Source organism: Dermacentor silvarum, chromosome 10 (assembly GCF_013339745.2).
Source record: "Dermacentor silvarum isolate Dsil-2018 chromosome 10, BIME_Dsil_1.4, whole genome shotgun sequence".
Taxonomy (NCBI): domain Eukaryota; kingdom Metazoa; phylum Arthropoda; class Arachnida; order Ixodida; family Ixodidae; genus Dermacentor; species Dermacentor silvarum.
The window spans coordinates 1525318-1597406 of NC_051163.1; the positions used below are offsets into that span (position 1 = coordinate 1525318).

The 72089-nt window shown below is 47.6% G+C and overlaps 2 protein-coding genes across 4 annotated transcripts in view; one reads left to right on the plus strand and one right to left on the minus strand.

Moving 5' to 3' along the window:
- Positions 1-3505: 3505 nt before the first annotated feature.
- Positions 3506-51274, plus strand: LOC119431366 (uncharacterized). 2 transcript variants are annotated; one of them, XM_037698856.2, is made up of 6 exons: positions 3506-3776; positions 24798-24984; positions 29014-29142; positions 44858-44920; positions 49387-49506; positions 50999-51274. In XM_037698856.2, the coding sequence occupies exons 1-6, from the start codon at positions 3521-3523 to the stop codon at positions 51267-51269; spliced, it is 1026 nt and encodes a 341-aa protein (XP_037554784.1). In that variant the 5' UTR covers positions 3506-3520; the 3' UTR covers positions 51270-51274. The 2 variants fall into 2 exon arrangements, with proteins under 2 accessions (XP_037554784.1, XP_049513238.1); XM_049657281.1 differs by lacking the exon at positions 44858-44920.
- Positions 51275-64935: 13661 nt separating this feature from the next.
- The window catches only part of LOC119431365 (uncharacterized), a 233188-nt gene continuing 226034 nt past the window's right edge, over positions 64936-72089 (minus strand). For both annotated transcript variants that reach the window (XM_049657258.1, XM_049657257.1), the window contains exon 14: positions 64936-70514. The gene's annotated coding sequence lies outside the window, so the exon portion shown is untranslated. The remainder of the gene's footprint in view (positions 70515-72089) is intronic.

Genomic DNA, 72089 nt, shown 5'->3' on the forward strand with positions numbered 1-72089 from the left:
CATAGAAAAACAGCCGATCCAGGCAAGGCAAATCGTGATATGTACTTGGGCCATGCTGCGGTCGCGACAGCACAATATGGCTAGAATAATAAAGGAAGAATGCACAAATCTTTATTCTTTATTCAATGACTTCCCCGCTTAGCCCGAAGGCGCTACAGCAGGGGGGTTACAATGTCAAAAAAAAAAAAAAAATCACATCTTCATTGACACAGCACACTTGCTGACTTGATAGGTGATTCCATTCGCTGATGGAACAAAATATGAATTAGTATACATATTAGTTCTGATGCGATATCCTAAAATCTCAAGACAGTGATCAGTACGTGCAGAGACATAATGAGGCCTGTGTAAATATTCTTCCTTTCGAATGCCGCTTTTACCATGAAATATTTGATAGAGGAGTTTCAGTCGCAATTTTCTTCTCGAGAGGAAAAAATTTCCCATCCTATTTCATGTTTCATAATGGTACAGCTATTAGTTCTCGAGTACCGACTTTAGACAAACCTTGCTGCTCTGATCAATAAGAAAATGTGTATTATTAAATCAACGCGAAAATGTGTATTTTAACTGCCTGCACAGCGGCAACAAGTAAAAGCAGGTAGCGAAAAAGAAAAAGACAAACGAATGATACGACTCTTGTTATGCACTAATTCTGCCATTAATTGAATCTACATAACATCGCCATAGACAAAAGGCCCCCATGAGTGAATACTTTTTATTTCATTTTCCGACACGCAGTTCTTTTTAGATTTCATTTGTTTCCACATTCCTTTCTTTATCTTTATTTTGTTGGAGAATCATTGATGCGCCCACTTCTGCAGGCCCTATAACAACCACCAACGGCTTAAATGGCAGGAAACGTAATCACCAACTGACAATGAAATATTACCGATATTATTGGAACAGAAACGATCGGCGGCACGGTCATGCGGGACAGTGTTGCCAGGTTTGGCTATATATAGCCAAATTTGGCTACGGGAAAAATTTTTTTTGGCGTCGACTTGACGAGTTGGCTATGTGGCTATATTTGGGCTACTGAAAATCTGCGACTTGGCTGTGTTTGGGCTATAAGTGGCGCCCTAATCCACGCTCCAGAGGTGGCTCTGATCGGGTAGAAGCAAATCTCGAAGGCTGTGTTTTAGCTGGCTGAGCCGGCCGCGTGGCTGTGCATATGTGCGTGTTTGCCAACATGTTTGCCACGATGACATCAGTGCACCACGTCACATGAACTTCACCCACCGTGTTAGCTTACAGCTTGTGAGGTGTCGTGCTGCTGGCTCGATGATGCGGGTTTGATTCCCGGCCATGGCGGCCGCATTTCGATCAAGGCGAAATGCAGGAGCACCCGTGTACTTAGATTTAGGTGTACGTTAAAGAATCCGAGGGGGCCAAAATTAATCCAGAGCCCTCCACTGCGTCATGCCTCCCAATCATATTGTAGTTTTGGCACGTAAAACCCCAGCAATTATTAGAGTTTTAGAACAGGGGCCTCAAACGTATTGAAGCCCCAAAGAAATAGCGTCGAAGCCACTGCGCATGCGCACGACCGAAACTGTGTTTGGGGTTTGCGTCAGGCACGCTATTTCATCAATTTAGCGGGAGCCCCAAAAGCTACCCCAAAAGCTTTCGTCAACAAACATAGCGGCGCCCATCGAAGCGACGGCTCCAACCTAGCACAAAACTGGGCTCGATTCGTGGTAACGCGTGAAGTTCGTAAGGTAGAAATGATTGCGGTTATCGCTTTCTCTCAGCTAACATGTGTAATGAAGATTGATTCATTATACGCCAATGATTCCGAATTCAATTGTCGATTTCATGGCTCATAGGCCTATCACGGATTGACTTGGCTGGGTGAAGGTGCGTCAAGTTGGTTACTCAAAATTAAGCGCAACAATTATTAGAGTTTTAGAACAGGAGCCTCAAACGTATTGGAGCCCAAAAAGAAATAGCGTCGAAGCCACTGCGCATGCGCACGACGGAAACTGTGTTTGGGGTTTGCGTCGGGCACGCTATTTCATCAATTTAGCGGGAGCCCCAAAAGCAGTTGCAGGCTGATAATAGAATAAGTTCTAAATTGTAAATAAAGGCGACAACACGAAAGTCTAAATTACTTTTCTTATCATAAAATGGTATATTTTATTTTAATATTTATAACAGCTTTTCTTTGACGCCGTAGTGACCCTGCAAACGCAACACGCTATCCGCAAACGCAAAACGCCTATTCCAAAACTCTTCATTCCTGCATGCCCCCACGCTAACACCTGCAGAGCTCTTTGGGGCCCCAAACATTAGGGGACCCTATTCTAAAACGTTATTAGCCATCAACATGGTTTGCTTTTTGACAGTAACCGGTTTTCACAGCATTACCACTGTTATCAATTAAAAGCCGTCGTGGCTTTTATCATTTCGAGCGAGTTAGTTCGGGACGTGCTCGTTGCCGAAAACGACTGCGCGCTTCTTACACTTCTGTGCCGGTTTGCACAGTAATCTTTTAAAGCTCCGCTTACACTGATTCAGACAGTGAGTGGCATCTGTTGCCTGTCCCTTTTCTTAACGCATGTTCTTGGCGTGCTGAGACCTAAGATGGCGGCCAGGTTGATGTAAAATGACACTATATAGGTAGTGTGTGTCCCAGCTAATCCGGGCCAAGCTAATTGAAAAACAAAAACAAAAAGAAAGCAGAAAACAAGATAGGACGATGAGACAAATAACACGAGATATCATAGCGCGAAAGACTTGATTTAGCTCATCAAAAAAGAAGCCGTGAAAACGTCGCCGTCGGAGATCGCTGGACAGCTGAACTTCTACGCCGTAGGCAGAGATAACGTGAGAGATCGATGACGCTGAACATTATTTTTTGTTCACGACAGCTAAAAAGCAGAATTCATAGTTAATATTACTGTAAATAACTAAAAATAATAACTCAGTACTATCTATCATAAAATAAAAGCACTGATTCGCTCTCTGCAGCGATTCGCTGGAACTTAAGAGCTTCCGGGCCCAACCAAAAAGTGTTCTGTGCAAGCATGGAGGAAGGAAAATCATGCTTGCACCTCCATGTGTGCAAGCATGATGTCAGTGTTGTTGATGTCAAGGACCGACCGCTACGGCGGCACAGACATTTTGTTACGATGGGTTGTGCAAAAAAAAAAAAAAAGATTGCCGTAGTCGAATGTGAAAAAGTATACACAAATAAAACTGCAAATAAAAATGGCTATATTTGGCTACGAAATTTTTTGTGTTTGGCTACATTTGGGCTACAACTTTTCTAGCTTTTGGCTACGCCGCCTCGTCGGACCTGGCAACACTGATGCGGGACTGCGAAGCGATCGCAAAACGAATCGGAGGCGAGCGAGGCGAGAGCAACGGTCGCGCCGCACTTCGCGTCGCGTCCGTCGCCGCAGCGAACGGCCGCAAGCCGCGCTTCGACCCGGCGGTCACGTGACGCCGCCGCACCGCGGCGACGTGTGGAGCGCCCTGCAGGCTGGAGGAGTACAGCGGGCGCCAACCGAGTCGCAACATGTTCGCCCTCGTAACACCGTCGCCGCCGCCGCCGATTATACTCGTGCAGCAGCAGCAACGCAGTGAGGAAGCGCCGCCACGGCAAGTGCGAGGGATGCGACGCCGCAACAGGGACACGGCGTTCCCCGCTGAAGAGTTCGTGGACGCCGTGCAGCAACACCGCTTCCTCTTCGACCGCAACGAGCCGGAATTCAAGAACGTCGCCATGAAGGAGGCCATGTGGGAAGCCATCGGTCAGCAGTTTGGAATATCAGGTAAACAAAGGCGCCGCAACGCGGCTCTCAACACGGCGCCATTGCGGCGCTTTCCGGCCCCGCGACGACCTGGCCGGTTTCTCGCCGAGCGGTGGCTGCGCAGAGAAATAAACGGAACAGAGCTCGCAGCGCCCTCTAGGCCGCGAAGCGCGCCGAGTTCGAAGCTCCTCTTGCGACTGCGCGCAGGAGGAGAGGCAGCCGAAAAAAGAGCGAGCGCTAGACATTCAACTGGCTCGTGCGTGGCAAAAGGATGAGCAGATTAACGCAGTTGTATACATGGACGTTCCAGTTAACTTTTTGAGGGAAACGCTGTGTTATGCATTGAAGCACACAATTAACTAGAGCGCCCATACATTTGGTTTTGAAAATTAATATCTCGAAACTGGTTCAGCCCTGAAAATTCGGTCCAAGTGGATACGCCTTGCGAACTCAGCTGCTATAATTCTTAGATTGAAAGATTGGCCGTAAAATAATTAATGAAGTTAATTAGCGTAATTGGTAATTATTCAATTAGGTGTTATGATTTCTCGTGGAAGTAATGGCCGTCTCATGGAGTAGTTTAGATCAAGGATTATAATTCTGCTATCTGCCACAAGCAATTAAAAAAGTTCGTGCAGCTAAAATGAAACACCCTGTAGATTTGCCACTATGTAAAGAACAGGGGCGCATAAAAACTGAACCTATGCACTTACCGTATCCTCAGCCGAACACATCCCCAGCAGAGCTTGTAGCGAGTGAAGGAGAGCAAAGTATAGGAACTGGTTTAAAATATCAAAGGGTACGAAGTAAGCATTTCACGTAATTGAGTGTGCTTACAAGCAATCATATGAAAGTTATTTTGATATCTAATGGAGACACGGACACTGTTTTTTTAGAATTCAGATGAGGTGCACGCACTACCCATACATGTTGGATGGGAAACGTAATTATTGCGATGTAAGACCGATTCTTGAAATTACTTATGTTTTTGTTTTTCTCTTACAAAAATGAATTTAGACAGTCTGTAGACTGTCGATCAACTTTTTATACACTGCCTATCTCTCTTTAGATTAGTTCTCTTGTTGTAAATATCTACACATTGCATATAGACAAAGTCATTTATTTCTTTTATTCTACTCCCAGTCTATAGACGTTTTCACGAGGGCGCTTCCGACGGTCTGGCGTCGAGAGTATGTGTCAGTGTTGCCTGTTTGGTCTGGACTGTGAGCTTGCCTTGCGCTTGCGTTGCGGAGTGGTAGCTTTCCTTCGATGTTTCCATTTATTTTTGTCCCGTATGACTCACGCTGATAAATAATGACATATACTCATCAAAAGGCTACAGGCCAGCACTGTGCAGTTTATGGGCGCACAAACAACCAGCGGAAAAGAACAATTTTGGGGACTATAGTGTGTCCACAACACAGCACTCTGCGAGACCGCTGCCAATGTGGTATGTTCACGCTTCGCCGGTTTCCTGCATCACCTGAGGACTTAGCATTTCAGTCTAATATAAACCAGTGCACACATCAGTTAAATAACGCATTTTGGTAAACCCTTTTCGGCGCATTTCATTATAGGTTGCGAGAATTGTCAGCTCTTCGATGCAATATTTTCTCGTATGTAGTAGCAGAAGCTACATTTGTTATTCTTTCAAACACGACTTCATTCCAGTGCCTAATACAGGGGGTCACACGGTGCACTTTTGATCGTGATCAAGCCCGACCTGGGTCAAATTTCTTGGTCGCGATTGGCTTCTTTGCTCAATCTGCGGAAGGGAGCCAATCGCAGTCGAACATTCCGATCCAGATTGGGCTTGATCGCGATCAAAAATGGTCGTGTGACACCGGTATAAGACAAATTGAAGCACTCTGCGAGAGCTAGTCGGTAAATACACTTTGCAATGATCTGGAAAAGTCGTGTCCTATGGAAGATGTATGCAGCCCCTGTGTCTACCAAAACATTAGCTCTGCATTTACACGCATCCTGCGCGGCCCTGCCCATAAAGGTATTTACAAAATCGAGCACCTGGGCTTTATCAGTTGCGCTGGCATCTGTGATCACTGTCGCGCGTCGGTTCGCTGCAGGCACCGCGCTGCTCGAGCGCCACACTTATGCTTTGACATTTGGTTATAAGCACCCTGCACTGCACCAGATCCAATAAATTTTGAATGATTGAGCTGTTGAGTTGCTTCAGAAGCTTATGGAGTAACCACCGCATATCTACACGCGTCGTCGGGCCGCCGGCGCCTGGTTCTAAGCATTGCCTGACAGCTACGTACGCGCCTGCTTTCGCTAAATGAGGCAACCCTCAAACGCGAAACCTAATGGTGATCAGATTCAATCGACGATACGGTCACATGTGCCCAGCAATAACAATGAAATATACTGCTGATTAGCGCGCCAGGTCTCGACGAAGCAGACGCGGCTGCCGCCGCTACCGACGACGAAACACCACATCCACTGGCTGTGCTTGCTGTTGCCATGGCACACCACACTGAGCGCTCACGCGAGCACGTGAAACATGTAGCAAGTCAAGCGGCACAAGACAAGCGAAGCGGAAGAAAACAATCGAAATAATACGCGGCAAAGATCACACAACCGAAGTGCGGCCGGCCTGCTCTCGCAAGGCTAACAGTCCACAATGGCGGCATAACATGTTCTGATGCTAGACGTCGCCCGTGTCGGGCAATGGCGCTACTCAAGCGTCGGTTTGTGAAAAGGTCTATAGACAAATGTCGTTAAGTTTTCTATTTCTCTACGTCGGTTTCTAGTCTATAGACTGTCATAGACAAAAGTAATTAAGTTGTCTAATGCTTTGGATCGATTCTCAGTCTATAGATTGCCTTCTGACAAATTGGTTAAGTTGCCTATTTTTTAACACGAAAGTGTTTTATCCCGGGTTTCACGGCTGATTTCCAGCAACGGATGTAATAGTCGCCATCTAGGATCGGTGAAGCGAAGCACTGCATTGTGACATTAACGAGCGCCGACAGGGAGCGCTTCGGTAGTCACAGCAGAGGGTCCAGCACGTTGTAGCCATAGAATAAACAACCAAGTATAAGCTCGTGCATAGTTTCATTCCATAATTATACAATAAATAGTGATACAATAAAAAACATTATTAATATTGCCAACGGCAGGATTCAAATGCAGGAAATGTGGAAGAGAAGCCTGATGTTGAAGCCATTACGCCACGGACGAACGTCTCAACACACGACATAAAACACCCTTATGAATTTTTCACGGGCAAGCCAGTGCATTGAGACACTTGGCGCGTTTCGATTTGGCCACCTCGACAAGTTGAACTGTTGCAATTAGTAGCGATTGTGCGTGTTCGCAGCATCTTCTGCACTTCGAAAAGTATACATTGCTCGGAAATTTACGACAATGAAGACATATGAAGCGCAATAAACAAAGTCACAAGAACGTCTAAATCCACAAGCACGAAGATTAGACAAATCCATGTACTTCCCATCATTCCCATGGTGGCTGAACGACTGCACCGCCAGAGTATGTGGCCCCGTGTAGGCAGTTGCCGCATATGGTTTGGCCATATAGGTGTTATGGGGTTTGGCTTTCGCGTCGGATTAGCCTATGGCGCCTCGTCGCCTAAGGATTGTGGCTTCAACGTGCATCAGCAGTACATCGCCTACTGCTTCGCTTGCGATGGCACCACCTAAGACAACTGCTGCGCTAAAAGGTGCAGAAAGGCAACGACGTCGCCGGGCGAATCTCGCTTTGCTCCGGCGAAGGACACGCCAACGTGAAGCAGAATGCCTTCGCGGCGCACGGTGCGAACTCTGCCACTGGCATTCCTGCAGCTTCGCGCGTCGCATCTCAACTGGCTGCTGTAGCCACTGCGGAGCCGGACCAGAATGCTCGCACCTTCGCCGAAGCCACTCGCCAGCAGAACCGCACAAACCTGCAACATGGTCGCCGGCCCGCAAATCGTGCGCCTTTGGCTGCAGCGGACCGTGAGTTCACGAAGCAAACATGCAGTACCGTCTGTGAAGACACGTTTCACTTTCGTGTTCTACCGATTCCTATGAAAGAGGGATCAACCATAACATTTCTTTAGTCAATTCCCTATCTATAGACTGCCTGTTGACAGAAGTCGTCTATTTTAGTATATTCTCGGTCTATAGGCATTCTATTCTGTCTACTCTATCTACAAAAGTCGTTAGGCTGTCTTTTTCTTTTAGACTATTCTTTGTCTACAAACAGTCTAATGAGAAAATTAGTTTAGTTGTTCTGCTTATTTAGGCGATTCCTCCACTATAGACAGTGTATATTTACAAAGGTTGTTATGGTGTTTATTTCTTTGAGTCTATTCTTGGTCTGTAGACCGTATATTGACAAAAAACATTAAGGTGTCTCAGTCAAACCATGGTTTGGAGGTAGCCCACACGAGCACGATTTCAATCGAGGACTGATTCTCTTTGTCAATCAATTGCGATCGTTAGGATTTTATCAGACCTCGCTTAAGGCTTGCACTCATTGTCGTTATTGGAGTTTGATCGCGACACACATAGACTTCAAGAAGACCTTCGACACTGTAACCCATCCAGTGGTGACTGGGGCCCTTGAGGAGTCTGGCATCATAGAGAGGCGTGTCAACTTTGTCAAGCCATTCTTAAATCACCACGCATTCGAAATTCGTACGGCTCAAAAGATACTTCCTAAAAATTACACCAGTGACATTAGGGTTCCCCAAGAAGGTATCATATATCACCAACACTGTTCGGCGTGGCCATGGTCAAGCTTGCCCATGAACTCAAAAGCACTGACAAGTTACATTTGACAATTTAGGCAGATGACATCACGGTGTGGACAGCTCATGCACAACCTTTAAAGGATCACACTGTCCAGTCTGCACTTGGTTGCATTGAACGTCTCCTCAAACCAACTGTCATGGGCCCGTCTCCAACCAAAACCTACTATCGTCCTTTTCATGACGCTCAAGATGCAGCCGTTACTCTCACCTGTGGCGTTATGGCCATCGCACCACCCGAAGACGGTTACATTCCCATTTATAGATCACGATCGATCGGCAACACCAACGTGGCGTAAGATGACACACATTATTTCCGGAATGTCATGGTACCTGGGAGGTGCACACATGTTAATCGCGCACTTGCTCCTACAAGCGACGCTGATGTTCCGGGCCACATACGGAGCTCTCACCTAGAAAATGACACACGCTCAATTACAGCAACTCGAACTTCACCAAAATGAACCTCTACGCGTTTCACTAGTTTGCCCAGACATCCACGGAGGAACTGCAGCGCTATGCACAAATGTCCCCCGTGGCGACAGTAGTACAAACCCGAAAGGAACGGACCAACAATTGCTACATTTGGGTGGATGTCTCAGTTTCCCTTTAATTACTTATCTCCACCTAGCGGATTTCCGCTGAACTATTACGTCATACACTTGCCTTTGCTTCGAGTTATCAACAAATTCGACTTCGCCCTGCCATCTGCTAGCCGCTTGGTTAGCTCAGATGGTAGAGCGGCTGCCCCGGAAAGGCGGTGGTCCCAGGTTCGAGTCCCGGACCAGCACGAATTTTTCTTCAACTGCAAGGCTTTCTTTCGAGGAACCCGGTTGAGTTTCCATTGTAGCAATTGCTACATTTGGGTGGATGTCTCAGTTTCCCTTTAATTACTTATCTCCACCTAGCGGATTTCCGCTGAACTATTACGTCAAACCTTCGCAGGAGCAGCACCGTCCGAGGACGAGCCTTACTAGTATACACCGCTAGCACTGATCCCGCACTATCATCAAGTGTCAGCAGCACTACTCCGTAGAAACACATTGAAATCACCGACCGAAAAACATTCCGTTTTCACGTGTATAAGCACGAAGAGCGAAGGCAAAACTATGCCAGATAGGCACCGACGATCCGCATACTTCACCGCGCTCCTGCACTAATGCTGTTTGACACGCGGGCGCTTTTCACACGCGCGCCTCGATAGCAGTGCATCGGCTGTCAGACAAAAAACAGAAGTAGGGCCACCGGAAGAAGCCTTTCCTGATGTCACAACTGTCGAGCTCCTGCCATTTTAAAAGCTCGCCCGCGATAGACCACTATAGACTCCTCGATTGAATATCTTTACCGACTGCCAGCAAGCAATTCGCACACTGGAACAAGTCAGTCACCGCGAACAGGTTCCCAGGGAATCCGAACCGAGTTCATCACTCTGTGCCGCGACCACAAGATCATAACCACAGTGAGGTGGGTTTCCGGACACTCTCCTGGTAAGCGAGAACAACCGCAGCCTGCTTACGTGTGTGACGCCTCACCACCAGAGACAAAGCCAACAATGTCCATCCTACTAGGGTTACGCAAGTCCATCCTACTAGGGGCGTGTCCATCCTACTAGGGGCGACTAGGGTTACGCAAGTACATGAAGGACAGCATGCCCAGCAACGCCCATCCTCTGGCTTGCCGAGGAGTTGGCAAATCCTAGTTCACAAAACACAAACTGGTTTCTCCCTTACGCCGGTCGTTATTGCATGCTAGTAGGCATAAAAACAAAATATCAGCCGACAAGATGTCAGTGATATGCGATCCCCGAGCTTGCATTTGACTGCCCCTCGCACAAGCCAGCAGTGAGGTCAAACATAGGCCATTTACTTTGGGGCTGCCCTTTATTTCATAGTCTCCAGAAGTATGCGGGGGCTACACCAACGCCGGATGAATGATCACTCCGTAAGTAGATTCATATAGGAACGCCTCTTGCCCTCCAACAAATTTACAAAACAATCTAGAATACTTAGGAAGAATAAAATGCGCAACAAGTACAAGAGGTGGCCCAGGTGCGACAAGATAGACACGGCAGTCTTGAACTGGTGCATGCTCCAAGGACAGCAGGCAGATGTTAACATAAGACTCAACATGGCGGTCCAACATAATACCATAGAAGTTTGGCAATGGAACTGTAGAGCTTCCTCCGAATAAAGGATGTCCTCAATTAGTTCGTTCGATCCACATCAAAGAATCCCCAAATTATTTTGGTTCAGGAAATTCTCATAGACATGGTGTCGGTATCTGGTTACAAAGCTCATACTTGTCAGGGCGAAGGGAAAAGAGGCATCGGCACCCTGGTATCAAGTCATCTCACTTTCATACTACACGACATGGGTTGCGAACACTATAAGGTTGAGCACTCGCTCAGTGAAATCATCCCCGGAAAGTATCTCAAAAACAGCATCTTCGTTCTTAACATGTACAGCTCGCCCAGCGACCATAATCAGATTCACAAATATCATAAATAAGGCAGTCAGTATGGCCACGTCGTGTCCGCTCTTGGTGGCAGGAGACTTCAATGCCCCGCACCAAGCGTGAGGCTGCCCCCAGACCATGCATCCACAAAGGGGTAGACTTGTGGCAGGTCACAACCAAGCACAACCTCCTGCTTCTGACGGATCCGGTGTTTCCGACTAGGACTGGGAATTCATGTACGAGGGATACTACTACCTACTTGCGTTTCGTCAGGGGCTTCAAATCAGCCTCCTGGACTAATCTCAGCGAGAATCTTGGTAATGATCATAACATTCTGGCCACAACTCTGGAGGTCGGATGTAAGGCTCCCACGGAATTCGTAGTCACTGACTGGGACACCTTTAGAAAAATCCGGAAAGAGCGCTTCCAGTGTGAGCAGCAAGGCACGTTAGCTAACTTGCAACAATGGACGCAACAGATCAGGGAAGATATTAACGGCAACCAAGAAGGACCAGACCGACCTAGAAGTCAAAAGAATGGAAAGTCGGCTGGTGCACCTTCTTGAAGCAAAGGAATCGCTAACCAATTGGTGGAAAAAGCAAAAGCTCAATCGACGGCTTAGAAAAAGATTGCGGAGGTTAACAAGGCCATAGAGGAGCATCGGCTACTAAGCAAACAGCAGTGGGAGGAGGTATGCAACTCCATAGACGGACAAATGAGAGTGGGTGCGAAGTGGAATCTTCTCAAGCACCTGCTAGACGAAACCAATACTAGGTCCAACTAGAGGAAAGTGCTGGAGAAAATCGTGCACGAGGCCACTCAAAAAGAAGACATGCCAAAAATCCTGGATAACCGGGCCTGCAGGTATCTCCCGCTGGGTACGGCCGGGCCGAACGACTACCCAATGTACAGGGGTAGATCGTGCCCCAGGCTGGACGCGCCTTTCAAAACCTACGAGGTTAGGGAGGCCTTACAATGTCTCAATGCCAGGTCTGCGCCGAGGCCCGACCACCACAAATAAGGCTCTCAGGAACTTGGAAGACGACTTCATAGACTGGCTCACAGAAGAAATCAACAAGGCCTGGCAGGCGGGCTAAGTTTTCCAGGGCTGGAAAGAAGCCCTGGTAATACGAATCCCAAGCCCGGCAAACATCTAAACTTGTCCAATCTCAGACCGATTTCCCTCACGTCTTGGGTCGGAAAGGTGGCGGAGCACGTAATTCACAATCGCATAGCCAAGCACGTCGAACAGAACGGTCTTCTGCCATATAACATGGTGGGCTTCTGACCAAGCCTTTCGACACAAGACGCAATGAAACTCATCAAGACTCAGATCATAGACAACGACACGAGGGACGTGCGGGGCATTCTCGGGCTCGACTTGGAAAAGGCCTTCGACAACATATCACGCAGACACATTCTAGAATCCATCTCGGATCTCAACCTAGGCTAGGCCTTTCACAGCTACGTCAGGTTGTTCCTGGAGGGTCGCAAAGCTACGTTAAAGGTCGGAGACCACAAATCAGAAGGGTACTCGCTAGGGCCTAGAGGGACGCCTCAGGGAGCCCTGATTTCAGGGGCCCTTATTGTTCAATCTTGCCATCAGGGAACTGTCGGTATCCCTTTCGGGGATCGAGAGTTCACCACACGATATACGCCGACGACATCACCATCTGGTGTACCGGAGGCAGCGAAGGGGAAGTGGAATCGAAGTTTACAGGAGGCGGTAGACCGAACCGAAACTTTCCTCCAGTGCACGGGGCTAAAGTGCTTGACGAAAAAGTCGGAGCTTCTTTTCTACAGAACGGTCGGAAAAGGTCCCAGGGGGTGGCAGCCCCTGGACGAGGTTAACATCAAGCTTCACACCAAAAGCGATGCCAACATTCCTAGGCTACACACTCTAAGGGTACTCAAAATGTTTATTGAGTCTAACGGAGGCAACATTACCAAGATCAGGAAAATCACGACCAAGACGGAGTGCATGGTCGGCCTGATCAAGAGAATCACCAACAAGAGAGGAGGTCTGAAGGAGGATAATCTTCTCAGACTCTTCCATGCTTTCCTCATGAGTCATATCGTCTACGTGGCTGCAATGCACAAGTGGTATGCGTCCGAAAAGAACAAGTTGGGATACGCTAATCCGTAAGAGCATCAAGAAAGTGCTAGGGGTTCCGGTAAATGCCAGCATGGAACGCCTTCTCCAGCTGGGTGTACATAACACACTCGGCGAAATCATGGAAAAACTGCTAAAATATCACCTCTCTCCAGCACCCCCGCGGGGAGGGAGATTCTCGCGGTCTTGGGAGTCGGCCCCACTGCAGTGGAGGAACGTAAATGTGCAATGTCGGATCACCTAAGGGACATCATGGTTGCTCCTTTGCCAAAGAATGTACATCCACATCACCATGCGGGCAGACGCAGAGCTCGTGCTGTGGCACTGCTGCGGAAGATCAAGGAATCGCCTCACACGGTCAGCTTCGTTGATGCGGCTCAGTATGGGTGCACATCGGGCTTCATCGCAGTGGTAGTCAATCACGGACAGGTCACTTGCGCGGCCTCCATTAGAGGTTCCACCCCGGCTAGGGCGGAGCAGTCAGTGATCGCCTTGGCACTCTTAGACGAAGAGAGAACTCAAATCTTCACTGACTCAAGGGCGTCGGTCGGGGCATTCGCCTGTGGATCCATCGCCGAAGAAGCACATAGAATTATCGACGGTAGAGTAATCCGTCTACATACTATCACGTGGTTACCGGCACATCTAGACTCCCAGCTAGATTCGCTCCCCAACCTCAACGACATCGCACACGTCCAAGCGCGCGCACTAAACCACCGCGCGGATGCGAATGCGAGTCGAGGTCTTGTTGAACCTTGGCTTTTTGAGTTCCGAGACATTCTTTCCACCTTTAACGAGGTAACTAAGCACTATTACCCTGAAAAGAGAGTCTACTCCCCCCCCCCCCCCCCCCACAGTAAACAAAACAGATCACAGGCTATCACACTGCGCATGCTTCAGACAGGATCGTATCCAAACTTGGTATAGGGACCAAGGTTAGGTCCACTATAGCAATGCGTGAGTGGGCGATCGAAAGCACAAGGAACCAGACCGATGGCAGGAGCAGAAGAGACTATATTTTATTGTTCTCTTTTTCTACCTTCGCAGCACGAGGAACGAGGCACATGCGAATGCACCTGAGCGCGCCATAAATAAAAGGCGGTCGATGAAGATGATGATGGCCGCTAGACTTGGCTTTATTTCACTCCATCAAGCCAGACGGCTTTAGTCCGGACTGCCCGAGCAGTGGACAGAGAAGTAATTTAAAAGACATGCTCTGGGGATGCCCCTCGTTACAGAGAGGTCCTAATAGCTGCACCGAGGAACAGTGGAGCTCTGCGCTACGGAGCTCCGAGCTTTCACGTCAAGTATGGGCTGTCCAGAGAGCCCACGATGCGGCGGTGAGGCTTGGCCTTCCCGTCCAAACGTAGGAGCGGCCCGCGGCTTTATCACGTCCCTGAAAAGGGCACATCGGAGCCTCTCAGGACCATCAATAAAGTTCCTTGTCTGTCTGTCGGCCCAAGAAGTTGGCCCCGCGACATGTAGATGGCGCTGCCATGCCTCCACAATCCGCCATTGCAGGATGTATGGGCTTCTATGGGAGCTTCGCTACCATGCGTACATACACCTTGTCTTGATCTCGCTGCCATGGCGCACGTGCGTTTTCCAAGTGAGGTTCGTTTGTGGGAAGAATGCCTGGCTGCTCTTTTCAATGGGCCTCTTTGATTATGCAATCCCCTACTGTCCGCAAACCGTCAGCGGCTTCTGGTCTGGCTAGTCCTGACGGAAGAGTGCGTCACAGTCACAGGATCCAGCTGTTGGGGACTGTCTGAGGTTTCGTTCGAAAGTTTCGAAAGCCCGTGACCGGAAGTCACTCTCCTGGCTGCCGCTGTCTGCTCTTAGCTACTCGTAGAAAGCCCCCCTACCCAGCGAATTCATTAGCCTGGCCTCCGAAATGGTGCAGTCTCAGAGGCCACGTCGCCGGCACAACCATAAAGCTTGCATAGTGGAATTGCAGCCTGAGCGTATAGAACGTGTTCGCAAAGCGCAGTTTGCGTCGAGCTCTAGCTCTTCTTGCCCCTTAACTGCTGTATTTTAAGTGGAATTCCCACACGGACATAAGCAAAATCGCGGTCGTGCCGCGTCGTTGTTCATGCAGAAAGCACCCGCCGATATACTTGAAGCTCATGAGACTGTCTACTAATTAAGGGCCCGACGTGTGTCTAGGACAGAGCTCGTGTACACCGTCTACTAATCCTGCACGTCAAAAATCACACGCACGAACTTGGCAACAGAAGGAATCAACATACATGTCAACAGCAATCGGCGAAGCTCCGATTGTATATACCACCCCAGCTACCGCCGTGAAAAAGCCCCATGCAATATGATATGCTTCCTCGTACACCAGTTTCACTCACCTGAAAAGCGAAATCTAGCTGTTTACTACGCATATAGCAATGAGCATGATAGATTTCGCTCAGCCCATCAAGAATTAAAAGCGTGTGTGCCTGATCGCTGTGCTTCTCTCTTAAAAAACACGAAGGCTAAAGCTGCAGCAATTAGACCGCTCCTGAAAAACTTGCATGATGGCACACAAAGCATCGACGACGTAACAGAAGCGATAGCTGAGTGCACAATATTTGCCGTCTGGAACACGCGAAGTACGCTGAAGCACACGGTATGTTTCACAGCATGGCGTTGAACGCCGCGCGCATCTTTTAAATGCGAAGCACATCTTGGAGAACATTTGCCACTTTTACAGTATCTATCTATCTATCTATCTAATCTATCTAGCCGCCTACGTCTTGGTGCTCTTATGGTCGTATTGTTAACTTGATATTTACCAAAATTGGCATACTATGACACGACTGTATGGCGAACATAAATGATAGGTCGTGACATGAATATCATGACATGTGTGTCATGTATGTCATGAAACAGCTGCTTACGTCTTCGGGCTCTCGTGGTCATTTCGTTAACTTGGTAGGTACCAAAATTGGCATTGTATGACAACAGTGTATGAGGAACATGAATGATAAGTCATGACATGAATGTCATGACATCCGTGTCTTGTAGGTCGTAAAACAGCCGCATAAAATGACAATGACCCAGCGAAAAAACATTAACACTCAGAAACCATTGAAATGGGTTCTGACGTGGGTACTAAGTGAAGGAAACACTAAAGGAATGGTGGTAGAAGACATAGTCATGACCATGACCCAGCAAAAATGACAATGACAGCGAAAAAATATTAACATTCAAAAACCAATGGAATGGGTTACGGGAAAACCATGAACCAATGGGAAAAGGCTATAGGTCAATGGTTGAAGTCACAGTCATGAGCATGGCTAAGGTATTCACTTTAATGTCTCCTAGGCGTTGCTAAAGGGACTCCTGAGGACTCATGACGTGAATGTCATGACATGCGTGTCATATAGGTCATGAAAAAGCCGCCTACGTCTTGGTGCTCTCATGATCGTTTCGTTAACTTGGTAGGCTCCCCGTACCCTGCTTCGCATAACATCGATTCCCACAGGCCGTGGGATTTGCCGGCTTTTTTAAGACAGCCGTCGTCTGCTAGCTGCTTGCGCTTGTGCGAGCAAAAATCTGCTGACAGTTCAGAGAGTCCGCGGACAGTCCGTGACATCCAGTCCATGAAAATCGAACGCTAATTGGCAGCTCTTGGTCTAGTGGGCGGAGCTTTCGAAGCTGTTCGAGAAAATCGAATGCGGGACAGCAGTCTCAAGCAGTCCGGGACTGTCAGGGACTGATAATCGAAGAGGCCCAATGCAGCAGGTCAGAAAAAGGACTAGTGTTGTTTACAATCCCCCGAGGATAACGGGATGTCGTGCGGCGAAAAGAATGGGTGCACAAAATCGGAAGTAAAGACTTAGCCCCTTCGAAACACGCCGCTCTTTGCAAGGAGGTTATATACTAAGTATACTCCTTGGTTCTTAACGAAACAAGTACTGTACTGGTAGGCAAGGTTGCATGGAGATTTTTCTAACTTTTGCGAGCCAGACTGTTAAATTTATCACAGTGCAGCTATGCACTACCCGTGTAGCTTGTGTAAAACAAGTTGCTAACTTTTTCAAACGCTTGTATGGCCTCGCTCGTGTGGGCGTCGGTGTTGATGTTGCCTGACGGCAACATCAACACCGAACGAATAAACCCAAGCTGTGCGAAAATACAAATTGCTCTTCGGGTTGCGAGACCACCACGCTAACCAATTCAGTCACTATGGGTTCATCATACACGTGATTTAAAGCGGGGTTTTATATGCATGAAGAAGTAGACGTGGCACCCGCAGCTGGCGCGCGGGGTCCCACCTTTATGATCATCATCTGCCTATATTTTATGTCCACTGCAGGACGAAGGCCTCTCCCAGCGATCTCCAAATATCCCTGTCTTGAGCTAGTTGATTCCAACTTGCGCCTGTAAATTTCTCAACTTCACCGCACCTGGTCTTCTGCCATCCTCGACTGCGCTTCCCATCTCATGGCACCCATTCTGTAACTCTAATGGTCCACCGGTTATCTACCCTACGCAATACATGGCCTACCCAGCTCCATTTCTTTCTCTTAATGTCAGCTAGAATATCGGTAATCCCCGTTTGCTCTCTGGTCCACACAGCTCTCTTCATGTCTCTTAACTTTAGGGCTAACATTTTTTGTTCCATCAATCTTTGTGCGGTCCTTAACTTGTTCTCGAGCTTCTTTGTTAACCTCCATGTTATGTTAGCACCGGTAGAATGCAATGATTGTATACTTTTCTTTTCAACGTCATTGAAACGTCATACCAACTGATATCACGCCATACCCCCCAGCCAATTACAGGCGTCCCCTCTCTCCGGAGGAGGGGAAGGGTGTGATCGCGTGTTCGCTCGCCTCGCGCCTGCCATTTCCTGCCAGTTCAGGCCCGGCAGTCAGATGGGGAGGCCGTGTTTGGTTCGTTCTGCCGAAGAGCAGGCTACGTTGAAGGAACGGCAGCGGGTCCGTGAACGTACCCCCCAAACGCTCAAAAAACTAACCAACCCCTCTCCTAGCGTTGGACAAGCTTCGCCTGCAGCCCTGTTCCCGGTAGGGGATGGGTTTAAATTTTTTACAGCGAAGCTGTTAAGGGCTAACCTTTCGATCGTCGCGTCCGGCAATAGAAAAAAAAAACTCTCATTGGCCGTATGCTGTATGTGCGAGTGAAAGCGAGCGAGGGCGAGGGACGCGCGCTTTCACGGGGAGCGAACGCACGGCGGAGAGCAAACGCAACTTCCCAGTGGAAGGGAAGTGGTGTATGAGGAGGGCATCGAGGCACCCTATACTGTGTTCGCTCTCTCACTGAGGTGCTTGCGCGCAGACCTGCCGGTCTCTGCCGCCAACTCTCTCTGGGCTCCCGCCCACCTCTCCCCTAACAGTGTCGACAACGGTGTTTAGCCGTTCATCACGTAGCCAGCATTTTGTAGCGTGAGCTACACTGGCCGAGGTTGAGGGGTGCGACTGTTTTTACAACGAATCCGTGCAGGGGCAGGGCCTCGCCTAGAGATGTAAAATTTCCGGAAATTTTGAGCAATCTGAAAAAAACCTGTTTTTTTCACGTCTTTTCCCGAAATTTCGGAAAAAATGAAAAAGAACAAATTTTCTTTAACATAGGGTCAATAGTTTATTGCCAAATGCCAAAAGCCACAGCTCTCATTATGTAAATGACAGAAGTGAAATGCTTTCTGCCTTTTCACAAACGAATGCAGGGTTTAACAAATCGAAGACAAGCCGGAAGCATCACCGTGAACGTGCTCAGTTCTCTGTGGATGGGTGCGGCTTCTTAGAATTGTTACGGCAGTTAGAACAAAGAACAAATGTCTCTTCTGTGACTATTTCGTCGTGGCTTTGACTATGGAAAGGATCAAGATGTCTCCCCGACCGTGAAGTGCATCCACACGTCGGAAATTGGCTGTACTATTGCAGAATCTGCTTCCACACGGCTTCATATGCGGACTTCCGCCACAGGTTGCACAAATGCACAAGGGAAAGTCAATATTGAACAATAACGGGCACCAAAACATGCGAAACCGCACCCGAATGACGAAGCCACGCTGACGCTGGAGCTGACATTATGTGATATCGATGACGAGTGGCCAGCCGTCGTTTGGTGTTTTGGTATCATGTGCGACGTTTCGCGTTCTGCGTTTCGCTTTCACGTTTAACACGCTGGGTGTTGCCTAAGTTTTATTTCGGTACGTTTTCCCGCGGAAATTTTGACCAATTTTTCCAACTGTGCCGAAAAAAATGAAAAAAAAAACCCAGTTTTTTTCCGGAATTTTCCCTTTTCTTTACGCACTTCGCATCTCTAGCCTCGCCTCGGTGACGTATCACCATTTTCTTTTATTTCCCTCTCTGTTTGGCGGTGCGGTCGGTGTGCGGCGCCTCAGTTCGGATCAGCTCATTCCACGTGAGCGAGAAGTTGGCGTGCGTATCATATTCGCGGCGTGCGTTGTTTTGTTTCGCTTGTGAGCGCAGAATGCAACGATGAGCGAGCCTCCTGACCGACAGAAGGTGATCGAAAAGTACCTCCAAGGGTTACATCATCATGGTCGGTATTTTGAAGAGATGCCTTTCCGGGGATAATGCCTTTTCGCGCTTATCGCGCTTTGTCAGTGGTCAGAGCGACGGTCCGCTTGCGTTTCCAACGATATCAGCCGGCCGTGAGTGGTGAATGATAAGACTAGTATAGAATAAGTCATAAGGCATTGCTAAAACATATCGGCCCATGAAGCGGCTACTCCCATGGTTACCTGAAGTCAGACGGTGAACTCAAGCTTTTTGAGATGTCCTTGGCTGCCGTCAACGAGAAGTATGCTGTGCATACATCAAGAGACCTGAACAGGCCGTCTAAATGTAAGGATGTATCGACTGCTTCTTAATTTTTCGCTCAGCGCGTAGATTTATCATTAAAAAATGCAGTAGTAATTTTAACCAGGGACTCAACCTGGCAGAACGACCTGTTTTCAGTTGCGGTTAGTGCGCAACACGAGACAATTGATTTATCTTGATTCGCCTTTTTGAAGATCGGGTTATCATTGTTCTGGTTACCGGTTCAGAGTTCCCCTGGCACCGGTTTATTTCGGTTTTAGTGGAGTATTGTTCTGGTTACCGCGACATGACCCGATCCTCAGAAATTTTGATAAATGTAAAAATAGCTGAACTGTTAGTTTCGGTTTCAGTCATGATTAGAACCGCGCATGCAAGCTAATTGTGACTTTAAAAAATGAGAAAGTCTGCCCCTATGCTCTTTACATAAATGCTTCAGAGCTGCGCTTGGGCATTTGTTTTGTAAGCATCTGCGCATGTTTTTTTTTTGTTTTTTTGAAAAGCAACATGGAAGAGCAATGGCGCCAACATGTGCTGGTTGGGTTGGGGAAAAGAGAAAAGATGCAGAAACATGCATCTTTTCTCTTTTCCCCAACCCAACCAGCACATGTTGGCGCCGTTGCTCTTCCGTGTTGCTTTGGTTTTCGAACGTTGGAACTATGTTTTGCCGCAAGTGTGACGTTGCTTCACGGAAATTTCCATCACCATGATCTCCTGCGCCTTCGGATGCCAAATTAGTTTCAGCAAAGGCAAGAAGCTTAATCGTTTTGTGCACCAACAGGCTTTAATTCGCGGGCACGCGAAACTGCGTGTGAAAACGTGATTACGAAACTTTTACGATTCAGCTCAGTCCTTTTGACATTGGAGGCTCGAGCATGAAAACTCATCTTAGGAAAGCAGCTCTGCCTTTTGTGGTTACTTACTTACTAGCTTTCTTTAGAGCGAATAGCTTTGTTTGCCTCTTTTGTTCTTGTTCGTCGTTGGCGGCCACCCGGTAGATTTGTGATACAAAGGCACCGATGAAAAGTGTCCGTGCTCTCCCGAAACCGAGTTACGGGGTGCATTCGTCGCCGAATGACAGCATCATAGGTGTTTGAGACGTACGTGCTAATTCGCGTTAGCTTTAAAGTGTGTGAAGGTTAAGATGCGAGGGTGGAGCACTCGCAAAGAAAACATGCGGTTGCCCGCTCGTTCACTGGCTGGTTTAGTCGTCATTAATTTAGTCGTTTGTTCGTTCGTTTAGTCGTTTGCTTGCTTGTTCGTTCAACTATTAGTTCGTACGGCCACTATTTGTCTGAGATGCACTTACTGTAGGACACTAAGGCTGGTGTGTCCGTGCCCTCCGCCAGCCTTTGAGCGTCATAGCTTATACGTGCCGCGAATTCAAGTGGCAAGGACGGAGAGGATTATTTAGCTTACTGAGGGTTTGCTGGAGGCCAGGATGTTGGCATTCGATCGTCAACGTGTTATTTACAACCATTCGCAACAAGATCTTGCGACACGCCCTTGACAAATGTAGTGCACGTGGTACATTCGGAATCGTCATGGTACGGCGTTAGCGCTCGTTTAGATATTTATAAAAATAGTTATCAAAACAGGAAAAAGAATCTGCCGTCGCTGAATTTGTATATATTGTCACGTAGTAGTTGCGGTGAAGAAAACAGTCACAAAACTGTGAATGACGAAACGTACTTTTTATTGGGCGAACCTGTGCCCACAAAAGCAAGTTGCACTCGAAGCACAACGATAGCGGCGAACACAGTCGGCGATCGTCGAAATCTGATCAGCGGCGAAACGCGTCGGCTTTTCTACATGAGTCATCGTAGGTTCCAGAGGTTCCACCCTGGTGCCCTCGTGTCTTCCAGAAAGTACTAGACAGGTCGCGTCGCTCATACAATCAGATTACATAAGCGTCTGTGACAACAGACAATGGACACAAGCATGGACAACGTTCGAGTAACTTCTGATACATGCAGGCGCGTCCTGCGCCGAGCGCTAATGTTAAACATTTGTTAGCCGATGTTGAGCTGGCCCATCAGCTCACCCGTGACGCTTCTAACCAGGCACCGTTGATCCCCTGGCCCAAGCCCTCGGAAGACGGTGGGAGACTCTCCCTGTGCCGCACCATCAAGGAAGTCTACCTCCAGCTCCGTCTCGACAAGCGCCTATACCCTCCGCCTCATCCATCACTCACTGTGCCGGAGGCTCGCCTTTTGCGGCATGTCCAAATGAATGAATGCATTTGTTACCCCCCTCCTGTCTGTTTCTCTATCATTATCGAGTCGACCCCAGCTGTCCCAACTGCCCCTCTACATATGTGGACCTAGCTCATTGCCTTTTCTACTGCCTCGCTGCTCAGCAATCGCATTCATAACCTCCCCCTTCCCTTTCCATCACCACCTGGCTCGACTGGCTTGGCGCTGAAGGGGAAGAACAGCGTAGACTTGCCGCCCAGGCGGTTGATATGCTCGGCCTATAATTTTTGGCTGAATAAATGTCTACTACTACTACTACTGAGCCGATGAAAAGCGGTCACTGGTGAAAGATAAAAAAGTGCACGTGTTAGTATATATATATATATATATATATATATATATATATATATATATATATATATATATATATATAACCCTCCGCATAGAAATCCTTTGCTATAATTATATACGAAGTTTCTCGGAGCTAGAACGCCAACGCGAACGCTTAAAGTGCACGGCATTGCTAAGCGTGCTGTGCGCTTAGGAGAAACGAGGAGCAGGGAAGGCGGAGGAGGAGAGTGTCGCTACTTTTTATATTGACCCTTTTCGCGGAGCAGTTCGTTTAGAGAAAGGAGATGGCGCTCATGGCGGCGCGCCACACGTCTCCTCAGCGACTGCGCTCGATTACGAAACCGTCACCGCTTCTACCTTGCTTCTGTGCGATCAGCTGTCGGAAATGCAACTGAGTTTTTGCTAACCATGTCGCTAACACACTGTGCTCCAATCATGCTAGATTTAATCATGTGTATTGAAGACGTGTGCAGTAGTTAGCTGCAAAAATAGTGACTGGCATGTTAAGGACAGTGGCGCACCGACGGGCGGGGGGATTTCGCCGGTTGTAACCCCCCCCCCCCCCCTGATGCCGACTTAACCCCCCCCCCCTTTTGTTCAACCCCTTTTCTCTCCTTGCGCATTTGAGTACTGCAACTAAGATGTAAGACGCGCAATCGTCTGCACACTCGCAAAAAGTGAATTTTTTGACAATTTTTCGTGAAGAAATCGAAATTAGTGCTGTTTAGATGGTTTTGGCAAACTGTCAACCCCCCCCCCTGGCAGAGATCCTGGGTGCGCTACTGGTTAAGGAATATAATGAATCTGTGTGGCCAAGTTCGCGGACCGCTGCTTCAACTGTCCGAACGTGTTACCGGCACTTCGTGATGTACAGCTTTCCTCGAGGATACAGGAATTTGCTCATCCGTCAGCCTTATATCGCTAACCTTCAAAGAAAGGGCTTCATCCCCAGAACGTCGGCAAGAGTGAGTGCCACTCGTTAAACAATGACAAAGGGAGTAGCGCCGCTTCCTGTCATAGTAAGTTTCGCGCACGTTATCTGTACACAACCACCCCAAGTGGCAGGAAAACTTACGCCCACTCTATCGCCGACGTATCAAGAATAAGTGAATGGGCGCACACTTGACTATATGCGCACTATACATGCACAATAAATAACAGATTACACCGATGGCGCAGGAATGGTCGAAGCTGAATGTTTTGTGACGGTCCACAAGAGTAAGCGAGTTACTAGCTGTAATATATATTTGCTACAAGGTATTACAATGTACAAAACAGCTACGTTTCAAGCCTTGTGCACAGCAAGAACAAATCTACGGGAACTGAGCACACCCGCGAGCGATTAGGCAGAAAATAATCAGATAGTGGCCGCACCGAGGAACTTCACCGAGTCAGAAACTGACAAGCCACTGCTTCAAAATATTTGCCGAATAAAGTACAAAGAGCAAAAAACACTAATCCTGACTGAATTCATGAGCGGAATGTTTGGATAGCTTGGTATAGCTTTTAAAACAAGCACCATCTACGCAGCTTGCGCCGTTTGGACATAGCTTAATCAGCTCCGAAGGCGCTTTTGCATGTTCTCTTAAGCTGTGATCAAAGCTTCGTGTCGTCCACCTAGTCACCGTCTACGATATCTCCGAAAATAGAGGTTTTCTAAGCCACGCCGGCATCATACACTTCCATTGTGAACAAGGAGGCAGTTGAGGCAAGCAATGGACGCGTGCGTCACCACGTGATCAAACATGGCAGCGCCCATGGGATTGCCGGGAAAAGGCTCAATAGAGGAGCTTTAGCTTTGGGTACAGCCATTCACAGAGAAGTGCTTCCACAGCCGTGTTGGTACCCGCGACAGTGACTCTAATCAGGCCGTAAATAAAATGTTTTATAGTTGCACATTACAGGTCGAATACTGAAGTTGTTATTGCCGCACTCTCGTAGCCGTTCAGTTTTACATGTGCAGTTTTGCGAGGGTTCACTCATCGTGGCCATGAGCGTTTACCGTTTGCATGTGTTGAATGCAACTGCGATTTTCTCTGCGATTTTCTCGGGGACTTGATGTAAAATACAAACGGATTCATTGATGAAATAAAAGCTTATTGGTACAGTACATATGCCCTCGGTCTTAGACATGCGCGGCGGACACAGCGGTCGTCGTGATCTAGAGACACTGTAGAATCAAGTGCGCACATGCCTTAGTAAGCTTGCCCTTTGTCATGCATGCCACTTTAGCGGCCGCAGACCAATTTGTCCTGGAACTGCTGGCACAATAGCCCCCACGGAAATGTGCCGGCAGACAACGTTTCGCCCCTCTTTGGGCACTGCTAAATAAATAAACGGTTGGTGCGACGTGCGACGCAGGCAACAAGGCGATGAGCAAGTGGCGCAACATGCGTGACAAGTACTTCAAGGTGCGCAAGCAGGAGCTGCTGAACCGGCGCCTGTGCACACCGCGCTTTCGGAAGCCAGTCAAGGTGTGGCCCTTCTACCACGTGATGCGCCAAGTGTTCGAGAGCAAGAATGCCGCGGCGCTGGAAGGCTCGCAACAGTGAGTAGGAAAAAAATTGACTTACATACCGTCCGAAAAGGCACAAGCTCAGAAATATGCATGGAAAAAAAGTCCATATGCACTAATCGATGCATAACCTTCATGCAACCGCTGAATAACCCATAGCTATAGACGAGCATTTTCAGCGCATGCAGTGGACAGCCACCTTGTTATGGAGACGGCGGGCACAGGCGTGAACGAGAGAGAGAGAGGGCCCACATCATGTACTATCGACCAAAAAGTTTACTGACCAAGGGATCTGACAAAAAGCTGAATATCTCCACAGCCTCAAAACGCCCAGTCTGATATTCCCATTTCCAGCCTGTACTGGTATATGCGAACAACATTGTGATGTACGGTTTTACTGGCTACTTTTAAAGGCTGCCCGGATATTTAGCGTTTTCTGATGCATGGGACATACAATGAACACAAGGAAGAGTAAAGGTCATATTGGTAAGATTTTAACTGCGCTAGAAACAGGGACGAAGGAGGATGAAAAATACACCATGTGCGCAGACTCACAACTAAATTTTTAAGGGTGCAAGATGACATATATACAGTGAGGATAGCAAAACAACATGATCTGATTGGCAAGACATGCTCACATGTACGCTTCAATCACAATCTTGCGCCTAGATATTGCACTTGACAATCTGCAAGCACCACCGACGGATCACTGATGCATCCATGTGTTTTCTTAATTGCATAAGCCTCGAAGATATCCCGCGTGATGCGGTTCTTATGGCGATATAAAATCTTAGTTTTTTTCAGTAGCGGTCGGCACGTCTTGTTTGTCTCCTTTTCACAGTCCCTGCAGTGCTTCGCCACGTGAGAATAGCCATGTTTCTAGAATGTCCCTGTTTCTAGCGCAGTTAAAATCTTTCCAATATGCACTTCAACCAACTAGCCCAATTTGGTGCACTACTCCTCTTGAACTGCTGCAAGGTACGGAGACAGCGCCACCCAGAGCGTTGGGAGCGAACCCACCCCCGAAGGCTTCTCCACACAAGCACCGATACGAGTTGCCCTACCGAAACTACATGTACAGTCTATTTCACACTTAAAACTCGGAGCGCATTGCAATGCGCTCCGAGTTTTCCCTTAGGTGAGACAGACTGTACCTGTTTTCTCCAGTGAACTTTGCAAGTGGCAGTGCTTCTGGGAACATTTCAAGGCCATGATCCATAACAACCGCGAGCTGTCTGACATAGAGAAGTTTTCATATTTAAGACCATACTTAACCGGCACAGTGAAAGGTGCAGTCGAAGGTGTGCGCCTGGCGGAAGCAAACTACGCGGTAGCGCTGAGAATGCTCCGAGAAAGGTTCGGCCCTGCTACCGCACTCGTTGATGACCACATTGACAGTTTGCTTGCCATCGTGCCCATTGATCGCTCTTTCAGGTATCGCAGCTACGAGAACCCTACGAAGAGATGCACTTTCGTACAAGCTGCCTCGACAGCCTCGGGGTTCCAGCGTCAGAATATGCGGTCATACTTCATTGTGTCCTTATGCGATCGCTCTCCGTGGAGATATCACCATTTTATACCGTCAATGCATGAAGGAGAATGAAGCCGATGACGGGGCTACTCCGAGGTCACGGCAAGAGGTGCGAAAGTTGATGAAATTCATGCAGGCGCAAGTCGAACGCAGAGAAGACAGCCTCTCTAGTTCAAGGTCCCGTCCCTATCGAAACAGAACCCCGCGGGACACAGGCAATGCCAACTGTGTCCACCACCACAGGTACCATCAGCATTCGCGCTGGCCACAGGATCTGTATCGAACGACCATCCCTGCTGCGTACTTACTGTGCACTCAACGTGACCACGCCACAAAGCACCACGCCACTCAACTTGTATTGACACCGAGAAATCCGCAACAGAAGCCGGCCTCCTACAGCCGGGACGAGAATGTCGACGACCCCAGTTAGCTTCGTTCAAGCCTGTGCTAGAAATTGAAGTCCATCCTGTCCATCTACCACGACGACACGCGATATCTGTATGAGTTGCCAAAGCGGTACACCAAGGTGGGGACCACTCAATCAAAGTTCTGGAGAACTACCGGCTCATGATGAAATCGACCATCGTTGAAAACAGCGTTCTCACTGAGCAAGAAAGCAGGTTCAACGAAAGCCGGCGGGTGACGAGTGGTTCTGACAGAAAAGTCATGAAACAGCCTCTGAGTGAAATCACATGAATCGCGATTGATACAGAGGTCTCAGTCGACGAAGACACCCAAGAAGCCAGTGCTTGAACCACAAGCCTACTCGTAGGCTGGCGGTTCCAGTTACATCGCGAACATAGTGCGGGAGACGCAGGATCAGTCATCACCACTCCTACCGCCACCGCTCAGAAATGTACTTCTGTGATACTCTCGAAAACATTAAGAAGGGGAACCATGGGGCTCGATTAAAATTTTCTACACCACTGGGGTGCATAACTGGCCCAAAATCATGCGCCTCCATCGAATGCTGCGGCTCGTCCAGTCGACGCTCTCGCGCTACTGTTATTATAGAATCGGTCGACTGTGCGCACATCAAACGGCTGATGGTCGCACGTAGGCCCGGTGAACGTGCTAGCCGCGCGCATACGCTCTTACTGTTCGGCACCGCAGAACTTTGTTTCCGTGAAGCTTCACTTACCGTGAGCACAATATACCTCAGGCCGCACGGTCGGTGTATTTAAACTTGCAACGACGTTCTCCTCTGCCGGACTGTTCATCGGCGCGCTGTGGCTTGCCACATCTGTCACATCTCTGCGGTGCGTGGCCGCCCGAAACGTGTTCAATGAAGCACGATTCCTATAAAGCCACGACCAGCATACGTGTGTGTTCTCATAAACTGCAGATGGAGTTGCCATAGGTAGTATCGCGATGGAACACACCGTGATTGGATCCCTTGGTTGGATCACTACAGCTCGCGAATGTGCGCGCAGCGCGGTCGCGTGCCGAAGGCGAGAAATGTAAACAAGAGAGGAGAATCTGGTCCGACATTATGGCGGAGTAACGCCAACTTCCGGCGTCACTTAGCTTCACAAAGAGGGCCTCTCCACAGTTTTTCCTTCCTCCATGAAGCCATCTTTGTTTATTTGGACAGTGTTACCAGCACAAGTCGCGGATTCTGAAGTTGCCAATATATTTCAACTAAATAAATATAGCCTACGTAGGCATGGGAAATCGGAGATATCTTTCTCTGTCCATGTACATATTTGAAACATGACAAAATGCATTACTATGCCATAGTGAAAGGAAGTTGCGTACACTGCAATGAAGATAGAGAGTCACAACTTATTTACCTAATCCACGCTTTTCTGTTTTTAATATTGCGAAATTTATAATTATAATTTAAATATTAAATATCATTTAACCTTTTTTCAAATTCTTATGTTAAATGATTACATTTTCATACCGCCACACCCCTCACCACAACCAACCGCCCAATAACCAATAACCGCCGTTTATTTTTTTTCAGTTCCCGGTAGTGGGTGAGGCTGCACATTAAATGAGGATAAAGTAGGCAAGGAAATATAAGATGGTGATGTTAACAGTGGGAGAAGCAGTCAATAAGTTGAAAGCCGAAGGAATCGCAGAAGTCTGCTCTCTCTCTTTTAAACTTAGTAATCTTCTGCAACTTTTGTAAAAAGTCTTAGGGTCAAATCAAGATTTGGCTTCCTGCAATTGCTAGAATTTTACTTTCTATCTCTCAAATGGGGGGGGGGGGGGGGTCAACAAATTTCAGCCAGATTGGTCCCCTGGATGTCTCATGAGAGTATTTCAGTGTCTTGCATGTACTTGAATAGGAAGATTGCAGTTAGCACCAAGCTAAATCTTTCTCCTAAGTAGCATGGAGACAAGATCTGACACTGAAACTGTCAGCATCAACAGAACGGGACAGAGGTCTGTCATGTCTGTTTATTAATTTGTCATCCAGATGGCATTAGGATGATATTGTTGTGTTGTCAAATTATGACAGTTTGCTGCTAAAGGACGCCACTAACAATTTTTGGTTCACGCGTCTCTGTCGCGTTTTGCAGGGAAGCAGCCGGAGGCCACGGAGATGTGGTGGCCGAGCTGGCATTTGACCCCGCCTGGCTCACGAACAGTAACGCCGAGGCTCACGACCCCGAGTTGGCTTCCATCACGACCTTGCACATGGATAATGGGTGACAGCTTGTACCTCACCTGAAACACTTTCCAAAAAATTAGCGTAGCTTGCACTGCAGGTGCAATGCCAAAGAGACAGCGGAGCTGATGGACACCTAGCTAGTCCTGGCTTTTGGGCTAGGCTAAGCACTACCAAGTCATCCCCAGCATTTTCTGGAATTTATTGATTATTGATTGATTATCAATTAGCTATTGATTGGCTATCTATTGGCTATCGCAAGGTATTGGCCGCGTATTTGGGCTAGGCTAAGCACTACCAAGCCATCTCCAGCATTTTGCGGAATTTATTGATTAGCTATTAGGGAGTTTTAGTATAGCGGAAAAAGCTTACGTTAGCGTGCGGTGCAACGTAAGCTTTGCGACGCAACGCTAACGCAAGAAAGGCTGCACTGCGCGGTACAAGGTAGTGTTTTAAAATAGCGAAACGGAGCAAAACGTTAACGCTAATGCAAATATACTTGGGTGCCATCTCGAGGCGGATACAGCAAACATGAGCATACCCACTCGTCAAGCCTACTCCGCTGCTAATCGAGAACGTATATTGAGAGCAACGCCCATTTGTCACCTGTACGCCGCTGTCGAAGCAGCATCACACAAATCTAAAGAAAACATGAGCATTAGTGGGGAACGAATGAGCTGAACAGTGCAGGCCGACGACTCGATAGATCCGAAGTGGACGGCTCTCGCTTCAACAGGCGCCGCCATCTTGCCCTACGTACGGAATCCCTTGTGTGCGTTAGTGTTGAACGCTATATTCCAGAAATAGCGTACGTACGTAAGAGTTCTGGCTACGTTTACGTTCTGCGCATGCGCAGCTTGTAGCACGCAACGCTAATGCTAAATCTATACGTTTGCTGTTTTCCGCTATACTAAAACTTCCTATTGATTCGCTATCGATTGGCTACGCAAGGTATTGGCCACATATTTAGACTAGGCTAAGCACTACGAAGTCATCCCCAGCATTTTCCGGATTAGCTATTGATTGGCTATCGATGACTGACTAAGCTTAAGTAGTCACAACCATGCTTAGCTAGTCTTAGCCAGGATCAGTGTATAGTTCACAGGGGTATGTGTCATTGCGCTTGGACCCTTTCTGCATTTGACAGCGTAAGCTGTTATGGGCTCATTCCAATAGCCGTTTCGGTTCGCGATGGTGTCCGCCGCCGCCGGTGGCGGCCGTGTCCATGACCGCTATCGCCAATAATGCGAAAAAAGTGCCCAGTTCTCGCCGGGATCGAGCCCACGCCCGCTGCGTGGGAGTCAGATATTCTACCACTGAGCCACGCAAGCGCTTGCTATCAGGCTGCGGGACAATGCCCTATAAACACGCCCTAGGCAGGCGCGCAGGCTCAGACGACCCGAGCCTCCGCCAGTGTGGTGGCGTCATCTAGTTAAGGTGCCTGCAAACGCACTGTGCGCAGGCACAGATGACGAGATGCGATTCAGACGAGGCGCGCAATGAACGCGATCCCTATGTGAGATGTGCACCACGTATTCTGGATATCTCTTCGATACATGTTATGGCATCTCCTCGCAAGGTACGAACCGCTGCTGATCCGGGCCGCTGCGGCCGCATTTCGATGGAGGCGAATGCAAAAACGCCCGTGTGCTTGCGTTGTAGTGCACGTTAAAGAACCCCAAGTGGTCAAAATTAATCCAGAGTCCTCCACTACGGCGTGCCTCATATCAGAACTGATTTTGGCACGTAAAACCTCAGAAAGAAAAAGAAAAACTGCTGCTGAAGAAGCGAATCGTAGAGCTACATGCACGGCTACAACCAGGCATCATCAGGCTCAGCAGACTGCTATGCAGAGAGCATTACAAGCCGCAGCTCACCATCGACACCGGGCGGGCAGTTCAGATCGTTCTCGTCAACACTTCTCGTCAAAACTTCTCTGGTTAAAACTTCTCGTCAGCATAGTCAAGCTTACGCTATGACTGTGCTGCGTGTGCCGCGAAGGCTTGCGACCTTTTTTTTTATTCAGCAGACACATTACGCCCAGCTTAAACAGCTCCGTTGTTAAAAACCGTGTGATTAACGCCGGTTAGATGTTGAAAATTATCCCTTTGTTTTCGACCACAGCAATATTTGCAGCATTTGGGCCTCCTCATGCACCTGTCCCATTCGGCGCTATTTCGGGGGAAGCGCCGCGTCCTTTTTCCGCGGAAGAGTGTGAAGCTGCTTACACAGATAAACCAGTGCAAATTCTGAACCACGACCCACAGTCGCGACAAAGATGCATTAGAATGTAACGAGGGAAATATTGAAAGGGATGACTACACTTGCTTGCTAATTTGCCCAGCCAGCGTCTGGTGATTTTTTACATGGCGATGCGTTATGTATTGCGTCCTTGCTTTATTCAGCCCGGGGCCGGAGCGCGACATCGATTTCCGTGCAAACCACCACACCGGTGTTCAGATCTTGTCATCCGCTCCAGACGTGTCGTGCTTGGCGCCTCACGACCTGTCTGTGCGACCTGGTTGCAGCGTCATATTTACTGCACAAGCGATTTCTAAGTCTCTTGCGCATACACTTACGATATGCGCACACTTAAGCATACGTGCCAGACGCTTAGCGACATTTCATGAGAAATAAGCCCTGTCATCTCACCTGGGTAGCAGGGCTATCTCATTCGGTGACCTTCTTGAGTCACCAAGGCAGACCCGTTGCTGTGGTAATCAGTGACTGGACTGGCATGGCTTCAGGGAGCAACTTTCCTTCGCTCGTGGTAGCTCTCACCTTGAAACAATTAAAACACTCATTAGTGGTAGCTTGACCTTCGAGATTAATTTCTGTTACTGTGAGGGAGCCGTCACTGGGGAGTGCGATGTGGAACCACCTATACTTGAGCACACAAGCGTGCGAACACAATCAAGCATAGCAGGCAAGAACGATTCTCGCACTTTTGGCTTTTCATCGCTTGTGGCTTCCGACTACTGTAACACCGATTCATACTCACAAACACACCAACTCGTGGGAATGCTTCCATAAATTTTTCCAGCCTCCCAAACGGACCCTCAGCCGTCGTCCTTGATTACATTCAGGGCTACAGAAACCTTAAAGGGGTTGAGACACCAAATTTTGAGGCTATAAAAAGCCTACTGTAGGCTTCCTCTGTATGCAAGGACACTCAACATAAAGTATTAGACACAGCAAATGTTTAAAATATATTTTAATTCGCTTCTAAGGAGCGCCTAAATACTCATTCTCGCGATCGAGACCCATCGCTAGCACAATTGACACCGACGTCACTGTGCTGGAAGCGTAACGAAAGCTTTAGTGAAGTCATACCACATTAGAGTGCTGTACAATGAGCGGTGAGTCGGTGACCCACAGCACCGGGCAAGCCTAGAGTGCCTAGAGTCTAGAGTGCAGTGAGCCGCATCGGATGCAGACGTAGAGTCGGAATCGGAGCTGCCGCAGCTAGCCCTGACGACTATAGCCGTGGTTTTGTTTGCCTGCGCTGGTACAGAACGTGTGCACGAGGGCAGACGATGCAGCTATGCGTGGGTCACAGCTTTGTGGGTCCACGTTACCAAGCTTCCTAGACAGTGACGTCACTGTCCAACTCTTGGCGCCCAGAAACTGAAACCGAAAATCGTTCACATAAATAATGCAATATTAAATTATTTACTGAGAATACAGTTAAACCTGGATATAACGACATTGACAAGTTCCCGAAAAACTTCGTTATAAAGAGGATTTCGTTATATGCAGGTTCGGCACGAAAATTCGAAAAATAAACGTTTACCGTATTTAATCGATTCTAACGCGCCCTCAATTGTAACGCGCACCCGTTTTCCGTTTTCGTCGAAGCACTCATCCTCGGAATGTCACACCAGGTACCGGATGCGTGGACGCGTGTCGTTTCGCACAAGCGCGAGGCATCGGAAACTAAGAGCGAGCGTCACGATGGCGTCGTAGCGTCGTATAGTGTTACAGTAGAACCTCGCTGTTACGTTTCCGGGAGCTGCGTTTTCCCGGCTGTAACGTCGTTTTCGACCGGTCCCGGCACAGCTCCCTTAGAACTCAATGCATTGGTAACCCCGCTGTTGCGTCGCAACTACGTTGCATCATACGTTGCGAACTGCCACCCCGCGCCGGCCCGAGCGGCCATTTTGACTTTCCATGTCGCTTGGCTTGGTGGCTTGACGATGGCATTGGCCGCCCAAATTGCCGGGGGCGACAACTATGACGTATTTTCTGTTTCCGCCAGCAAAAGTATGGCCCTTGAGATCCGTATTTGCTATATTAAGATGGTGTCCATGACGCGTTGTGGCCCTAAAATTGGTTTTGGCTCATAGATATTCCGTATAAAAGGGTACGGCCACGCTAGCGGCAAAAAACGCGCGCGTCATGCAGCGAGCGGCAAGTTGCCGCGCGTCAGCGCCTTGCCGCGAGGCCACCGTGACAAGCGCGTCTCGCCGCGCGGCAGCGCGATAAGATCTCCCGCGCTCTTCGAACGGGCGAGCAACACCGCGAGCGCTCGTTGTTTCATGCGAGAGACGTCGATTGAAAACCCGGCGCGGACCGGCGGCGTTCCGGTTGTGATGGCTCCGTGACGTCACCCTCGCCGCTCTTGATTGGTTCTTCATCTCGCGGCACGCGGCATTTGCCGCTGAACCCATTTCGCGCGGCACGCCGCGAGACCCCCGATTCCTGCCGCTTTTGCCGCGCGTTTCTGACGCGCGTTTTTGCTGCGTGTTTTTGCCGCTAGCGTGGCCGTACCCTAAAGTCCAAGGGCGATAACGCAGTCGCCGCGCGCCGTATGCTGTATGTGCGAGTGAAAACGTGCGAGGGGAGCCGACGACCGCGTCGAAATCTCGCGCGCGCAAGAAAAGCAGGGAGGAAGCGCGCCTTTTTTCCGTTGCGCTCGAGGCACCGGCGAGGGAGAGAGGGGGGCGGGATAGCGGGGCGGCGCGCGGTTGCGCAGGCCGTATCTTGAAAGCGATCTGCGTTGGGGCAGAGTCTAGCAATGTAGGTGCATCGGCGGCTCGTAGCTTTCTGCGTGCTGTGTGTTCTCGGCGCTCAGTTTGCGTTGAAGCGATAGACAACAGCACGAAGGTCACTTCGCTCGCTTCTCCAGCGGCGCTTCCACACGCCGCCAGCGTTTCACAGCGCGTGTCCGCGCTCATCGAGTCTGATGTGCCACAGCGTGTACTAGCGCGTCGGCAACATCAGCTGGAAAAGGAGAGAGTGCCGGCTTGGCGGGCTAGGCCAGCTGCAGCAAGCGGCAGGACCAGATTTGAATGAAGGGAGGGGGAAAGGTCACGCCCGCGGCGGCAAGATCGCCGGGTCGAGGGATGCAGGGCCGCCTCGCACACGCACGCACGCACACGTGCGCTCGCTTCGCATTCCATCGCGGCGGAGAAGGTGCTTCCGGTTGCTGCTCGCGCAAAAAGGTCAAAATTTGGGGCGAAATCTCTAGGTGGTCCGAGGGGGAAATTCGTTATATCGAGGGGGTCTCCCGCTGCCACTTCGTTACGTAGAGGTCTCAAATACATGTGCTTCTATGGAGTAACGCGGGGAATCGAAAAACTTCGCTATATCCAGGAATTCATTATATGGAGGTTCGTTATAAGCAGGTTTAACTGTATATGAATCTTTGAGTGTGTATCATGCTTCCTGGAGCAATAAGAAACGTTTGAAACAAAGAACGCGGAAGCCACAAATTTGATGGCTCGAGCCCTTTGAAAAGTTTCACTTTCAATTTGGAGTTTCTGCACAATGGACTCTACTTTCTAAGTCGTAAGGCGGCGCCTAGTTTAACGGTGTTTTACAGCAAAGTGACGTGGATTATTCGTGAGAAAGGTGACAGGGACGTTTCACTGCGTGAAGGCGGCTTACGCGCAAGCATATGGATGCCACGGACATATACAGCGGGCACCGCGTGGCGTCGAAGCACAAACGGAAAGGGTGCGAACGCGGTCGCTACATTGATCTCGACAGTGCAACGCCTGGTTTGTCACAGGGAAAGCGCATATGCGGTGGCTTAGCGTCTATGGTGTTGCACTGCTAAGCACGGGGTCTTGGAATCAAATCCCGGCCGCGGTGGCCGCATTTCGATGCGGGCAAAATGCAAAAAAAAAAAAAAAAGTCGAACAGAAACTTCTCTGGGAGTTGTCTACGTATGCGTAAGCATTGTGCCGCTTGCTCATTTCCGCGCAACCCGGTGTGATTATCAATGTTATGAAACTTGATCCGACCTATATAAACCCTTATCAACCCTTATCGGTCGTTATCACCACTATTGGACTAGCACCTACCCTTATCAGTTGTTGTCAACTTATCGGACTCGATCCTAGCCTTATCAACCCTTATTGGTCCCTATCCACCTTATCGCAATCCACCTGATTCTTATGAACTCTTATCTGTCCTTGTCAACCTTATCAGACTTGATCCGACTCTTATCAACACTTCTCAATGCTTATTATTGCTCCGGCCAATATAAGCCCTTATCGCTCTAAATTTAGCACCTTATACATCTGCATCGAACCACTATCAACCGTGATGAGAGCCATATAACCCCTCATCACGCCTTATCAACTCATTGGCTGCTTCTCTCTCTGTGTTGTGCGACGTCAAGCACATGAACCCACAGAGAACGATGGCATTTCGTTCGGTGAAGGGACGTCCCAACGGAAGGCATGTTCCGTGTCCACCAAAAGGCATCGGAAATGTGGCGTGTATGAAATTAAATTTTAGCAAAATCGGAATTTTCCTGACACTATCCACAATGCTCCTAGATGGCCTTTATTCCACCATCACTAAATCTTCCAACAAAGCCTTCATAGAAGTTGTTCTCCTTCGACATTTGTTCTGTACCGCAGGTACAACGCATTCATATGCTTCAGATATATTCGCCTTCTGCAAGCGAAAGATTCAGACATCCATACACAAATCCATACCTGCCAACCTCACAACAACATGAAAATTCGGGAGACCGCCGCGCGAGGGGGGGATTCAAAAAAAAGCTTTCACCCCCACCCCCCCCCCAAAAAAAAATTGTCGCTGTGCAAAACGGCGCACGTGCTACAGAGTCCATACCTGTCACGACTCAGCAAAGTGACAAAGCACAGAAACCCATCGTGTATGATCTCAGAAATACTTGCAAGTACCGCATTTTCCGGTGTATAAGACGCGGTGTTTTTATGAATTTTTCGTCGATGCGTCTTACAGAACGGTGTGACATATGTACGTTTTCTTTTTTTTTTTCGGGAAAACTGCCATCAAAATCGGATTCAATGTTATGGCCACGCAAAGCGCATTGGTTGACTTAACTGCTCCGGCTTCTGCGCGCGATATCGAGGTGCCGGGTTCTTCTGCCGAGTTCCCAAGCGCCGTGCGAGAAGGACAAAGCAGAAACGCAAGCGGCGGCAGGACAACCGCGAGTCGACCGACCCTGAAGTCGTCGCATCTGCAGATCGCTATCAAGATACAGCATGCGCCGCTGTGCAAACTACGCAGTAGCTACCCGAGTACAAGGCCCCCTCTACCCCTCGCGCTAGCGCGTCTTCCCGCCTTCCTCCCTTGTGCGCGATTCGGTCCACAGTCGCAGGCTTTCACTCGCTCATACAGCATACAGTGCCCGGGGACGATGTTATCGCCCTTGGACTCCATACGGAATATCGCGGCAGCCACGATGGCCGAATTGCGCCTGGAGTGACAATATCCACTCATACGCTTGCGCGTGACCCGCGTTCACCGAGTGAAACGTCACTGTCGTTTTTTTTTAACATAACTGCAAACGGCTGCATCTTATACAACGGTGCTACTTATATACGTCTTTTTCCGGAAAAACTGCCGTTTTGAGAGGGGTGCGCCTTATACAAAGGTGCGAGTTATAGACCGGAAAATATGGTACTTATTCTTATCGTTTAAAAGTGCCATCGATCGTTCCAACTAAACTCAGGGTGTAGTGAAGAAGAGGAAGAAGTGCTCTCGCGTCTGTCGCTGTGCGCACCATCAGCGTTCGTGGACTGCCTCGATTGCGTGAGACGTCTAATAAATCGTCATATCACATTTGGTGGAAGGTGCTGCAATCCCCGACCTCACCCTGGAACTTCGCAGCCGAACGTTGCCGACTGCTTCAGCCGCTACCATGCTCGAGCCTACCAACAATCCGCCAGCAGCTTCCGCTGCGCCCATCATTTGTGGCGCCGTCCAGCGGCAGCGGGACCCCCCCGTCTTCAGGGGAGCCGGTGAGACTGACGTGGAAGATTGGCTCTGTACCTATGAGCGCGTCAGTGAGAACAACAAGTGGGATGACCCGACGAAGTTACGTTCCGTCATCTTCTATGTTGCTGACGTTGCGAACCTCTGGTTCCGCAATCATGAGCGGGATCACCAAACCTGGTCCGCTTTCAAGGCAGCATTCACGGAAGTCTTCGGCCAGCCCAGCCTTACGAAAGCTCCGTGCTGAACAGCGTCTACGCCAGCGCGCTCAACAGCCCGGCGAGACGTACACCAGCTACATAGAGGATGTCGTCGATATTTGCGCCCGCGTCGATTCTACCATGAGTGAACAGGACAAGGTGAAGCACATCCTCAAGGGCATCGAGGACGACGCATTTCAAATGCTTCTCGCGCCAAACCCTTCATCTGTCGCAGCTGTCGTCACTCTTTGCCAGAGCTTCGATGAGCTGCGTCGCCAGAGGGTCCTCTCTCTCGGGCCTCACGCTTCCCTCCAATTCCTCGCCAGAATCCTCACTCTCCGTTCAGATTAAGGATTTTATTCGTGAGGAGGTGGCGCGCCAACTGTCTATGCTGCCTCTCAGCGATCGACCCCTACAGCCTGACACATCTCTGGCTGCTCCCATTAGGAGAGCCATTCGCGAGGAACTTGCCGACTCGCTACCTTTGGCTCAACCATGTCCTCCCGTGGCGGCACCTCTGACCTTGTGGAGATGGGTTTGCACAAGGCTTACCCTACGAGCGACGGTCAGAAAAGGGCACGACGCTCCTCCACTCCGCAACGCACAAAGGCGCTACGGCAGGGTTCGTCGACTCTCCGACACGGCGCAGAGAATGCTCCGGAGTCAGATCGCCAACAAACACGAGTTTATTCACCCAAGGTACAGCTCAGTGCTACAGTCACGGCGCTTACGGGCCAAGGCTCGCCGCAAGACCGATCGAGTATGCGTGCCCGCTGCGCTAGGGCTAACCGGGTAGCGGTCCGCCAAGCGCGATAACGAGGAGTCGCGAGAACAAAGGTCTCATGTACCCACCTCGTTGCGAGCCTGTGAGCCTCTCTCGCGGCGAGGAAGCGCTCAGCAGACGAGAGCTCGGGTGAAGAGGGTGCCCGGGGGCCGCCGCGCGGGAGGCCAATCAGGGCGCGTCCCGGTGACGTGTCTCGCGGGGCAAGCCCAATTCCGGGGGGGAGAAGCACGGTTTGCGCGGGAGAGTAAGTCCGGCGCGCTAGCCGTGTCCGCCATGTTGCCGTTACAGCAGCGGTTCCCGGGGATCGAGCTAAGCGCCACGCGCGAGCTGGGGGACGAGGCGCGGGAAGGCCCCTCGATCCCCACAACCTATGCCGCAGTCGCAGCGCGACCTGCGCCGCCGACATTCGCATTTCCTGCGACAGTGCGACCTCAAGCAGTGCCAACTCCCGTGTCGCCTCCTATTCCGCCTCGAAGCCAAGTTCAGAACCCTTGGCGCACACGCGACAACCGAACCATATGTATCGCTTGCGGTTTCGCCGGCCATGTCGCGCGCTTCTGCCATCGTCGCATGCCACCTACTAACCCTGCTGTCTCAACGCCTGGGTATGGATATTCCCACGATGCTACCGGCCATTCCATGCATCCCGACCCAGAGTATCCGCCGTCTTCTCGACGCCCTTTCGGCAACCATCGTTCTCCAGTCACCACGTCGTCGCTCGCTTTCCCCCTTACGTCGTCGCCAGTCACCTAGCGAGGGAAACTAGTTGCTGCAGTTCTGCAGGCACGAACTGCCAGCTTCGCGACTTCTACAAGGCCTGCACAGTCGCCACGCAATTTACGCCACGTCATATCACAAGGGAAACAAAGAGTAGTTCGGCATTCGCATTTCACTCGACAACCTGACAAAGCCAACTGAAGCCTACCGCTACCACGATTCACGGTGCATGCTGGTGACGAACTGCTCCCACGCCGCTTTTCCGCATGGTTATATTACAGGCCGTAAAGAAAAAAAAAAACAAGTGGCAGCCACTTTTCGGGAGATTTGAGGTCGCGTTCGTACAATCGGGAGATGCGAGAAAAATTCGGGAGGCTCCCGGACAATTCGGGAGAGTTGGCAGGTATGCAAATCGTTTACAACCTTTTGAAGATCCCTGTGACCCACCATCTGACATGTTCATGGTACTTGGCCTACATAGCATTTGGCGCAGTAGAATGTGTGACAGGCACGCTGAACCCCCATGAAGCACTCAGTTGTTTTTAGGGGCAAAGCTCCTTAGGGTCTAGCCTTGTCCGTCCACCGTTGTCCGTGGTCACATCGACTGCCACGCCATCTGTCTGTCATAGATGAAACGTTGCATGCAGCGGTTCAACGTCTACACACGAGATGGCGCTGCTGTGTATGACGTGTTCCAAACCACACAATCTCTTTCTGTCATGGACGAACGTAAGGCACGGCATACTGTGGCTCAGCGTCTACGCAGACAGCAAGCTACTCTGACGACGAGGGCGCAGGAAGCATCGGCAAAGCGGCAAAAACGCCAAGCGGACCCGGATTTGAGGGCGTGGGAAGCGGCGGCAAAGCGGCAATAACCCCAAGCGGGTGCGACTGTTTTCACAACAAATCCGGGCAGGGGCGGGGCCTCGCCTCGATGACGTATCACCATTTTCTTTTTTTTTTTTCCTCTCTATTTGGCGGCGCGGTCAGTGTGCGGCACCTCAGTTCGGATCAGCTCATTCCACGTGAGCGAAAAGTTGGCGCGCACATCATATTCGCGGCGTGCGTAGTTTTGTTTCGCTTGTGAAAGCGCGGAATGCAACAATGAGCGAGCCTCTTGACCGACAGAAGGTGATCGAGAAGTACCTCCAAGGGTTACATCATCATGAAGACGGCTACTCCCATGGCTACCTGAAGTCAGACGATGAGCTTAAGCTTTTTAAGAGGTCCTTGGCTGCCGTCAGTGAGAGGTATGCTGTGCGGACATCAAGAGACCTGAACAAGCCGTCTAAATGTAAGGATGTAACGACTGCTTCTTAATGTTTCGCTCTGCACGTAGATTTATCATTGAAAAACGCAGTAGTAATTTTAACCAGGGACTCAACCCAGCAGAACGACTTGTTTTCAGTTCTGGTTAGTGCGCAACACGAGACAATTGATTTATCTTGATTCGCCTTTTTGAAGATCGGGTTATCATTGTTCTGGTTACCGGTTCAGAGTTCCCCTGGCACCGGTTTATTTCGGTTTTAGTGGAGTATTGTTCTGGTTACCGCGACATGACCCGATCCTCAGAAATTTTGATAAATGTAAAAATAGCTGAACTGTTAGTTTCGGTTTCAGTCATGATTAGAACCGCGCATGCAAGCTAATTGTGACTTTAAAAAATGAGAAAGTCTGCCCCTATGCTCTTTACATAAATGCTTCAGAGATGTGCTTGGGCGTTTGTTTTGTATGCGCTGTGCTTTCGGCTCTTTTTTCGTTGAAGCGATAGAGCTCATGAACCTTCGCTCTCTGCTGCTGGTGCGCTTGCTCTCGTCACCGTTTTGCCAGCGGTTGTACGCGGTCATCCAGTGTGATCTATTCATGTTTGCGTGTGTGCGCTGACAACATCCTTGTTAATTCAGTTAGTTAGTGAATGTGTCCAAGTTTTCAGTCAGAGAATATTTAACATAAAAGGCATGCACTGCCAGTATTTTGTTTCACGAAATTTGTTTATGGGCTGTCATTCTCAAAATTCTGAGGAGCTGTATAAGCTTGGACATGTAGCAGCACCAGCAACGCGCAGAACTGCTGTCGACGGCGGCAGGCCTTTCGCCCGCGTTCGCACCGAACGCGTGCGGCGTTGGTAACGTGTTTATGAAGAACGTGCCCACCGTACACCCTATGGCGGTGTACCGTAGCGACCATAAGGCCATAGTCCCTGTGGTCACTAAATAAATGAAAACCACCGAATCATATATATTTCTAATTCTTTAATAGTTCAAATAACCAATTACACCATCACATCTTAATAGTCATAATTGGAAATACATCATTTCCACCATAGTACAGCTCCACTGGTCTTCCATCTCCACCCCAGTAGGAGGGCTGACAGTTTCTTTTTTTTTGTAGTTTATGTAGTTCAAACGACGCATTGTTTTATTTTAAACAATGCGTCGTTTGATTGATTTTCCCTGCATGAGGTATTCCAGTTTGAAATATACACAGTGGTTGTCATCGTAATATAAAGAGCTGAATGCGTCTTATTAATTACTTAAGGATTGAATTAATTTTAATTATCCAACTCTGAAATAACTCAAGTAAATAAAGCTTACGATTATTAAATGATTAATTAATTAAAGGTAATTATACTGTTCGTTTGCATGACTCATATCACCTAAATGATTCAGTATTTAGGTAAATAATCATTGTGTAATTAATTACTTTTGGTATATCCAATCGATTGCTGACCCTGTGACATTTAGAAATGAAGTAACCAGTCTGTTTGCATAATATTCATGTATTATTTGAGTGATATCTGCATACAACGGTGTAAGTTTTCATTGATACAATTTTTCATGTGTGACACGCGATTGTAAGAATTGCATGTGCATTTGCACAGTTGTTCTCCGTGAATTTCCAAGAATTTCTCTAATGGATCCTAGCAATTAAAAAGCAGATAATTAGGCGCTATGTGTGCAAAGCGCCGTAGCGCATCGGAAGCGGTGCATGATGCCCATGCTCTGGTGGCGCCATCTCGTGACTTTCGACGTCAAGTGCGGCAGCCCTGAGCCCTCCCAGAACACCACTACCCCACATTCTAGTACACTATACTACAGTGGAGACGAATTACAGCAAATGATTGAGGACCTTAATCGAGAAAGTGTAAGAATTGGGTTGAAGATGAATATGCAGAAGACAAAGATCTAGTACACTATACTACAGTGGAGACGAATTACAGCAAATGATTGAGGACCTTAATCGAGAAAGTGTAAGAATTGGGTTGAAGATGAATATGCAGAAGACAAAGATAATGTTCAATAGCCTGGCAAGGGAACAAGAATTCAGGATCGCCAGTCAGCATCTAGAGTCTGTAAAGGAGTACGTTTACCTAGGTCAATTACTCACAGGGGACCCTGATCACGAGAAAGAAATTTACAGAAGAATAAAATTGGGTTGGAGTGCATACGACGGCACGCATTGCCAAATCCTGACTGGGAGCTTACCACTGTCGCTGAAAAGAAAAGTGTACAATCGTTGCATTCTACCGGTGCTAACATATGGGGCAGAAACTTGGAGGTTAACAAAGAAGCTCGCGAACAAGTTAAGGACCGCACAAAGAGCGATGGTACGAAAAATTATAGGACTAACGTTAAGAGACAGGAAGAGAGCGGTGTGGATCAGAGAACAAACGGGGATAGCTGATATTCTAGTTGACATTAAGCGGAAGAAATGGAGCTGGGCAGGTCATGTAATGCGTAGGATGGATAACCGGTGGACCATTAGGGTTACAGAATGGATACCAAGAGAAGGGAAGGGCAGTCGAGGTCGGCAGAAAACCAGATGGGATGATGAAGTTAAGAAATTTGCAGGCGCAGGTTGGAATACGCTAGCGCAAGACAGGGGTAATTGGAGATCGCAGGGAGAGGCTTTCGCCCTGCAGTGGACATAAAATATAGGCTGATGATGATGATGCTACAGTGGCTAGAATGTGGCCATTCTAGCCAACTGTAACTATACCAGTACATGCCAGCGTCACGTGACACGCCCGGTGGCGCGCTAAGTGCGATTTCCGCACATCGCCCGCAAAAGGAAGGCTTCTCCCAAAACCTGCTGGCGTTTGCCGTGCGTGAGACTGTCATGGTGGTACTCGATAATTCCCGCGCACATTTTTTTTCTCCATCATTCGTTCAAAGCATGTTCGAGGGCCCTAATTTCGCTGCGCGCAAGTGCTTAGTCACACGGTACTTTGTCAAATTTCGCAGTGCTTTCTTTATGCCCCCAAAAAATCAAAATCACGACAGCTATCATCATGGAAAGGAATCATTTGAATATTTCTCAATGGGCTCTACAACTTTTCTATTGAAGATTCTGTGTTTAAAGCAGTACTTTAAAAATTGGTTAATTAATTATTGTTACTTATTTACCTAAGCTCACAGTAAAAAATACTCAGTTTCTCAAGAGAACGGTGGACAATACTAAGTTGGTTGCATTGTCATAACGCACCCGTGGAGTTTTTAAAGCTTGGCACGAGTTATCTGAAACAACCTGTATGTGCATTACTTTGACATGAAATTATTGAATCTCGATTGGTTCACTAGTATCATTTATATCCCTGATTTGCAGTGTTCGGTGATCCATTTTCGTTCCAGTAGGGCAGCCCGGGCCTCAGGCATACATAACGACGACGAGAGGCCTCGGCGCGCTTGCGTTCCGCAAACTCTGCTGGTTTGAGAAGCTTCTTGGGGCTATAGACAGTCCTGAGAGCGATAAGTGTTTGGACACTGTTTAACGAGCACTTCGAGCACTATACATAGGCGTTTGATTACTCTAGCTGCTTCACGAAAACGGTCAGACAGATGGCAGGAAAAATTCAGCTACACTCGACAAGAATGTTTTGCAATAAAATTGTCGTCCCTTTCATGATTAAAACGAATAGCTTTCTTTGGTTCTTTTGCCCGCTTTCATACTTGAACGGGCGCGTTCGCCACCGAGCGCCCACTAGCTCTTTCAGATGTGCTGTCACGCGAGATACCCCCCGAAGGTCTACATGCTGTGCTCGGTGGCAGCGCTGTGTGGCGCTTCTCCGCTGCTAAATATTTTGTTGCCTTATGCTCTTGAAATGTACGCTTCTTTCATGGCTAATACACATTTCAGTATCATATACTTGCCAACCTGTTCGTTACCATACTTTCACTATTTTCTTGGCATTTAGTGGCCGCGAAGCTTCTGCAGTAATCTAGTTTGGTTCATAAATCAATAGTGCTAACCTTTGTTTTTGTTTATAACTATACATATCGGCTCCTCTGCTCTCAGTTACAATGATTAACTGAGAATAGTTGGAAGACCATGTCAGGGCCCTTTAAAAGGCGGGAACAAAAGCCACGCAAGGGATCTCGTGCCGTAAATAATTGATACTGATGATTTCAAACGTGTTCTATAACAGTGTTGGCATATCTGTTGTAAGTGTAATATTAAAATTTGTTTCGTGTCGTGAATATTTGGGTGCGCCAGGAATAGTAGATATTGAGGTTTGCAAATCAAAACTCATAAGACGAGCAGATTTTCGTGGTCCCTTCGAGTAGTTCCTTTTAACGGAATTCTGCTGTATTAACCAGTAATTGCAGCTCGAACAAATAGGACATTCAGGCATACAAACAACGGGCATCTTCGTGTCTTGTTTTCTTTTGCGCTGGAATTGCATCGGCTTTCAAGAACAATTTGCGATCCAACCATGATACAGAGCAACCACGAGGCGGTATATAGAGCGCACGCCTGCGCTTGACACAGAAGGGAGTGGGGCACACTCGTGCTGCACGTGACCTTTGATTCGCCTCTTTTTCCATGTTGCACGAAAGGACGGCGGTGTCAGTCAAGCAGGAGCCACCGGACGAAACGGATGCATCGGAACACGAAGCCAGGTTAGTTCTCGACTACCCAACCAATATGGCTACCACATGATTAGGCGGTGATTATGGATGCGCAGGTTTTATGGGGCACATGCGAGATTCTTGTAGATTAGATGAAATTTTCGAAATTCCATTTCATCCCTCTTTGGCTGTTCAATGGTGGAATGCAGGGCACGGTACCATAAGCTGAGCCAGTTACATGCAGTTCGTTGTGGATACATAGCGCAGCAGACGAAGGACATATAGAAAGGAGAAGACTCGGAAGCATTGAATATTGCAACGTGGAGATACTCTCCTTGCACAAAACGCAGATGTTTGCTCCTCCAATGAGGCATGCATGATAAAAGATAATTACAACAATTAAACTTAGGGCAGAACTCATCTCTCGATGGCTCTCAAAGGTAATGCGATTAGCATTCGAACAATGCTGCGACGCGCCGTATTTCTGAATTCACATTCATTTAACATCTGTAGTGGTCATTCTGAGACTTCCATTGCTTCGGTATCAAGGTCTCTCGTATGACACCGACGCAGTGACGAAGAAGCAATGATGTCGGTGGAACGACAAAGGCGGTATAATGACAACAGCGTGACAATGACGACATGAGGATAATGTGATGACGACGAGGGTGTGACGATTGTGTGATAACTATGGTATGACGAGAGTCAGATGACGACGATAGCACCACCACGAGGGCGGTGTGACGACGATGTAATGACAACAATGGCTTGGTGTCACAAAAGTGCACTAAATCAAAGTGCGCGCCGCATGACGCACGCCAGCGAAGGACTACGTCGGCCCCGCGGCAGCTTCGACAGAGAGAGCGCATACGCCACAGACAGTTTGACGCGCACGCGCGATCAACGGAGTGTAGAAGCTTCGACAAGATATGCGAAGGTTAAGGGGAGAGAGAGAGCGGGCACGCGCCGAAACACCCTCTCAGACCCAGACTCACGGCGAGTCGAGAGAAAGGGGGGGGGGTTACGACAACCCGAGCGTGCGCCAACGGATGAGTCACCACCCTCCTCGAAGACTTCGGCCGCCACGACTGAAAACGTGAGAAATGTCTAGAAGATTCCCAGGCTTTATTCATGCTTTGGGAGCATGGATCCGTCAGAAGGTTCGAAAAACGCCGGTGAGGCAATAAAAGCACCGTGCGGGAATCAGCAGGGGATCAGACCGCACCGGTGAAGAGATGTGACGTGAAGACCTACCGTCTGTGGAAGAAGGTGATTCCCAGGCAAGCTAGTCGACGAGTTCCTCGAGCATATGCATTTCCGGAAGAAGTTCCTTCTTCAAGGTTTGCCTCGAGCTACGCCGAGATCGTCCGGCTCAAGACCAGCACGGGTGAATACGAGTGGACACTTTGTGTTCCTATTCATTCTGCACTGTACGTGTTGGTCTTTTAGTGCTTGTCGTTAATTATTTTCCAGTGTTTTGTTAACACCCATCTGAATTGCATTGTGTTGTGCCTAGCCGAAGTTTGTGTCTTTATGTAACTGCCTTATTTGAAGCATATAGACAACTCTGGGCTCTGACTCGGTCTTTGGACCACAACCGGCGTTCGCTGGTGCACCAGAGGGCCCCTTATAAATTGTCCTTGCTTTCGTGGGGTTATTTTCGGAAGATGATAAGTTGGCTTTGGAATTTGGCCCTGTGTTGGCGCCTCGCTCACGGGGTGTGTGACAGGATTGACGTCGATGGAGCGACGAAGCCGGTATAACGACGACGACAATGGTTTGATGACGACTGCGGGGCGACACTGGCATGATGACGACGGTATGACGAGTGACGGATGACGAAGTTGGAATGATGACGATGCAACGACCACGACGGCATCATGAGCACATGCCTAGTGAGCCAAGCTGTAAGACAACTCGGACCATTGGGTTGGCGTAATAGTCGTAACTACAAAAGCGTGATGCGAGTCGGATCACAAAGTTGGAATGACCACGACAGCATCACGACCACAAACACATACCTAGTGGCGCAAACTGGTAGACAACTTAGGCTACTTGGTCGGCACAGACAGACAGACACAGGCAAACAGATAGATAGGCTCAAAACGCCTGAAGTAGGCAAAGAATGCTAATCGCTATTAAAAAGGTTTAAACACTCGGTACTTCTTCCCTATCTGGCAGGCTGACAAGCGCGTGGCGTCTCTTGCAGTGCGAAAGGCTTCCACTATACCTCTGGTATGTTGCTGTTCACGTGTCTTTTTTTTTTTTTCCTCGGGAGGATTTGCCGCAAGGCATAAAGAATAAAACAAAGTTAAATGAAAGCTTCTAATTTGGCATCGTTCAAGAATTGCAGCAGTGTCTCTGCAAACATGTTGTACACCACCCAACGGTCATAGTTTTATGGTAGATCTGGCTTCAGTCCATCCTTTTTAAATTATTTGATCGCCTGCGTTCCAGGACAAATTTAAAGCAGATGTCGAGCATTGGGGCACGTTCCTTGGTCGTCTTTTGTTGATCCCCAAGCACAGGTGACCGATGGTGTAAGGGCCACTCCAACCCGAAGCCTCCGCAGAGACACTTCCTGCATCCGGGTAAAGGTTACGGGGACGAAAGCAGACGCACGGGGCAATCAAGGCGCGTGTGTCCCATCGGAGGCTGGATTTCAGTGCTTGGTAGAGAGCACGGGCATCCGATGGGAGGAATCAAATGGGCCAGGTGATCGAACTAGTTGGTCTGCCATGTCGTTAATATGATTACAACCATGTCCCTGTACCAGTTGCACCTCAATCCTAAGGTGTGAGGACTTATGGAGTGCGTGGATCTCTTGACACATTTGTAGGGTTTTTGTTACTTGCTCAAGATGTTTCACAGCACTGAGTCAGTGAAAGTTTGCACTCTTCTGATGGCGTGTTCTGTACTAATTGTATTGATGGCATCGCGTATGACCCGCCAGTAGTAACAGCTAGTCGGGTGTTTGTCTCGTAGGTGAGAGAAGATTGAATTGCGGGATGAGATGGGATCACGAAGTTGACTAGTCCTCTGCGCGGAGAAGCCGTCGCACCTGTATACATGATACAGAGACCCCCAGGGATGGTAGCCTCAATATGGGTAACTTGACGGTCCTGTCGGTAGAGCCTTAGTTTTGTTTGTGGTGACCGATGAATGCATGTGTTCGAACAAAAACAAAATATTGTGGATCACACGCGCTGCGAGAATCGGTTTAAGCTAAGCTTTCATTTCTGTTTGCGAAGATCTTGTTTAGCGACCGTTTGAAAGTATAGAGCACACGACCGAGTTGGACAGATTTTCACTGGGAAGTGCTTCGCTCAGTATAAACTTGTGGCGCTCAAGCATGCGGGTCACACACATGACAATGAAACGCCCACGACAGCATGACGACAATGGGATAACTACGACAGAGTGACAATGGAACGGTGATGACGACTGTGGCATGACGACGCTTGAATAACGTTGATCCTACGACGATGGAACGACCACGATGTTATCCCGATGACGGTATGGCCGCGAATGCTTGACGATGGCTGTATGATGGTGACATTATTTAAGGAATATAAAAGTCAACTGAATTAATTCTACGTATTTGTTCAACACATGCAGTGACATAGCACGCATGATATAAACGTGGCAAGAGATGCAGCACTTGTATTCAGGCGCAACAGTCCAGAGAAGAGAATGGCTAAGGCAGCCACCGTGGTAGGGCCGCATGCTCTGTCCATTCAGCCACCGACACGGTCACGAAGCGAGTGAATAACAACGTTACCACTTTTCACTTATGGCAGCTCGCATACATGGGAAGAGAGGGAAAAAGGCGACACCAGAAAGCATGCCTCGTTTTGAGACTCCTCAGCAAAGGAAAGGCTGCTACTAGATGCATGGCAACAGTTGCGGACAAACTGAAGAAATGTAAATTGAATATACACTATGTTTCTATTTCTGAAACATAAAAACAATAAACGATTGCCCACGCAGACGGCTGGTGCAGGACTTGCAAATGCAAAGCCGCATTGAAGCACCATTGCATCAAAACGACACTGCGCATGCAGCCGTCCAGCAAATGCTGCATCGATGCGATGCGAAGCAGTGCTCAACTTCTCGCAGGCTACGAACAGTGGCGCACAACGTCGTCTCGAGCAAAAACGTTTCGTTGTGTGTTACGAGTAGTACTACGTTGACAAACACAAGTGGTGCACGCAAGGTAACGTTTAATGCCAAATCACCGCTATCGCATTGCACTAAGCGCTGGAACTTGCACATTCGCTGTCGACATCACTGCCAATTACCGTTAATCAACGTAAGTAAAGCTTCACAGATTCCCACAGTGCGTGAGATCCTTCCAGCGTGCCCCCGGAAGGCCTTTAGACCGTCTTCAGCACTCTCCCTCTAGTTGATGGTTGCGAACTTAAGCTCAGTCACAACCACCAGTCAGTCGGACACATATAAAAGGAAATCGTGTCCGTGTGTGTGTTGTGGCTAGCGACGGGATTCCGCATTCGCAGCCTGGTGGCCTCCGGCGGCGAGGAGGACGGGCCAGCAGTGGAGGACACCGATCGCGAAGACCTGGAGACGCTGGCGTCGTTGCAGCGCAGCATCACCATGGCGAGGGCACTCTTTCACAAGTGAGTCGCAGTGCCGCACACTTCTGCCAGGACGCAGCCTTCTTTTCCTTGATGGTACTGCTGTCCCTGCCCTGCAAATTAATTAGTTCTCCAAAAAATGACTTGTTCACTTCGGAAAACAATGCGGAAACAAGGCACCCAGCAGAAACGTTGACAAGGACCAGGGCTAGCTCAAGGCCGACATTCAGCATTTCTACCGGCTGGCTTTGCGTCGCTCGGCGTCAACGCGAAGGGCCCAAATACCGAGCATGGGACAGGCAACATCTCGGTGTCTCGGCTTGTCAACGACGCTACGCCAGCCGGCACCAATAGAGATGCTGAATGTGGGTTGGCGTTTAATGCACAAAATGTATGACTATACTGGATATTTTACAACGAAGTTTTAAGGCGCTTAAAAGTGCTCAATAACGTTATGTGCCTGTTTTCACTGTTTTCTTTTAAAAAATGTTAAAACACATCACTCGTGAAGTTTATTATTTCATATCGTCAGGCAATGTCACAAATGATGTGCAGGCAAATCTTGAAGAGTGTGTTTATTACGGACTTTATGAATATTGCTAAACCCTCGTCTTCGGCATATTTAAAGGCGCTGAAACGTTTGAGATGTTTCCCCGCTGCTCTGGGAGGACCAAAGATGGCAGCGATTTTATATTTGAACTAAATTGGCGCCATGCTATGGATGACGTGTACCGAACGTTTCAAGTGTACAGGCCAATTATGTGTTTTGAACCTCAATCCTTTTCTCACCACTTTCATGCCTTATACCAAGTCCTGTAGTTGGTTTTTACCAGTCTCCTAGTCTAATTATGCGAATCATGTTTATATTTTGTTGAAGTATGAAACACGTTTGTGGGTGACGTACGATAAATTTTTATCTGTGCATGTTAATTACAGTCTTTCTAGAAAATTATACTTATTCAAGGGTTCTGGAGTGTCTTACGGCCTTTATTCGCAAAGTTTCCCGGAGTCCTAAAATAACATTATTTGACAGAAACTTTGCTTTCCGAGAAAACGGGGGAACCATCGTTTAACCATGGTGCCTTCAATGGTACTTTCATCGACGAAAAGTGACAATATCGATTTTGTCAGCATTGCTGCGGGCTGGTCAGTCACACTCTTCGCCAAGGCATTTTTATTGCGATTGGCATTCTTTGTCTACTTAAGCCGTTTTTAAGCATATATATATCTGGGTCGCTGCTTACGCCGACCGAGTGCCCCAAGTTGTCTCATAGCCTAGATCAACAGGTATGTGCTCGTGGTCTTGATGCATTATTGAAGGCATGGGTCTAATCTATGAGAGACGTTGTAGTGATTTGTAATTTTATCACCTGCAGGGGTGCTTAACCGTGCACGTAAAGCGCGGCACACTTGTTTTGCACTAGTCCGTCCCATCGGAATGAGTCTGCGGCTCGAATCGCGACTTCGACAAGTGTGGCATTATAGTCGCATTGCCTCTCATCACAGATCCAACTGACATCTGTTCGGCTTGCAGGCGGCGCAAGGATTTCAAGAATGCCGTGGAGTCGTTTGAGCCACGTTCGGCTTCTGTTGAAGCCTCCAATCGCCTGGGCGGAGACTGTGACACCCTCCGGTGCGATGCGCGCACGCAAACGCTAACACCACCGCCTGTTGAAGACGGCCTCGAACACTTTGGTCTCTTTGTGGCTCAGAGGCTGCGCATGAAGGACCCGACGACGCAAGCACGTCTCATGTCATCCATCTTAAAGCTAGTTGTCGAAGCGCCAAGTGGGCTTTCAGAATGACTGTGCCAACGATGTCTTCATTGTCGCTTTCCAAGTGCATCGCCTACTTCAAAACAAAAAGATACATGACTAAGTGCTTCCGTCACCAGTAAAAGCGCTCTTGTAATGAAAAAAAAAATATATTGTGCAAACCCAGCACAATGTTGGCACCTAAACGAAACGAAGCTTGCGTGATATGTGATTCTCGAATGCCAGGTAAGGTTAATTTGAATGTCAGAAGCAGCGTTCACTGAAGGTGTAAGTGCTCGACTTTGACGAAAAGGCAGAAACGGTGAGTTAAATGCAAACGTTGTTCCCACAAAGTACTGTCTTGAAATGTATACAAGTTGTGCCTTTTTTACAGATTATGAAAGTGAATTGTTTGCACGAATAGTATACACTGGGAAGTGGTTGTGGATGAGAAAAGCAAGGGTTGGCGCTATCTTCGGCAGCCCTTGAGGGAACATGGCTCAGCACCAAGTGTTCACAACATACACAGGATTTCGAAGGGTGCAACTTTAGCGGGTGCACGCTCCAGAAAAGGGACGCAGCGACGAGGCTGATGCAAGCCCGCACAACCGTCTCGGAATACGTCGTTGTCAAGCGGCTGTTGATGGATGCCCTTTGACTGCAGATCAGGACGACGAGACCAAGAAACTGCTGGAAAAATGGACTAGGCGGCAACATTATACGGCTGTCGAACTCTACTTCAAACGAGAGTGGTCGTGTGACACCGGTATTATGGCCGCTGCCAGCCGCCAAAGCCAACCGTCAAACGAACCAGCTAAGTGCATTCAATAAGACGATATGCGCCAACTGCGACAAGTTTGAACCCTCCTGTCAACGGCCTCATCCTTCGCATCTCTGGGGCAGTGAACCATGTGTGCCTGTGACCACCGACTCACCCAAAACCAAACAAACCAGCTAGACACACTCATACGAACAGCGGTGAAAACGGCGACAGGCCTTCCTATATACACCTCAACAGCCAGACTATTACAGCTTGGTTTGCATAACACCATGGCCGAATTAATCGAAGCCCAGAAAGTTGGTCAGATCGAACGACTGAAACGTACATCGACAGGAAGGCACGTACTCAGACAATTACGTTACCCAACATCAGAGTTTGCCCCACGAGAGCCCCTGTCAATCGCCCCAAACATCAAAGAAAACATTACAGTGGCCCCCATACCTCGGAATATGCACCCCGAACACCATAAAGGCAGGCGCACTGCACGTGCAATGGCACTGCACCGAGCATACGGCAACGACCTTGACACCTTCTATACAGACGCCGCGTGCTACCCCGACATTACAGCTAAAGTGGTAGCAGTGGCCGACTGGAGGGGCGAAGCACTATTATCAGCCACAATACGCACTGACAACTGCACGGAAGCCGAAGAATGTGCCATAGCCCTCGCCATCAGCGCTCAACCCCCAGATAAGATCATACATATTCTTACAGATTCCCAGCAAGCATGTCGAAATTACGCACAAGGACGGATTTCACCGATGGCTCATAAAATTCTACACAAGAAGCAAAACATTCCACTAGTTCACCTAGTCTGGACACCTGGGCATGCGTCTCTCCCTGGCAATGAGCGCGTTCATGCGGCAGCCCGAGGCCTAACCCTCCAGGCACCGGTGGAAGACCAGTCCAACCCAGACAAGGTGGAAACGATACCGCTTACATACACGCATATACTACAGCACCACAGATTATCCCGTAGAACATTCCCTCCACCACACGTGAAGCTAAACCGTGCAGATGCAGCCGCTTGGCACCAGCTCCAACCTAATACGTTCCCCAGCCTTGCTCTCCGCCACACTTTTTACCCTAGCCAGTACGCCGACAAATGTCCTTTCTGTGGTGGTCACCCAAACCTCTACCATTCTACGTGGGAATGCTCCAAACCACCCGGCTTACCTAGAATACCCAACCCCTCCCCATCCCAGTGGGAAGCCGCTCTTTCCAGCACAGCCTTCGACGACCAGCGATGCCTGATCGACCGGGACAGCCGGATTGCAGCAGCAAATGGGGCCCTGGACTGAGGGCTCCACCCTCTGGGACTTCGTTTTAAAACATAAAATAAAGTTTTCTACTACTACTACTACTACTACTGTGAGTACTTCCCACATTGTATTCAGGGAGCAAAGGCGCCCGTGTCATTGCACGCGCCCTCGCTCTAAAGGTGAAGTCTTCGGCGACTTCGGACGCTCCGGTTGGAGGAAGGTGTCACCGACGGTTTCTCTGGCCTGGGGGAGACGGAGAGGATTTAAGGAGCCATCTTGCCTGCCAACCAGTGGGCTCCCCCAGGATAATGATTTAGCATGCTCAGACAAAACGATGTGAAAGTGCTCCCATAACGATGTAGCTGCGGGATACGATGTTATCATGAACTGAGTTCTGTAATTCTGCCAGTAAATTTTTTTTTTCTGTAGAGAAGTTTGCCTTTAATTCTTGTAAATAAACCTCCTGTTTCGTTTCTCCATCTTCTGGACCTCGTAATTTATCTTCAAGTTAGCAACTCTCGTCAAGAAGTCATTTTGCAGGCAGCCAGCTATGCATCATTGTTTGAAGTTCCGCAAAGCGAGACCAGGTTGACCAATGTGTTCATGTAATTCTAATATTTGTGTCTGTGACACGAGTAGTGAAGTAGAAATAGCGTGAGCACCTGTGTGTGCGACGAGAGCAGCAAGACTGTGACGGCATGCAGTTGCACGATTTCTACATAAACCAAAAGCGGCACAAAAGGAACGGCCACACAAGACAGAGAAGTACACAGGACAGGCGTAGATCACAATTCTTACACAGGATCACAGTCTGCCCTGTGTACTTCTCTGTCTTCTGTTGCCGTTCCTATTGTGCTGCTTCTATACTATGAAGATCAACCAACTCGCTCAGTTTTACAATCTATTGCAATGATTTCTACGAATGATCGAACTGATGTAAACAAGTGGCATGGATGTGCGAGATGGGTAAGAAACTCGGAAAATAAATGCTCACTAATGGCAGCACGTCGTATCACTTGGAGGACACATATGGGTGACTTGATGGCGATGCTGTAACATAACCTGAAGCCTGTGCCCTTTTAAAGCCGTTCGGATCAGTGGTGTGGTGCGGTTGCTCGCCTTGGCCAAGCAGTGATGACGCTGCCATAGTCTAATTTGATGCAGCGTTGGAATTTAGACCATGGCATGTATGCCAATTGTTTTATGACATTCATCGCATGACATGTCATTAATATCACACATGCATGCCATGATAGGCATAATATGTCCAGATAAAGAAATGCATGTCATTAAATCTATTATATCATCTCATTGATGACACGATTGTAATTCATGTCGGTTCCTTTCTCTCCCATCTTTATCAGGTTATATATGACAAGGATGACATGCATGTCACGAAGTAATGGCGTCGAGGTCATTTCTTTATTGGAATGTGTACCAGGATATGTGTGTGGCCAGACATGCATGTATCACATGGCATGCTTATGCATGTCTTGTCATTAATATAATGTCAACGTATATTCATGTGGTCACACGGCATTCATGTCAGGTCATTCATATCTGTATATTTGTAGAGTTAAAGAAACGATGACAGCATGTCATTCATATGATTCATGTCATGCATGCATCTCATGACAAGCATGCAATGTCATTAATTTAATGACATTACATGCGCTTGTATGTCATGTCATGAAATCCATGCCATCCATTATGAAACGACTACGACGGTATCGTGTTATTCATACCATTTATATCAAGACATACATGCCATGACATGTTCATGTTATGTATGCATGCATGTCATACCGCCCCATGCCTATTCTGATATAGTATATCGTAGAATAGTTCAGTGTTGGGCTAGTTGGTTTTCCATAACTGAACATGTAACTTAGCGCAATAAAAAGCACAGACGCAAGAAAGGGAGACAAAGACAAGCGCTACTCACAACTGTTTATTGGAAGGGAAGGATTGTACATATATATATGTACAATCCTTCCCTTCCAATAAACAGACAAGAAGCTTTATTTATTTTTATTTATTTTCGAATACTGTTAGCCCTTCCGGGCTGTTACAGGGTGGGAAGGGTACATTCAATCAATACAGCACAGTTCCAGCTCTTTTTCAAAAGTTTCTAATGAACAAGTATATTTTCAAATATGCGTTGGTCAAGGTTATTCCATTCTACAATTGTTTTAGGCAGAAACGAATGTTTATAGACGTCAACTCTCGGCACGTAGGACATAACTGCAAATGGATGGTTAGTACGTGATGACCGTCTACCGAGCGGCCGCAAGTATAAGCCGGAATCCAAATTGAATGCATCATAATAGAGCTGCTGGTAAAGATACTTGAGCCTAGCAATTTTTCTGCGAACAGCCAAAGTTGGTAGCTCTGCACGTGCAAGAATTTCTATTACGGACTGCGTTCTTCGGTAACCGGAAAATACAAACCTCACTGCCATTCTCTAAACACGGTCACGTGATGACCATCTACCGGGCGGCCACAAGTATAAGCCGGAATTCAAATTGAATGCATTGTGATAGAGCTGGTAAAGATAATTTGAGCCTAGCAATTTTTCTGCGAACAGCCAAAGTTGGTAGCTCTGCACGTGTGGGATGATACGAGAGTATGTTGCATATAGCCGAAGCAACAAAAGTCTTCGAATGACCACTACAGACGTTAAATAAACGTTACTTCAGAAACACAGAGTGTCGCTACTCTTCTCGAATGATGATCTCTTTACCGTTAACACTAGACAGTCATCATGAGATGAGTTCTGCCGTATTTTTTTCTTATATTTTGTCAGAACAGTAAATAGCGTTTGCCACTTCGGTACTGTGTAATCAGTCATTACGCTGATTATGCGCGAACAATCTGTCGATAATGTTACCAGTGCCATTGAAAAAATCGTCAGCCCTTCGCCTACCAGAAAATGGGGGTAAGTGAAGCTTGTCCTGGGTGCACCTTGTGTTTGACGGTTACATTTCTTGCGAGTAGCTTGACCGTGACCAAGGGCAGGTCAGGTGATCTGCTCGGCCCGCTCCCCCCCCATTGGCGGAAATCCGCAGCTTCAGCGGCTCACACCGTAGGATCGGCCCGTTGACGACGCTCCCTTTCACGGGCGATCTCCCGTCAGCACTCGGCGAGAGCTGCCTGTTGTTCAGGGGTATGCACAATGCACGGCCATCCCATCGGTTTTCTGAGACTTGTTGTTGCCTCCACACATGGCTCATACCCACAGGGGGACTTGCTTGCTTATTCCTCCCTTGTGGCGCATACCCACTACAGTGGATTGGCCAATAAGCCGGTGGTTAAGGCTCAATCACACCGGCGCCTTGAGGTGGTCATGTGGCCAATTGCAACTGGTGACCAAAAAGCAACTGAAGGCGACCGATGCTCACACCGGCAAGCCCAGCAGAGCACGACCTGCAAGTCGCAATCCCGGAGATTATCGTCCGCGAGAACTCCAGGAATCTACGCAGTTCACGTGCACTTCGCTGGCACTATGTTCGCTGGTTTCGCGTTCCGGCAACAGCCATGGATTTTGATTCGAGCGAAGAGGTAGACGTCGTCCCTGTGCTGATGTGCTCTGCCGTGGTGTCAGCTGTGGCAGCACGGAAGCCTTCGAAGCTTTACTTTTTGCAACAGAGACTTGGCTATAGCGTTGACGACAATCAAAGCAAAACCAGCTGCCAAAGGCGGCTTACTTGGTTTGAGAAACTAGACCGCATTTGGTGCTCGCACGATTTTCGCAGAGCTGATTCCAAGGACAGACTGCTTACTGCTCGCTTCACCACGTTAGAATGTGCGGAATCAAAACGCCAAGTAGGCCGCCTTTTGGCAGCTGGTTTTTCTTTGATGGTTGTCAACGCTATAGCTGAATCTCTGTTGCAAAAAGTGAAGCTTCGAAGGCTTCCGTGCTGCCACAGCTGACACCATGGCAGAGCACATCAGCACAGGGACGACGTCTACCTCTTCGCTCGAATCAAAATCCATGGCTGTTGCTAGAACGCGAAACCAGCGAACATAGTGCCAGCGAAGGCGCGTGAACTGCGTCGATTCCTGGAGTTCTCGCAGACGATAATCTCCGGGATTGCGACTTGCAGGTCGTGCTCTGCCGGGCTTGCCGGTGTGAGCATCGGTCGCCTTCAGTTGCTTTTTGGTCACCAGTCGTATACTCTCAATTACTGGCTCGGCGCGATGTTTTATGACTGAGTTACGAGATCGGATCCCTGCCCGTGAGAGATGGGGTCACATGAAACAAAAATATATGCAAAAAATAAATTTGAGGTTTTACGTGCCAAAACCACCATATGATTATCAGGCATGTAGTGTAGCACTCCGGATTAATTCTAACCACCTGGGGTTCTTTACCGCGCACCTAAATCTAAGTAGACATGAGCTTGCTTGCAATTCGCCCCCATTTAAATGCGGCCGCCATGGAAGAGGTTGAACCAGCGACCTCGAGCTAAGCAGCGCAATGCCCGAGTCACTGGGTGATCACATCAGGCGGTTGTATGAAGGACACATTTAACATACAAGGTTTGTTGTCCTCATAATGCTGGCAATAATAAAACACTACAAATAAATACAAATGGTAATGGACCTTTCCAGAAATTCACGTGTGCCCTCTGTGGTGGGCGCAAGGCACTGTGGGAAGCCAGAGCACCGCTGGCGTGTCATCTGCTCACCTTGTTTGCAGCAATTTTGCAGGAACAGCCCTTTTTTGTGACTGCGCTTCAAACTTTGCTGACAGAAGAGGCGTGCCAAAGCAACATGGATAACAGCCAGCAGGCAGTAAGTGTTGTACGTTCATTGATAATAGTATGATATTAAATAGCGATATGTACTTGAGAAAATGCTCGTTGAATAGGAAACATTAGGCGGCTGCGAGTGCATTTGTGTGCTGTGATCATTTGGTCCCCTACGCTTCGTCTATCGTGCTTCCTGGTGTGGGTATTATTTTCTCATTCGTTTTATTGAAAACGTACAGATGCGCAGGTACTTTGTGGCCCGGCAAAACGTTGTACATAAGATGTTGGCGCGCGCTAAACAGAACCATGTTTCGCATGTCACACTGCTACTGTGAAAAGCACACCAAGGCCGGGTTTGAGGCCGACTGTGTTGTGCACATTGAGCAACTAATAAGGCCGTCTCGAATGGTGCGTGTTAGCTACTTTTCATGCATGCTGCTGCAAGTAGTAGAGGAAGCCATCAACACATGCGTAGGTTGGACGTAATGCACCGGCGGGTATGGAACGCATAATGGGTATGGCGGGTATGGTCGAAATTGCCCCGAGCCCTTCACTGCGGTGTGCCTCATAATCATATGGTGATTTTCGCACGTAAAACCCCGCAGTAACATATGTTGTTTCCTGTTTGCACACGGTATAAATCAGGTTCAAAATTCTTGTAAAAATTTTCTGTTCACGGTTTGGAAAGGGGCGTCACAGAAAAAGCTTGTTTTACGTTGCTTGTAACGAAATGCAAGAAACGCAGCGGCATATATTATCGCCGCATATATGTGACGTGCTAAACACGGTTCTGTTTAGGGCGCGCGCCAACATCTTATGTACAACGTTTTGCCGAGCCACAAAGTATCAGCGCATCTGTACGTTTGCAATAAGATGAATAAGAAAATAATACCCACACCAGGAAGCACGATAAACGAAGCGTAGGGGACCAAATGATCACAGCACACAAATGCACTCGCAGCCGCCTAAAGTTTCCTTTTCAACGAGCACTTTATCTAGTACATATCGCTACTTATTATCATATTATCAATGAACGTACAACACTTACTGCCTGCTGGCTGTTATCCATGTTGCTTTGGCACGCCTCTTCTGTCAGCAAAGTTTGAAGCGAAGTCACAAAGAAAAAGTTGAAAGCTTGCACTAGGCCGCGCAAAGCTCAAGAGACAGTGAAGCTGGCAGATTGATTGCGTCTCTGGGTTGTAGCCAGGTTATCTCTTTCTTCGCTCTCTTTCTATTCTCTCTCTCTCTCTTGCTCTCATTTCTCTTTCTCTCTCCCAAAGCAAGTTGTGTTGCAATCGTCAGTACAATGCAACCATATATATGGTTCCCATAAATGCACGTTCTGCAAGTGTGGGTGTATAGCGCAATTGGTGACTGTTTTATTTGTTTACATGTTAATGTAATAAATAGCATGAAAGAAAAAAAAGGGGAGTATAGTGCAGTGGTTATGACACTCGCCTTCGGACCGTGGGTACCCGGGTTCGAATCCTGCCTTGCCAAGAACGTTCATTTTGTTTTATTTATTTATTTACTTCTCTAGGGCGCCAAGCGCAGACACACCAAGATGACGTCTCAGTGCATGCGCAGTAGCATGCAGCTGGCGGGAGCTCGGCAGAGCCGTGTCTGTGTGGCGTCGCCTGGTTGCCATGGCTACGACGCAGCAGTTTCATGCCACACTCACAATTTACGGCTGGCTTAAACTGCAGAAGAAAACGACGATGCTCGAGCCAATGCTGATGATGATAATTTCCTGGCACACGTACAAATTACGGCCGGCTTAAACAGCTTCGCTGTTAAAAGCGCTGTTCCTGCAAAATTACTGCACTCGTCTATCCGCACGCCTGCGAGCTGCAAACGAGGCAAGCAGACGACACGCCAGCGGCGTTCTGGCTTCCTACAGTGCCTTGCTTCGCTGTTAAAAGCGCTGTTCCTGCAAAAATTACTGCACTCGTCTACCCGCACGCCTGCGAGCTGCAAACGACGCAGACGACACGCCAGCGGCGTTCTGGCTTCCCACAGTGCCTTGCGCCGATCCGCTAGGGGTAGGCGCGGCACTGCGATTTCTGGAAAGAGCGCCGTGATACGCGAGCACGCAGTCAGAGCGCGAGCAATCGCTTGAAAATGAAGCCATTCTAGCCGGAACGTAGCAGAGGACAAAGGCAAGTCCTCCCTCTGACGTCACGGGAGCGCCAATCGCAGCGCCGCCATTGGTAGCACACGAGGCCAATACGCCAAGCCAGCCAAGCTAAGGCGAAAAATGGCACGAACAAAAAAGCAAACCACAAGCAAAACGCAAGATCGCTCGTTTCCAAGGGCAACAAGAGAAAGGGCAGGGAGACCAATCGTCGTGCAGGAAAAGAGGCGCGCGCACATGGCATGGGGGCGAAGACCGGCTGCCGCGGAGGGGACGTGTGAGGGGTGAGGTGGAGGCGAGGAGTTCACGCGGTGGTGGCAGAGGTCAAAGAGTGGCGGTACGCTACTTAAAAATTATCAAATGACTTTACGATTTGCTTTCGTAACATGATGCAAATTTGACGTTTTGCCTAAGAAACTAACGTATTGCCACCTGGTGTTTTGAGCCAGCAAACGATCAGCATTGCGTGCCCAGCAAGAACGGCGAAGAAGACGACGAAGTCGAAGATCCCGCGCCAGCTGGAGAACCGTCTTTTCGTGTCTGGCATTCTTCGGGTCTGGCTGCTAGCACTGTTGATTGATCTTGCCTTAGCGCGTGACAAACTGGTGGAGGTGCTGGGTACGCAATGCTGATCGTTTGCTGGCTCAAAACACCAGGTGGCATTCAAACGCAGGTGAAGGAAATGCTTCAAGACGGCGTAATACAGCCTTCATGCAGTCCCTGGTCGTCGCCTGTCGTGCTTGTTAAAAAGAAAGATGGCACGCTTCGGTTTTGTGTGGACTACCGGAAGCTAAACAACGTCACAAAGAAAGACGTATACCCGTTGCCTCGTGTCGACGATTCTCTGGACAGGCTGAGGCGCGCGAAGTATTTCTCCTCTATCGATCTGAAAAGTGGCTACTGGCAAATTGAAGTAGATGAGCGGGACCGCGAGAAAACTGCCTTTGTGACTCCGGACGGCCTTTACGAATTTAGAGTACTTCCTTTCGGCCTCTGTTCCGCTCCAGCCACATTCCAGCGAATGATGGATAGTTGAGTTACACGAGTCATCGAAAGGCCACTGCATACCACCCTCAGACTAACGGCTTGACAGAAAGACTAAACAGAACACTGGCAGACATGATCTCTATGTACGTGGATGTGCAGCACAAAACGTGGGACGAAATCCTGCCGTACGTAACGTTTGCGTACAACACTGCCACGCAGGAAACTACACGATTCACGCCGTTTCGCCTCGTTTATGGTCGAGATGTTCAAACTATGCTCGACGCCATGATTCCGTATGACGACATCGATCAGCCCGACCAGTTAGCCCCTGACGTTGAGGAGTACATTCAGCGCGCCGAGGAAGCACGTCAACTGGCCCGTGTGCACATAAGACAGCAGCAGTGTACAGATGCAATAAGGTACAATCTCCACCATCGACAAGTTACCTATGAGCCCGGTGACCAAGTTTGGGTTTGGACCCCCATTAGACGGCGAGGCCTCAGCGAGAAACTCCTGAGCAAGTACTTCGGACCGTACAGAGTATTAAGGCGTGTCAGTGACGTGAACTATGAAGTGATTCCAGACGGAGACCTGTCATCACCCAAGCGCCGATTACCACGCCCAGAGATTGTACATGTCGTCCGCCTCAAGCCGTATTTCACACAGTGATGTTCATACAGTGTAGTGGTAAACAAACTTTTTTTTCTTTTTTTGCTGTAGTCGCGACGTCCTCCGAAGAACTGCGAAGCGATTGTTTTTTTGTTCCCGACCACAGAACGCATTTTTCGCCTCGTGTTCATGTCCGTATGTGGGCTAGCGCGTTTCCATTTTTTTTTTTGTGTGTGTCTTACCTAATTTATGTACTTTCCGTGTACGTCTTGTGGTTGAGCATCGAGTCGATGCTTCATTGGGAGGGGGAATAATGCCACCTGGTGTTTTGAGCCAGCAAACGATCAGCATTGCGTGCCCAGCAAGAACGGCGAAGAAGACGACGAAGTCGAAGATCCCGCGCCAGCTGGAGAACCGTCTTTTCGTGTCTGGCATTCTTCGGGTCTGGCTGCTAGTACTGTTGATTGATCTTGCCTTAGTGCGTGACAGTATGCACTAACGTTCTCAATAAATCGAAATAGTTTTCCTCCTCAGTAAAAATAAAGCAGCTGGCTCAAGGTGTACGATTATTTCGCCGAAAACGCCTTTCGCATCCGTAGCCTGCCGAGTACAAGCCATCGTTTGCTTCATTAGCCAGGATGCGTGCCCCAGGTAAACGAAATGAGTCATCGCATAATGCGCTTGTTTTGTACCTTCAGACAGCATGTGCGGCCAACCATGTGGTGATGAGTGCACATTCTAGGCAGCGTTATCACTATCTCGAGAAACACAATTGACTCAGGCCGACTCGGCAGGCTGAGAAATGGCCGAATATCACCGATAGCGTTGCGCACGCCAGAGTTATCCGCATGCGCAACGCAAGCGCTGGCGCTGTCGTCTCTCGTTCACTTTGCTGCTTACTCGCACCGCATGAGGATACTTCAAGGCAACGCCTTGCGTAAATTTCTTTTTTTTTAATTAAGAAGCCGCCGTTGTCATAACCTCTGATGATGTGAAAAGTCATTAATCTTGATTACAGTACAAACGCAGCAGTGAAAAGCGCAAAAAATTGCAGAAGGTTTGTAATGTTCAATTAATATTATTTCAAATAAACACGTTCTTTAAAAAAAAAATGATGGCCCTGAACACAAATGCCAACACATCCCGAGAGTGATGCAAATACTATGAGCACGCATTATGAACAAAATATTTTCACGGATTTCTAATTGCATCATGCAACCACTTGGGCATTTTGACGTGAAAATGCAGCTTGAGTGTCTGGCCTTGCGGTACAAATTTAAAAATGAATAGGCTCTTTTATATCAAAATATTTCTGAAGAGAAAACAGAACTTGATACACGTTGCTGAGCCTCGAAATAGAGCAATGCTTTGAGCAGGCAAAACTTTGGCCAAATACGCTGCTTGACCAACTGATGGGGATGATAGTGTAGAACGCATTCCCAGAAGTACGGGTTGGTATTAGCTACCCCTTTTTTTCAGCGAAAGGATTCTCATTGGTCTTGGGTCCCCTTTCGTATTATTCACAGCCTCGGAAGCTTTCTTAGGTTGGAAGAGACTATGGCTGATTATCAATAACAAAACAAAGAATCCTAAAGGAGTGTGCAGTGAGACAAAAATATGCAAAGAGCTTAAAATAGCTGTTTCTTTTTATTCAATGCTTTGTGCCTTTCTTACACACACACACAAAACAAACAAATATCCATGTCTAATAGAGTCTGCTAGGCAGATGGACTGCACTGAAACAGGAAGAGCAGAAAAGACAGATGAAGGAAACAAATATAGCCCCTCAACATGAAACCAACAATAGCAAAGCAGGCTGCAGTAATAGAACAAGCCATTGTCTGTACAATAGAAAAAAATGTTCTGGAAAGGTAACAAGTACAACAAAATGCAGCACAGAAAAAAAAAAAAAAGCTAGCATTGGTATTGTGCATTGGGTATAAACATACACAGCTGAAGAAAAAAAGAGTCTGGGAATTATTTATATATATATATATATATATCTGTGTGTGTGTGTGTGTGTGTGTGTGAGTGCGCGCACGCGCGCGCGTGTGTGTTAATGACATACAGGAGTTGTCTTCATTTGTGAGCTCAGTTCACATCCTCATCCATCTTGCTAGGTGCCATTCAGTCTGTCTTGCATCTGTGGTTATATTTATATATTATATTTATATATTACTGCTGCAAGTCTTTTCGTCTCACTTTTCATGAGGGATGATAGTCACAATGACCTGAACAAATTCTTGTAACAAAACAAGACACGAAAGCCCAGCATGGCCAACACAGCATGCAAAATCATACTATACAATGTAGGAGAGGGCCAAGGAACAATGAAGGTATGCCATTTTTTATGTACAAGCTAAAGTAATGAGGTGTGTAGACACCAAAGGAAACAATAATGGGTGTGCAGGATTGCACACTTACAGACTATACAGTCTTATAAAAGTGAATTTCTGCTGTATATTTTAGGCCTTGCTGCTTCAGTAGACATCACAAGCACCACCCAGTGATCACTTTCATTCCATCAGGGAAGACCAATGCAATGCTAGTAGCTGCAACAAATGTCAACACTCCGCCTTGCAGCATGCCACACTTTCTACGGACAAAGCCAAATTGGAAAGTGTTCAGCAAGTGTGTTCAACAATAAATGAATGTCACTTTTAATGTACTGCTGGAAACACAGAAAACACCCTTCAATTTGCACAGTGTAAATAAATACCAACATGGTTTATGTTAGCATTAGCACTTGCCTCTTCAGTTGCCCCCATGCCATTAAAAGACCTGTATGCAGGCAACGACAGCACCCTTACATTCTGTCAGTCACCTGAAGGATGGCTGTGTCACCATGCAATGATGGGCGGGACACTATTGCTTCTTGTTTTACTTCATGAACATGTCTTCATCTGTCACGTCAGAAACAAGTACTTGGTACCCCATCACTTCCTGTCCGTGCGCTTTTTGGTATGCTCACATGTGCCTGGATGAAAGGGCACACTGTGTCCAAACAGTGATTTTACAAATCAAAGTCACTCGCTACCATTCTCTACATAGCTCCTAGGTTTTTAAACCTGAAGAAGGAAAACTACTAGCGTTAAAGGGCATGTTCCCTTTTGTATTAGTGCACTGTGTAAAAGACAAGCCAGCACATTGCTTCACGCCAGTGAGCTTTTTTTTTTTTAATGGTAGTACAAAGAGCTCAATGGGATCACTAGTTAAGTGATCGTGCCAGTGCTAAAGTTTTTATGCTTCTTTGTACTGAGAAACTGTATGCATAATTCACGCTGCAAGCCAGTGATTAGTTTGCTTGGCACGCTGGCTCATTTTCCACAGAAAAGGACTGGGTGAGTGGCAGGGATGCAGCAGATCACACGATCAGCACTTATTGACTACTGTGAACTTGTGATGGAAAACAGCTTGTCAGAGTGTGAAGCTCTTATATACCCTCTGCAATGCCACTATTTTCAAAAAGACAGGCTTCTACAACAGGCAATGCAGGTTCATCATTCATCACCAGTGGTGAACCAGAATGTGCAGTGGAAGCAGTTATTCTTATTTATTTTTTTGCATTTGGCTGCACCTGAAGCCTTTCTGTGTGTCCCAGAAAACACTGCATTTGTTTGCGCATGATCTACCTCCAACACCATTACAAAAAAAAAAAGAAAAAAAAAAAGAAATGCACATGCACTATATAACTTACATGCAGTGTCATTTATGCAAAAACCCACATTTTGAGCAGTTTGCTGTTCCAGGGTGGAGATTCAGGTAAAGCTTGGCACATAATCAGCAGAACACAGCACATCTTGCATCAGTGCCGCTGGCTAGATTTCTTCCCATGCTCATCAGAATGCAATGAAAGTTCTTGTGCCCAAGCACTCATCTCATTGTGAATGATGCATCCAATGATGAGGTGTACATCGCATGGAGCAAAATCAAAACACATGTAGCCCACTTCTGTGAAAACATTAAAACTTGCTTTCTAACCTTAAAGTGAGATGAACAGCTCCATTGTCTAATCAGAGGAGATTGGTGCCCTCCTAGGTGAATACATAAACAGACATTCAAAGAGAATAACGCAGAACAAGCAGCAGCTCCCAAGCTCAGAGTTAACCAAACACACTTTAACTACAAACATGACCCCTAAACAGAAAAGCACAGCACATGACAGCTGCACATGCACATAACAGTGCATGTAGGTTTCATAGCCGAAAGCTGTCTTGCAGGATGCATTCAAAGCAGTGCTAGGCACTTAAAGATACAACTGAGGCTATGCCAACAAGCATTTTTGGGTTTCTGTCAGTGCAACTGGAAGTAAGGGTGTTGAATGCATAGGCTAAATGAAAGGCAAACATATAAGTAAACTTAGTGCTGTGCTGAGAAGTAAACTTTACGGTTGGAAAAGAGCCAAGCATGTGTATAATTTCTGCAATTCTTGTGACAAGTGCAGCAAAGCAATGTTTAACCTTGAACATGAAAGAAAACTGTATATACACTGTGCCACCATGGTAATGCATATTAAGATAAAGCAAAACATGTTAAATGCAGCTGTGTAAAATGATGAACTTGTAGATTAACAATGTATGGAAAAGTGAAAGTAAATGGCAGAGTTCCACCTATAGGTTTTTTTTGTTTTTGTTTTTTTCATTGTTAGTTTCCATGATAACCTTGGCCCATGAATACATTCTATAACATATTACATTCACAGGTGTACATTGTGTACTAGAAAAACAGCAGGGACACTGGACACACAAACAGATGCGTGACAATGTGCTCAGTGTCCCATAATTGCTCTGTTTTTCCAGTATGCTCAGTTACCAATCAGCACAGCATTGCATCTTATTTTATGCATGGTGCCTCATGAACTTGCATGAAGTAATAAAACTTATCAAAATACTTTTGATAAGTTTGTCCAAAATTTATTCTGTCCAAAATTGAAACTGATGGTACGTTGTAGAATATTACCTTGCAGAAGTACTAGATCAATTACTGGCAAGCTATACGGTCAAGAATATTTAACTTTCGAATCAGCAAACCATTGTTCACAAAAAAAAAAAAAAAACCCTGCTACATGAAATACCTAATGCTGTAATTTCTAACATATAACCAGGATCAAGGCCATTTTTCACATAAATAAATAAAACACGTCAAAATCGAGCAGATGTACCAGAACATCTCATATTCAGTTGCCATGTTGTGGCCACAGTTGTCTGCTTTAAACAATAACTGAACATCTTCGAAGCATTACGTGTCCTGTGCCTCAGAAAGACTGTCAAATTCCTAGCGGCTAAAAACTTTATACTACAGTATTTACAGGTGGATGTGAATTGCACCTCAAGCCTGCACAGCTCTCCTTGCCACACTTTTGAGACTGCGCTGTGACTTGCACGATGTGTATTGTGTCAATCTTGGCCTTCCCAATATGTTCAAACGTTGAATTTTGTTGTCTATCCGGTATCACCCCTATTGATCAGAGAATGTCTGTGCACTGACTTTCCTCCAGTGCTGAAGAAGACAAAGCAGGTGACACTGAAGCAGCTCTGTTTTCAAACTGCCACATTCACAGAGAACAGCAGTTTTCAATTCTAGTGGATGAATAATTTAGTCGTGAGGACCCCGTGTGTTGCAAAACAAAATAGGACATGAAAAGTGATCACTTGTTCGATATGAGACCATGAGCCAGTAGTAAACTGATCGGCACTCTTCTGTATCTCTTAGTCTATAGCCTCTATTGTCTCAACTCATCACTTACACATAAACCCCTACGGTACACTTCCTTTACTATTGATATAAAAGTGTTGTAAGCATATCCTGTAAACAGCTTTGCACCCGAGTTACATGTAGCTATGTTAAACTAAACTAATAGGGAAAATCAGTTTGTCTTAAGAAATTCAGCTGAAGAGTGTTTATCAAAGGTACCGTACAGTTTTCAAACATATACACATTGGCTGCTCTTGGAATAAGAGCTATCGTGCGAATCTGTGTCTACTGCTTACACAGGAGTAACATTTTGTCACACTTGCCATGACCAAAGTTGGTGAGGAGCGCTCTATAAGGTCAAAGACCAGCTGCAGACAGGCAGGATTCCAACGTGCCCCCGCTATTTTAAAACAACTTCAAACTATACAGAGTTCTTCTGAAGCTATTTAGCACCAATTATAAGCAAATGGACTGAGAGTACATACACATTTGTGCTTTTGATTTAGCACAATGGCTACGAGCAACATCTGCCAGTTCCATAATCAGCACAATATAAAGGCTAAGCTCAACTTATGCTGTACATACAACCAGATTTATGCACCACGTTTATACACTTGGAAATGCACGTATATCTCCTTAGCATTTTCTCCCATATTTGACACACTAGAATGCAAATATTTGAGGACATAAACTTGCTCATGCACAAGATCTTAGCACTTCATTATGGGCAGTAAAAATTGAAATAATCAGTTGTGCTTTTCTACTAGGACACACAAGTGATGCGAGGAGGAAAAAAAATGCAACTGTCACAGTAATGCAATCTATAAAACAAGGAAGCCAAAATAACTCACATGAGTTTTTATGCAAGATTTCAGACTGCATCCTATCACAAGGATAAATGCATCTGTACACTCATAATATAAAAAAATGTTAGAGGAAAACAGCTAAACTACACCAGTCTTTAAATTGCACAGTGGTGCTAAAAGCTAAGCACCTTGGTATAATTAATTATTGCCTCAGCCAGGTGTGCATGCCATAATGTAATTGGGGTGCATTACCTTATTTGGGAGATGCCTGACAGCTCAAGGACCATTGTAACACAGCACAGAGGGAACCCAGAATTATTATGTGCCTGCAGTTCACAGCATTTACACATTTGTAGGCATCACCAATCCTGCACATCAGTCTGCTATATTCCGTTATTGCACCAGATTCTGTATGAAGTGTTTGGTGATTTTTGTTAAGATCAAGTGCAAAAAGCAGAGGTTGTGTGTGAAATGATACTCTCTCATAGGGACTACATCCTAGCTTCATTTATGGGTCTACCAATTTTCTTGGAATTTCCAGCATCAAAGCAGAACATGCAATTACAAGTATGAATTTTGAAGCCATATGGCAAACTCAGAACAAAACATATATATTATTTATAACATCAGAAGTGTACAGTTATTGACAGACGACATGCTGACAGTGCCTACATGTTCAATAAATATGTGGCCTTTGCACATGTAATATTTACCTCACAACTACAATGACATTGTGCAGGAGAACATAAGAACTTGAACAATGCAGCCACGAGGTCAGAAGTATATCTGAAAAAATTACATTTAGGAAGTTAATTTTTGTAGACTAAGTCTTTCTGGAACTGCCTTTTGGTTCAAAAGTACTTTGACTGGGGCGTGTTGGTATGGCATGACTGAAGGTGAATTGATGCGCTGCAGTCACACACAGACACTGACGAAAAAACGGCGGCTGCCAAGGTCCGTGTTCCTTTCTTGGTTTTTCATCAGTGTCCATGTGTTGTCACCTCTGCAGCACATCAATTCACACTCAGTCATGCCTTTTGGTAGACCACAATAGCAGAAAAAAAAAATGAATGCAGGGAATTTTTGTCTTCCTTTTATCTTACAATGGTGACCTCATGGTATGGCCTTCTTCACCAGCATGCAGTATTACATGTCAGCGCCATTTGTATACCACAATGGATGTGAGCTAAAAAAAAAGAAGAAAGAAGCAGCTTCTTCTGAGATGTATCGTCTGCCTTCTACACATTGGCCATCTGAAGGTAATCCAACTTTCAATCTTTCTGTTAATTTCATGATTACATTCTTGGGTTAGCTGACATGGCAGTCTCTAGAACAAAAATTTGTGCACATGCATGAATTCCTTTTTATTCACTCCTGATTTAAAAAAAAAAGTTTAGTACTCATGTTTTCTTGTTTGTTTTTGGTTTTTGTTTATTTCAGCTGAGGTAACACTAGCTGATACTTCTAGCTGAAATTTTTAGGAAACAAGAAATTTCTTAACATACTTCTCAGAACAAGCAGATGGATTGACGATTCAAGTATAATACCCTCAAGAAATGTGCGCCAGCAAAGTTTGGCTAATGTATGAAATGCTATCATAGATTGTCAGCTAGCCATACCTGGTTGATTATGCACAGTTTACTCTTGTCGTAACATAAAACTCATGCAAAGTGACTCGATTCATTGAGTCCACACAAAAGCACATTTTTGTTTTAACCAGTGTTGGGTTAACAAGTGACGCATATGTAAGACTGTTGAAACCCAATGACAGTGATTGCAGATAAGCTTTAAATTTCACCATGACTTGCACATTTTGGCTAGAGTGGCCAAAAATAGATTACATTGCGTTTATGCTAACCAAATTGCTGAGAATCCTTTGGAGGCCTTAATTTGTTCAGATTATCTGAAAGACAAAGCTGTGTTCCTTCTCCTCCTTGCTACCATGACATGATTTGTTGGGTGAGATCGCAGTTTCCCACAAGCAACCTTGACACAGAAGTCTTCTCCCAAATGCAGGTCAGCCACTGCAGACATCTGGCACATATTGGCTTGCAGAAATGTTGAAGGTGATGTCACAACCTGCTCTGAGTGGTTCTGCTCTTGTGTGGCAGAGCTCTACAGTGAAAGTGCACATATTCAAACCAGAAAGAAGCTGCTTGGCTTATGTCTCTGGGCTGCACAGGACTCGCCAAATGCAGGTACGAGATGAACACACAAGGGTGACAGTGCACTGGTAGTGGTTGTCACTCCTCCCAGACTTGGCTGCTTTCTGAGAAAGGACAGGAAACAAATGTCCTTGTTTTCATGTTACAGCAAAGCCCCACAACATGCAACCACGAAAAACATAACTAGGCACTACAGTTGAATCTGGATATATCGAACTCGAAGGGTATCTCGAAATAGTTCAATATATAGATAAGTCGAAACAAAATATGTCTACCTGAATCTTATCTGAAAACATCACACGTCGTAGACAGCCTCCCAAGAATGTGAAAGGGGGGAATTTACTGAACCCAGTCTGCAGCCACTCAGTCAAAAGGTTGAGGGTCATCCATTTCTAGTGGAGTGTGTGTATCAGATTGGGAGGCCTTTTGCGTTGTTGAAGTCGTGCAGCAATCCTCTTTCCTATAACGAATGGCAGCAGGTAGTAAGCTTAACTGCAAGATGATTAGTTTTCTGCTATTAGTATGTTTCACCACATTACACTACTGTGATGTGGTGAAGCTTACTAAAACAAATCCGCATTATGGACCGCAAATAAGACCCTTGCTACACGAGTCCCGTATTTTGAGACATGCACCTTGCTCAATTCAACTCCATGGCATGTACTGCCTTTATATTCAATGCCTTGACAGCATCTCTCAGGGGTGCAGCAGGGAGCATCATTTGATATAGCGAATGTGGCGAATATGCGCCTCACACAGTGCTATACTTTTGCATGGGATTTACAAGGGTATGTTACAATTGCTTGATCTAAACAATAATTCGATATACGTGGGTTCAGCTTATCCAGGTTCAACTGGCTAAGATAGGATAGTTTATTTGGACAGAAGAAAAAAGGTACAATAAAGGCCCAACCGCATGCACGCGATTTTCGAGCGACAGCGACAAGCGACGGCGACGAGCGACAGGTTTTGCCGTCGCGGAGGGCTATCCGTCGCTGTCGCTGGTCGTGTCGCCGGTTTCTGGCCAGCCAGAAAATATCGCTTGTCACCCGGAAGTCAGCGCGATGACATCCGCTGGGGACTGCGATTGCACAACAACATGGCAGCAATCAGTCTGCCCGCTTCGATCTGAATTCGCTCTTGCAACTTGCTCTCTGCTGTGACAGCAAAAAATAAATAGTACAATCAGTCATCGCGTCACCTCATCGCTAGCTAAAGACTAAGTATCGGCGCTCTCTTGTCGTTATTATTGAGATCGGTTGTTTTGTTTTGACGTTGTTAGGCCTGAGACGCCACCGAGAGCCGAGAAAGTGTTTTGAGTTTTACTCAACAGATGGCGCCATGGCACCTTACGCTGGTGGCATGGGACGGAGTTCCACTGGGGATGCATGGGACGGATTTTCACTGGGGATGATAGCATATTTTAGCTAGGTCTAGATAAAACATTGACCTTTGATAAAATTGAGATTTCTTTATGCGCGCAAGATAACATTTATTCGCACAACAATGTAAATCCGTCGCTACTCTTTTTCGCGATGTCGCGTTCATGTGGTTGCTCCACGCCGCGACACGACAGCACGACAGGGTGTGCCGGTCGCGTCGCTTGAATATCGCGTGCATGCGGTTGGGCCTTAAAGCATACAATGTATGGTCGCTGTTATCAGCTAAAACACTTCTGC

Excerpts from the sequence above, each read along its gene's own strand:
- LOC119431366 (XM_037698856.2), top strand. The coding sequence starts at position 3,521 with ATGTTCGCCCTCGTAACACCGTCGCCGCCGCCGCCGATTATACTCGTG. Across the intron at positions 29,143-44,857 it reads ACCTTGCACATGGATAATGG|GACGGCGGTGTCAGTCAAGC; the intron begins GTGACAGCTTGT and ends GTTGCACGAAAG. Across the intron at positions 49,507-50,998 it reads GCGAGGGCACTCTTTCACAA|GCGGCGCAAGGATTTCAAGA; the intron begins GTGAGTCGCAGT and ends TTCGGCTTGCAG.